This window comes from Bubalus bubalis, chromosome 13 (genome assembly GCF_019923935.1).
Source record: "Bubalus bubalis isolate 160015118507 breed Murrah chromosome 13, NDDB_SH_1, whole genome shotgun sequence".
NCBI classification, from domain to species: Eukaryota; Metazoa; Chordata; class Mammalia; order Artiodactyla; family Bovidae; genus Bubalus; species Bubalus bubalis.
This window is the reverse complement of record NC_059169.1, coordinates 79,361,436-79,433,524: the sequence shown is the minus strand read 5'-3', so window position 1 is coordinate 79,433,524 and position 72,089 is coordinate 79,361,436.

Here is a 72,089-nt window from a genome sequence, read left to right as displayed (position 1 = left end):
TAAATACTATTAAATAAATAAATAAAAATAATGAGTAAAACAGGAGACTCCTCTTTCCCTAGCTCCATTTCACCAGGACTGCTTGGTCCCAAAATAAACATTGATAAAAATCTTGAAGAATGGGTTCAACTTTGAGTTAGTCTTTTGAATAGTCTTTGGGTTAATATTGTTTTATATCAAAATAAAAAAACAAATTTAGCAACCTAATTCCCAGATTTATGGTGATCACATGAACTAATCCTTCAAAACACAAAACACTAGAGAAAAAATGATAATTATATTTTGCTTGTACAAAGTTAAATCCAAATTATATATGAAAGATATATCTAGATTTAAATAGACTCAAGCCCTTAACTTCCTCTAATAGAAAACAGTTTCAAATTAATAACGAGGAAGTTAAAGAGGACAGGAAAATCATTAGCAATGAAGAGAATACTAGAGGGGTAAAATCTAGGATTGGAAACATAAAAAGAGTAAATTTTAACAGATAATTAAAGTGGTCTGGAGGAATTCATTTCTGTATATAGCCTCTACCAACTTGAGAATTGGTGATGAAATAATGGAGAAAATAAAAGCTGACTGACATCTAGAAAAATAATGACAATTTCTTACTTTATGTAGATGAAGCCAGTATCTATGCTAAATGCAAAATAATATAGCCCAAATATGTCTGACCATGAATGTGGACTAAATGGAACAATGGAGAATTGCTCTTCAAATATATCTCAGGATGAAGTTGCTTATACTTATTGAACAGAACATTGACTATAATATAAAACAGCATATGCAATAACATTTAAAGTCTTGAAGTTTTGAGATTCTTAAGATATCCACTACAAGAAATCTAGCAAAGATTCTTGAACAACACTGCAGATATGTTTTAAACATCACACTAAAAAATGGCTGGCAGAACAGATTTTGTTTGTAAGGTAGTGTAAATACTCCTGTCATATTGTATTATACTGATTTCTCTAATGATACTCCACTTCCAAAATATAGGATTTTTAACTGTCAAACGTTTATTCATTATTGTCAGTTCTTTGAGAATTACTCTTGTTACTCAGCTTCTTATGCAGAGGTACAAAGAATATTTATTTTTGAGAGATTTTATTCCAGTTGAGAAATTAATAAAAAGCAGGAAATCTCTTTTCTAAAGATTGAAGAAACAGGAAAAAGGAAAACTGATTAGCAGCCTTTATAAGATACAGTTAGATGACATATAAAATTTCATATTACTCTAGTGATATGCTTTAAAATACCCAAAATCCTAAAATCTATATATTTCACTTTGAATAAAAATACTAGAATTGATATATATGATTATTTTTTCTACAAATGAAACTCCATTTAACATTATTTTTTTTAATTATGGAATTTTTTTTCCTCCTGATTATACAGGCAAAATGTCTTCTATATATCCAAAATTAATTGGTAAATTAATATACTTTTCAAGGCTTCCATTAGCTGTAATAAGCAAATTAATTAGAGGACCATTGGTTTTCTGATACTGTAGAAAAATGACCTATTAGACTAAAAAGTCATGTCCAATTCTTTGCAACCCCATGGACCTGTCCTTTGTCCATGGGATTTCCCAGGCAAGAATACTGGAGAGGGCTGCCATTTATTACTCCAAGAGATCTTCCTGCCATGGATGGAACCAGCATCTCTTTCATTTCTTGCAGTGCTAGGCGAATTTTTTAGCACTGCACCACCTGGGAAGCCCCTACTAATGTACTGGAGAAAGCAATGGCACCCCACGCCAGTACTCTTGCCTATCACATGGACAGAGGAGCCTGGTGGGCTGCAGTCCATGGGGTCGCGAAGAGTCGGACACGACTGAGCGACTTCCCTTCCCTACTAGTACATAGGATACAGCAAAAGCAATAGGAGACGTCTCTGAGGTTAGATTTTTAAGAAGTCTTTGGCTTCTGTCGTGTTGCCTTGCTCTAAAGAGAGCCAGCTGCCATGTTTTTAGCGCCTTATGAAGAGGTCAACATGGCAAGGAACCAGCCAACAGCCAGTGATGACCTGAGGCCTGTCAGTAAACACAGTGACACAAGAAGTTTTTCTTTTTTAGAGATCGAATAAACAAAGAAAGGGAGAACTGATTAGAAGTGATTAAAAGATAAAATTAGATGACATAAAATTTCATGTTACTTTAGTGACTATGTTTGAAAATACCAAAATCCAAAAGCTATATATATTATATGTAATCTGTATTATATGTGGAAGCAGACATTTCCTCAGCTAAGCCTTAAGTTGACTCCATGAAGGCAACACCTGTGAGAAACCCTGAAGAACAAGCACCCAGATAAGATACACTTACATTCTTGACCCCTAGAAACTTTGACATAATAAATTTTGTCATTTTAAGCCACTGCATTTGAGGGCTATTTATAATGCAATAATAGATAACCAATACATCGTTTAAATTTTTTACTCAACTCTAGCTCATCCATAGGAGATTTTGATGTCTGGCAGAAATTGTATTCTGTGTCCTCAGCAGAAACATTTATACAAAGTATTTGTGTACAAGTAACAAAGACATAACCAAAGATAATCTGAAGGAAAGGAGATCTAGTCAAATGGAACTTAAAATCTGAGTGGTAACAAAAACAAGGAAAGAGGGGATACTTCCTTACTTTGCTTTGGCTATGAAGTCTTGGTGATGAGAGCTGTGGGATACTTTACCCATGATCTTGGGTAAGCTCTAACCCTAGCACTTAGAAATTCACTATTTTATTGTTCTTTGATTTTAACAAGCTGGCGCTTCCAAATTACTTCTGTTCTAATTTTCTTAAAACAACTATTGTACTTTTCAAGGCACTGAGTTATAAGATTAAAAAAAAGTTTTCTTTGCTTTTTGTGCTTTTTATGTATTATTTGTATGAAAAGTATTATAAACTATTACAGTACACTATATAGCCAGTTAGGTTAGTTGAGTACCTAGACTAATTTGTTGGACTCAACAAACAAAACTGGGTTTAACAAATGCACTCTTGGAATGGAACTCACTTGGGTGTAGGGGACTTACAGTATGTATAACTGAATCATTTTACTGTATAGGAGAAATTAGCACAACATAATAAATCAACTGCAGTTCAATAAAATAAATTTGAAAGAAATAAGTAAAAATTCTAGAAAATATAAAGAAATTCATCTAATCCAAACAAAACCTCTGATGATTCCCAGCTGGGAACTCCTTCTTCCAAAGACCTTTCTGTATGGCTCCAAATCAGGTTTCTTCATCAACCTTTCCTCTTCGTCAAAACAGATTTAACAGGAACTGAAAAGAGAGAAGCAGTCAGATCAGAGAAGCAGATCAGAGGAATGCGAGCGTCGGCATTCTAGCACAAAGGCCAGCCCTGAGCCTGCCGTGTCACAAGTCCTCCAGCGAATGTTTCTGTGTATTCGTGGCCCTTTCTCTTCCTTATGCAAGTTTAGGGCTATAATATTGGAAATAAGCCGTGGCAGCTGTATTTTAATCATATGCCAAGTCTCAATTATTGGTCATGTCTGTGTTAAGGGTTCTGAAGCTCAATTGGAAAAAACGTTGAGATCTTATTAACACTGACTGCCGTTTTCCTGGGACAGGATAGTGGTGTGACTAACACATTTTCATCTACTTGTCATCTCTAATGTGTGCCGTCCACCCTGAAATTCCATGGACATTCAAGTATAGTAAATGCTCCATTCTTGTTTGATGATGTTTGAGTGCCAAGCGCAAAGAATAACTCTAGTGAATTTGTAATGGCTGAAGTTATGTACATCTTTTCTTGTCCAAATGGATGTCTTCTGCTTGACCTTGATAAAGTGTATCTGATCATCTAACCCAGATATGAAAAAGCATATTATACCTACAAAGAACTTCATTCATGAATCACTAATGAGAGGTCTAAGTGGAAGGGGAAAAAAAAAACATAAAACTTAAAATGTAGGTAAGTCACAATTGTGGAATGAACTAAAACTGTGTTTCAATATAGTAACTTTTTCCACTTTCACCTTGCTGTTCCCTTAATATAACTTTAACATGAAAATCTCTAGACATAAAGAGAAAAACCTAAAAAAATAAAAAGAATAGCAGGCACTTCAAAATTTCCAATACCTAACTGAGAAATTTTTGTCCCAATTAGTGATCTGTTATTATATTGCAAAGATTCAGAGAATATAATAATGACCCTTATGTCTTTCACTCCTTATGCTCTAGTCCCATATTGTCCCATTAGAGACACAGAGTGTGTTCAAGGGCTCCTAACACCCAGATCTGTCAGATGTGGGGAAGTAGCTATTAATTCTTATGTCTTTTGTATTAACACATCAAGTCAAAAGAATCTGACAGAATTGAACTAATGGATCGTACATCCTCTGTTTTCATAGAACATGTCAATACTACCTGTATTTCCAAAACGACCTTCAAAAGTTGCTTTTAAGTTCATGTGGAGTATAGAAAGAAGTTTGAGAAAAGTTTCTCAGTGAAAGTACCCTGCTGCTGCTACTGCTAAGTCACTTAAGTTTTGTCCAACTCTGTGAGACCCCATAGACGGCAGCCCACAAGGCTCCTCTGTCCCTGGGATTCTCCAGGCAAGAATACTGGAGTGGGTTGCCATTTCCTTCTCTAATGCATGAAAGTGAAAAGTGAAAGTGAAGTTACTCAGTCGTGCCCAACTCTTAGTGATGCCATGTACTGCAGTCTACCAGGCTCCTCCATCCATGGGATTTTCCAGGCATGAGTACTGGAGTGGGGTGCCATTGTCTTCTCCGTGAAAGTACCCAATGCTCACCAAATTCACAGAATCCCTGTCATTTTAAACTGCAAGTTAACTAAATACCTGCTACTTGCAGAGTCTCATATTTACTTCCCTCCAACATTGCAAAGCTCATAAAACTCCTTATCACTGTGATTTCCTGAATGATTTATGTACAAATTTAATTTTTCTACAGAAGTTTTTTCCGTTGACTCTCAGGTCTTGAAGTCTCTTCAGAGATTTAGGGTAATGTGAGTGTTTTCTAAGCAAAGTTTTCCCAATCTTCCATAATGTTTCCATGGGAACATCTATGAGAGACAGAAGCATTAGGAACGCTTCCCCAGTCCCACCTGCAATCCCAAGGCTCTAGAACTCTACACCCACTCATTAGTATTCCATGACAGGCAAATCTACAGTAACAGTGTACTCTCTCCCCAGTCTAAACAGAAAGCTCTTTTCCTTTACTTTTATGCACCGTTGTGGAGGTAATGATTAAGACCAGAATCTCAGAAGGTCAAAGGAAAAGCCTTCTCTCCATATTCTTAGAGAGAAGGAACCGAGAAGATTCTATTGTGTCATAGCTTTCTCGTGAGATGTGTCTGGATGGGAAAGACTTTCATATGCTTAAAAAGAGCACTTAACGGCTCTTGAAAACTCACAAATTAAAGGGGAAATGTATTCAGGATAGGAAAGAACTCCTCATTTTATAAAAAATAAAATCATGAATCCCTTTAAGTGGTTATTTAACTGTTTATTAAGAAATTTATACAGTGAGAAACTCAATGCTAAACTTTTCACATTACTCAATAAAGTATCAGAAACTATCAGGAAAATTAAAGATTATAATAATAAAATGACATTTGCATGTCCACTTTTATTTTCAGTTTTTAATTTACTAGACATTTAAAACTTTATTTAGTTAAAAGCCTGAAACCTCCCTCAATTCCCTTCAATAGCCTTGACTTTCATCACTGTGATAATCATTTCCTCTTTGGTAGATGAATAGATTACATGGATGGATGGATGGTTGGATAGTTGGATGGATGGATGGATGGATGGATGGACAGATAGATAGATCCTCATATATCTTTTCTCCATTTCTATGGTACCTACCTAGTCCAAGGTCCATCATCTCCAAATGACTTTCTTCTGCCCTAGGCTCAGAATAGACCCTTTTTTATCTGTTCCTCACAATACTCTTCCCAGCCTCCTCTCATACTATTGCCCATTATTTTTCTTGCTCTTTAAGCTGCATACACACTCTCTTCCCACATTTTTACCAATTCCTTGTGGTTACTCTTAATACTAAGCCTTTTACACCTCTTCCTGTTATGTGTGTGTGTTGGTGCGTGTGTGCGCGCTCAGTCCTGTCGAGTCTTTGCAACTGCATGGACTGTAGCCCGTAAGGCTCTTCTGTCCATGGGATTTTCCAGGCAAGAAATACTGGAGTGGATTGCTATTTCCTTATCCAGAGGCTATTCCCCACCCAGGGATTGAACTCAAGTCTCTTGCTTCTCCTGCATTGGTGGGCACTTGAGCCACCTGAGAAAGCCCTTCTTCCTACTATTTCTCATGTTTTTTCCAATAGCTTTTCTTACTTAATACCATTACTTTCTTTAGCTTAATAATCCTCCAAATTTTTAATTGAACCTACAAAAGTAACATTTTTCACTTAAAGTCTAATTAAAGTGTATACATAGACACTCATAAACACATATTATATTTGGTTATGCTTATAAATGATTATGAAGCTCCCCCACTAAAAAATTGTTTTCAATAATACTTTTCTCAGTAATGCAATTATTATATGCCATGATTTGAAAGCCCTCTGCTTCTAGATTCTACTCACTCTGTCTTCAAAATATCAATGGTTGTTGCAGTTGAAAAAAGATACTTCACAAAGGTGCATACTCAGAGAAGCAGAATTTAGAGCCAGACTAGCTATATTAATCTGGCTGAACCATGTTCTAGCTATGTGATCTTTGAGAGGATTACTAACTTCTCTGTGCCCTATTTACTCATCTGAAAAATGGCATGATAATTGTATCACCCTCAGCAGAGCTTTGATGAATAAATGAGTGAATATGTACAAATCAGTAAGAACAGAGCCTGGTAGAGACGAAGTGCTATATTAATGCCAGCTAGCACTGTTGTATTTATAAACTCAGAATTATAGCATAGCACTTTGCATACTTCTGGCTTCAAATTCTCTGCTTTACTATGAATTAACATGGAGTGACAATATTTTATAAAGTGTGATGCTAACTCTGTATCCTTGCCACATAATCATTCTTATAAATCTTAGCCAAGCTGGCACTATATGAGTTTTACCAATATAATTTACCCATTATTTTCTTTAGCTTAACAGTCTCCCAAATTTTCAGTGACTGCAATCACAAAATTAAAGAATGCTTGCTCTTTGGAAGAAAAGCTTTGACAAACCTAGACAGTGTATTAAAAAGCAGAGACATTTTCCTGACAAAGGTCCGTATAGTCAAAGCTATGGCTTTTCTAGTAGTCATGTATGGATGTGAGAATTGAACTATAAAGAAGGCTGAGCACCAAAGAATGGATACTTTCGAATTGTGGTGCTGGAGACTGTGGTGCTTGAGAGTCCCTTGGACAGCAAGGAGATCAAACCAGTTAGTCCTAGAGGAAATCAACCCTGAATATTCACTGGAAGGACTGATGCTGAAGCTCCAATCCTTTGGCCACCTGGTGCAAAGAGACAACACATTGGAAAAGACCCTGATGCTGGGAAGGATTGAGGGCAAGAGGAGAAGGGGATGACAGAGCATGAGATGGTTGGATGACATCACTGACTCAAAGTTTGAGCAAGCTCAGGGAGATAGTGAAGGACAAGGAAGCCCAGCGTGCTGCAGCCATGACAACATAAAGAGTTGGACGTGACTTAGTGACTGAACAACAACAACAATTTATCTATAAATGTTTAAAGTCAAATGTCCTGTACATCTTTTCTTTAGTCAAGTGGCTCACAAAAATTATTACTTTGATATTTCACTATTAAAACACAATTTTGCAAATAGCACAAGTTCAAGTCTGTTAGAGACATCTGTCCTTCCATCCAACTTCATAGCAAGCATCTTATATTGTGACTTGCTTCTCCAAAAATTAAAACATATTTTCTCTTTGCCAGTCTTTGCTGCCAAAGGATGTGTTCTCTTGCATCTTGTTGTTTTCTGTGTTTGGTTGAAGTCTTTTATATCATGAAAGCCAAGGTGTGCTTTACATTCTGTTAATAATGGAAAATCTCAAGAAAAGTTCCTAAACACTAGTCCTTGTGCTAAGTGAAAGCACAGAGTACTGAACTAGACATCAAGAAGTATTACACATAATTGAGAACATCACAGAATTTGTCCTCAAGTTCTGTGTTGTTAGGCTCTCTAGTCTCATAAGCTAATTTCTCAGGGCATTTTCCACACTCTAGGAGTGGATCATAATTGCTTTACTTCACTATGTATCCTAAGAAGAACTCCACCAAGATTGGGGATCCATTTTCTCAGTTATTCCCAGGTGGCACAGTGGTGAAGACCCTGCCTGCCAACGCAGGAGACCCAGGAGACCCAGGTTCAATCCCTGGGTGTGGAAGATGCCCTAGAGAAGGGAATGGCAACCTACCCAGTATTCTTGCCTGGAAAACCCCAAGGAGAGAGAGGCCTGGGAGGCTACAGCCTATGGGCTCACAAAGAGTCGGACACACGGAGCGACTGAGCACTCACGCATTTATTCCTATGTTATTAGTGTATTCTTCAGTCTGTGATGTCCACATAGTCACTTTTCCCAGGCAGTCCATTAATTTGGATTCGTTTAGGTGACAATACAGTCTTATCTAATATGACCTGGGAAGAAGGGTATTGTGATATATCTCAATATACCAACAGCACACAAAGGAGTGCACACACATCATTGTCAGCCTCTTGGTGGAGAACTTCCACTTTTCCTTCACTTTTCCTTCTTGGTCAGATGTGACTTCTTTCTAAATGTGGATAAATAAACATATGTGAATTCTATTAGCATCTCTAGGGTGTGAGATACTAACATCTCTATTAGTATCTCATTTCTACTTTGGAGGCCACTTCTTTAACTCTTTCCTCAACCATCTCTTCTTCTTTGTCAGGTCCATCAGTGATAGTGGAGAAGCCATGTCCTAACCTATGGACCCTGTATGGAAATGTATGCTTTCAAGGGGTCATCATGTTGCTTTTCCGCTCTTGACAAACTCAACATGAGAATTTTATAGACTTGTCTAGCAATGGGCATTATTCCATATTGTTGAGGAAAAAAAGATGAATTGGTTCTAATCTGGCATCCTAAATACTCCCCGATTTTGAGTTAGCATCAACACACAACCTTTACTTTTTATTTTATTCATTTTTAGTTGGAGGCTAATTTCTTTACAATATGGTGTTGGTTTCTGCCGTGCATCAGCATGAATCAGGCACAGGGACACATATGTCCTCTCCCTTTTGAACCTCCCAGCCGCCTTCCCCATCCCACCCTCTAGGTCATCACAGAGCGCCGGACTTGAGCCCTGAGTCATACAGCAAACTCCCACTGACAATCTATATCACATATGGTAATACGTATGTTTCAGTGCTATTCTCACTCTTTACCTTATAAAGTGCTTTCCTGTTTTTCAAATTATATCTTTTGGCTTTATTCTGACGTTCTCTTATCCTAAAATTCACAAGTTTCTCTCAAATTAAATTGGAAGATGCTCAGAAAACTGGGTTTGAAAAGAGATAGGCAGTCACAGAATACAAAATCTAGAAATGATCCTTTAAAAGAATTCAGTAAAGACAAAAATTACCCAAATAAGTTTCATTTATAAATCCCTCTCAGAGTAGTTTGGCTAAGCAGTGATTAACTTGACAGACATGATAACTGTCTACAAATGTTGTAAGGAATGCACATTACGAAGAAAATTTTTTAACTAGAATTCAAAGCATGAAGTTAAGAGAGCGCAAAATGTATGCTTTCTTTCTGGCAACTTTAAGAATAAGAAATAAAACTTTTTCAAGGGAGAAAGTTAAAAAAATAATCATAATAATCACCTATTACTCCTAATTACATAGGACAAACCATTCTTGAGGTTATGTTGTGAAGAATAGTCCTGAAACCCTCAAGCAATCTATTGGACTGGTTGAATTACTTGATTTTTCCACATGTGATTTTTCAAATTCAATTTCCAGCAAGCTTTTCTACTTTCCCATATGTTTTTAAAGCAAAACTTAACACAAATCTGTGGAGGATGAAGTTTGTTCTGTTTCTTTTCAATCTAAGTTTTAGTGAGTCATGTCTAGGCTAAATTCCAGGTTGAATGGATCATCAAAACTCAGCCTCACACCCACATGTTTTGTTCAACTCAGAGCAGAGCATCTTGTCTTTCTTGCTACCTTACGTTTCAACCATAGAAATAGATTTACTATGCTCAAAAGCATCCAAACAGCATGTGCATTTTTGAGCTTCCTTAGTGAAGAGGCAGTTAACAAGCATTTCAATCTGTTCATCTCTACCAAGTACTCCATTCTCCACCTGTTAACCCTGGGGGCTTCCTTGCTTGGTGGCTCAGATGGTAAAGAATCTGCCTGCAACGCAGGAGACTCAGGTTCCATCCCCAGGTCAGGAAGATCCACTGGAAAAGGGGGTGTTAACCCTAGTACATTTTGAAACTCTGCTTATTCTGAATCTTAAAGTTCTTATTTAAATGGATTTTTTCTCTGTAGAATAGTCTGGCACATGGTGACATGTAAGTATAAACAACCGTCACACATTTAGCATTTGGATTATGTTCTAGGGAATCATGATTTCAAATCTATCTCACTGGGTTATAAGAATTCATTATTATTATATCACAGTAACTATTCATAGTCATTCTTTTATTCATCCTAATAAAGAATGCATTTGCCCTTGAAGTTTGAGAGAAAGTTAATAGAAAACACAGTCCATGAATTAGAACAAAAATTCCACACCAGTATAACAATCCTTAACAACTGACACAAAAATAACAGGAGGCTCAATTGAGAAATAATGCATGAGAATTGGTTGACATATGCAAAGAACTCAATAAACATTAGCTGTTATTACTAGACTTGGCGCTCTAAAATATTCTGATTTTTTAGTTTCTAAAGGAAGGCATGAGACAATGAAATACTGCCTTTTGACACTAAAACTATAACTGATTTAGGAAAAATAAAGTTCATTTTAAGAATAATAGTGATCATCCTGCATACGCTTACAGTTAATATAAAGACTTATAAAGAAATGTGCATAGGAACTGAGAAGTATGCACCCAAGATGTTTGGGTATCAATTCAAAATGTTTACTGAATTCTGACTGAAACACAGTGGCAAGTTACTCACTTGGTGTGCTATACTAGGTGAAACTTAAGAGTCTGCCATTAAGAAGTTTTGTTACAAAAGGAAAACTCACACCCAGGATCTGCCTCTGAAAAACCTGAACTTATCTGACTACCATTAAAAACAGAATCCCTTCAGGAGACGTCAAATTATTTGTCTATGATTAGCTGAGCGACTTCACTTTCACTTTTCACTTTCATGCATTGGAGAAGGAAATGGCAACCCACTCCAGTGTTCTTGCCTGGAGAATCCCAGGGACGGGGGAGCCTGGTGGGCTGCCGTCTATGGGGTCACACAGAGTCGGACACGACTGAAGAGACTTAACAGCAGCAGCAGCACATATTGAAGGGCTTCTCCATTAGCTCAGCAGTAAAAGAATCCTCTTGCAATGCAGGAGGTGTGGGTTCCATCTCTGGAAGATCCCCTGGTCATGGCAACCCACTCCAGTTGCCTGGAAAATCCCATGGCCAGAGGGACCTGGTGGGATACAGTCTATGTGGTCGACTAACAGTTTCTTTTATAGAGCAAAGATGAGGGTGTGAGGAGGTAAAGTACAAAAAGGTGATCAGATCAGATCAGATCAGTCATTCAGTCGTGTCCGACTCTTTGTGACCCCATGAATTGCAGCACGCCAGGCCTCCCTGTCCATCACCAACTCCCGGAGTTCACTGAGACTCACGTCCATCGAGTCAGTGATGCCATCCAGCCATCTCATCCTCTGTCGTCCCCTTCTCCTCCTGCCTGCAATCCCTCCCAGCATCAGAGTCTTTTCCAATGAGTCAACTCTTCACATGAGGTGGCCAAAGTACTGGAGTTTCAGCTTTAGCATCATTCCTTCCAAAGAAATCCCAGGGCTGATCTCCTTCAGAATGGACTGGTTGGATCTCCTTGCAGTCCAAGGGACTCTCAAAAGTCTTCTCCAACACCACAGTTCAAAAACATTAATTCTTCGGCACTCAGCCTTCTTCACAGTCCAACTCTCACATCCATACATGACCACTGGAAAAACCATAGCCTTGACTAGACGGACCTTTGTTGGCAAAGTAATGTCTCTGCTTTTGAATATGCTATCTAGGTTGGTCATAACTTTCCTTCCAAGGAGTAAGTGTCTTTTAATTTCATGACTGCAGTCACCATCTATAGTGATTTTGGAGCCCAGAAAAATAAAGCCAGCAAATTTGGAAAACAAAAAGGTGATAAATAGTAGCAAATATTTCCTGGTTCCACCCAGACTCTAGAAGAAATGCTAATTTCTTTTTTCCTGTAGCAATTCACAGGTGGGCCTGGTCAGAATGTTCCCTGTGAGTTTAAAAAGAGATAATTTATCTCAATGTTCAGTCATATGAGGCAGGGCTCCCAGAGATGGGTCATTACATTTACTTCAAGATATAGGCAACATCCCTTTAGTGATTAACTTGCAGCAAATGCAGTAGAATACAAAGGTTAAAATAAAAGAAATGGGCCCAATATGGAGTCAGATTTGTTCTTCCCTATTAAACTGTGGCACAGTTAATACTGGACATGGAACAACAGGCTGGTTCCAAATCTGGAAAGGAGTACATCAGGCTGTATATTCTCACCCTGCTTATTTAACTTATATGCAGAGTACATCATGAGAAACGCTGGGCTGGAAGAAGCCCAGGCTGGAATCAAGATTTCTGGGAAAAATATAAATAACCTCAGATATGCAGATGACACTAACCTCATGGCAGAAAGTGAAGAAGAACTAAAGAGCCTCTTGATGAAAGTGAAAGAGGAGAGGGAAAAAGTTGGCTTAAAACTCAACATTTAGAAAACTAAGATCATGGCACCCAGTACCATCATTTCATGGCAAATAGATGGGGAAACAATGGAAACAGTGACAGACTTTATTTTGGGGGGGGCTCCAAAATCACTGCAGATGGTGACTGCAACCATGATTTTAAAAGATGCTTGCTCCCTGGAAGAACAGTTATGACAAACTTAGCATATTAAAAAGCAGAGACATTACTTTGCCAACAAAGGTCCATTTGGTCAAAGCTATGGTTTTTCCTGTAGTCATGTATGGGTGTGACATTTGGACTATAAAGAAAGCTGAGTGCCGAAGAATTGATGCTTTTGAACTGTGATGTTGGAGAAGACTCTTGAGAGTCCCTTGGACTGCAGGGAGATCAAACAAGTCAATCCTGAAGGAAATCAGTCTTGAATATTCATTGGAAGGACTGATGCTAAAGATGAAATTCCAATACTTTGGCCACCTGATGTGAAAAACTGACTCCTTGGAAAAGATCCTGATGCTGGGAAAGATTGAAGGCAGGAGGAGAAGGGGACGACAGAGGATGAGATGGTTGAATGGCATCACTGACTTGATGGACATGAGTTTGAGTAAGCTCTGGGTGTTGGTGATGGACAGGGAAGCCTGGTGTGCTGCAGTCCATGGGGTTGCAAAGAGTCAGACATGACTGAGCAACTGAACTGAACAGAACTGATTACACTGTGAATATTTATGTGTATATCTTTATATGGATATATGTTATCTTTCCTGATGGCTCAGTTGGTAAAGAATCTGCCTGCAAATCAGGAGGCCCTGGTTCAATTCCTGGTTAGAGAAGATCCTCTGGAGAAGGGATAGCCTACCCATTCCAGTATTCTTTGGTTTCCCTTGTGGCTTAGCTGGTAAAGAATCTTCCAACAATGTGGGAGACCTGGGTTTGATCCCTGGTTGTGAAGATGCCCTGGAGAAGAGAAAGGTTACCCACTCCAGTATTCTGGCCTAGAGAATTCCATGGACTGTATAATCCATGGGGTCTCAAAGAGTTGAACACGACTGAGTGACTTTCATGTTCACAGAAAAGATCTACGAATGGACAAAAACACCTTAAGAGATGTCCAACATTATTAGTCATCCAGGACAGTTGAACTAAAACTATATTAAAATTTCACTAACTTCAAATTGACCTACTGTTTTAATTCCATCATAAATAAAACAACACAGAATTGTTCAGAAATTGTCAATCTAATACTAAAATGTATATGTTGAAACAAATAATCTAAACAATTTTTAAAAAGAAAAGCACAGTTGGAAAACTAACAGCATCTTATTTTAAGACTTAGCTATAAAATTACAGTAACCAAGTGCATATGATAAAAATAATGACAAATCTGTAGATTAATAGAACAAAATAGAGACAGAAATAGACCTAAACATCTCAGATCAATTGATTTTCAACAAAAGTTGAATTTGTTTTTCAGGACTGAGTGAACTAAATTTAGGACAAAATGTTTATTACCCTCCGATATTTATATGTTGAAGATCTAACTCCCAATGTGATGGTATTTTAGAGATGGGGACTTTAGGAAGTAATAGTAAAAAAAGAAGAAAGAAAGAAAAAAGATTATATAGGTAAGACATCAAAAGCACAAGCCAAAGCCCTAAAACTATATCGATGATAAGCTGAACATCATCAAAAAAAATGCAAGATCATTATTAAGAAAATGGAATGATAGACGGCACTTACTGGCATAGAAATCATATCCACTAAAGGACTGGTACTGCCAATATATATCTGAATGTGTACAATGATGAGATATGATACATTATGGGATGTATATATAAAAATTTAAATATAGAATCATAAAAACATATAAACATGTAATAAAACTTCAGAATAACAACTGTTTGCTGCTGCTGCTAATCCCTATATATTCAAAGTTACTCCTAGAACCAATAATTTTGGTATACAAGGCCTTGGACCTTATCAGAAATACAGCATCTTGGAACCCACCCTGGAGCAGCTGAATCAGGACCTGCATTTTAAAAGCTTCCCTGACTATTCAACTTCACATTAACAGTCAAGTCCAAGCTGGCATGTTTCCAAGCAGCTCAGAGCGTACATTGAGATCCCTAGGCTACTTCATAAGATGCCAGCATCCCTGAAGATGTTTTTCTCCAACTGGAGAATCTTATCCATTAATATTTTTAATGCTAACAAGAGTTTAGTGGCCTTCCCTGAATCTTGGCCTAGCTCTGAGGTTTTTTAGGAATCCATTTCTTTCTTGCTTTTAAACCATGGCAGGAACAGAAATCCATCAAAATCCTAGTTGCCCTGTAAATGCCATTATAACCTTGTCCTTTCCCCTTACCAGAAAGGAATCTGTTATCTGCCTGCCTGCCTGCTTGCCTGCCTGCATTCACCTAAGCCTTTTGTCCTTTGAAGTTATAGATTTCATGTGTATAATTTGCAATGAATAATTACTGTTTATACCTTAACTACTTCCTTTAGTAGCCCATCAAGTTTAACACATTAATTTTTGAAACTGCTCTGATTTTTGGAGCAATTCTCCTCCAGTCCCTGAAAATCCATTTTGAAAATCATTTACATGTACCATAAACATGCTTCGACAGACAATTGTAAAGTGGTTTGTTCAGTGTATGATGCTTTGTCACTTAGCACCTGTTAAAAAGTTAAAAGACATCCTAAATTAAAGGACATAAAAGTGTTTGTAATTATAAATATTCTGTCTTCACATCAAATAACTGGAAGAGAAAAATGTACCAAATAGAGGAATTCTTGCTCTTTTTCCTCTTGTTCAAAAATCATGTGAGGTTAGAAGTGGAAGGAGTTGAGGAAACAGCAAAATCAGAAATGATATACATTTAACTCTGATAGACATTATATTTAAAAGTAAATGAAATGGTCACTGCCTGTTCTTCTTCGTATACATGAAACCACAATGTTGTGTGTAACAGCTACACAAAAGCAAGCTCTAGTGTAAAATCTCATGTTGGGTTGATATATTGGTTAATAAGTAAAGGTTGCCTATTCATGCCTAGGTATTAAGTTACCTGGGCGGATGGAGGAGCCTGGAAGGCTGCAGTCCATGGGGTCGCTGAGGGTCGGACACGACTGAGCGACTTCACTTTCACTTTTCACTTTCATGCATTGGAGAAGGAAATGGCAACCCACTCCAGTGTTATTGCCTGGAGAATCCCAGGGACGGGGGAGCCTGGTGGGCTGCCGTCTATGCGGTCACACAGAGTCGGACACGACTGAAGTGACTTAGCAGTAGCAGTACATTAGAACTGCCAATGTAGTAGATAGGCTTTTCATTCCAGAGCATCGTGTAAGGTTCTCACTAACTACATCTTCTCTATATCTTAATGTATCTTCAAAGTGAAAATATCAGCTTGTGTATATTTTTCAAAATAGCTCCCAAAGATGACATTACAACTCTTCCTTTTAATAGATTTCAAATTAGATGCTAAAGGTTTCTAGTAACATAGACAGAATTTTATTCGCTTTTATAAGGATTAGCAAATCCCAGAGCGAAAACAGTTACTTAAATTTAAATGGTCACCCTAAGATATTTTTTTCTCCTATATCAGGTCAACATTTGACATGACTCAAATATAATGAGCCCTTATGCCAAAGTCTGCATCTGAAATGAATATATTTCTAATTTAAATAAAACATGAGCTATTGTGCCAAAGCTTACATTTAAAATTAATATATTTCTCTTTTGAAAAAGCAGTCTGATATAAAGTTTTCTGAAATAAAAAAGTCAAGTTTCTAAGTTAAAAACAAATAATTAAGGAATAGCAAGAAACGCTTCACAAATAGAAATGTAATTAAGACACATCAGTGGCTCACTTCTGGTTTCCTAGAAATATCATATCCTGACCTTTCCCCTACTTGATTCTTTGAAATTCTTTCTAAATACATTTTGCACTGATGCAATCCTGTTCTCTTTTAACCCATTGGTGTCATTCCAGCTTTTGTACCTACTCTTAGTTTCATGTTTTTCTTCTATGGATTTCTGCAATCGTTATGCAGAAATAGGGCTTGGAAAACAAGAAGGGATTAAATTGGTTCAGCAACAAGCTTTGGCTTCTGCTTCTGTTGCTCCTCGAGGATTTAGCTGATTTTTTCATTCTCCCCTGTACCAGAGACCATGGAAACAAAACCTTTAAAGTTCAAATGCACAAACTTAGCAGGAGAAGCAACAAAGTGACTAGTCTCAGCCATATAATGTTAACTGACATCTCAGAGGTTGTTTCCATCTGAAGCACCCTTGGCACTGATTCTTTTCAGAAAAATTAAATTCATCAGGACATTAGCTAAAAGCAGAGAAAAGATACTAAGCAGATTAATTGAATAGGGGAAAGTTCAACTCCTCTTTTCAGTATTGGTTCATAGCTAGATGACCCCCTTGGACTTTCACCTGTTGGGAGAAAATCCCCCAAGGCTTTCTCACCTTTCTGCACATCTTGTAAGTAAGTACACTGTCAAAGTCTGTACTGGACTCTGTACTGGAGTCTGTAACTGGACTCTGTACTGGAGCTCTTCAAGAATATTGTAATAGAGAACAGCTATCAGAAGTTGGGAATTGCCTACCTCCAGAGAAGAAGGTGGATTTGTTTGCTGTTTAGTATAATAAAGATGTGTCTCCTTTTGGGGCAAGTGTTAAGCACATTTGTTTGTGGCTTATAGCTTGGGGTTTCCTAAGGTTGGGGTTCCTCAATGAGACACAAACACAGTGATTGTGCAGCATTCATCTATACCCACCCATGTTGTCCTGTGCAAACTGGGGAGCATGAGGACCAGTGGGAATGTGAGCTGATGCAGCCTGTAGAACCATGAATAACAAAGTCTTTTGTCTCTGAAAAGTCTCTGGGAGTCTCCTGTTTTCTGCCAGCATTTATGAAGTGGTAGCAGGCTAACTCGGAGAAGGCAGTGGCACCCCACTCCAGTACTCTTTTCTGGAAAATCCCATGGATGGAGGAGCCTGGTAGGCTGCAGTCCATGGGGTCGCTGAGGGTCGGACATGACTGAGCAACTTCACTTTCACTTTTCACTTTCATGCCTTGGAGAAGGAAATGGCAACCCATTCCAGTGTTCTTGCCTGGAGAATCCCAGGGACGGGGGAGCCTCGTGGGCTGCCGTCTATGGGGTCACACAGAGTCAGACACAACTGAAGCGACTTAGCAGCAGCAGCAGCAGCAGCAGGCTAACTTGTTGGCTTGAGAGCAGTGTAGACCCTCAGACCCTTTACCTACTGATGCCGTAGTCCAGTAACTCCTGATATCCAATGCACCTACCTTCCTTGAGGCTTTCTGATAATTAAAATTTGCCCTTAAGAAAGTGTGAACCAAAATGTTTGGGACAAAGTGTTGATTTATCCACTAGTTCTTCATATCATTTAATCCATATAGCAAGCACCAACAAAACACTTTTAAAGGCAAGAAGCTTGTAGTTTTAGTGCAACAGCTGTGGTTTCTTTATGATGAATGCGGCTTTTTGTCGTTGTTTTATTATTTTTTTTTTTTTGGTCTAGTAAGTTTTATTTTATTTTATTTTTATTTTTTAACTTTACAATATTGTATTGGTTTTGCCATATATAAAAATGAATCCGCCACAGGTATACATGTGTTCCCCATCCTGAACCCTCCTCCCTCCTCCCTCCCCGTACCATCCCTCTGGGTCGTCCCAGTGCACCAGCCCCAAGCATCCAGTATCGTGCCTCGAACCTGGACTGGCGACTTGTTTCATATATGATATTATACATGTTTCAATGCCATTCTCCCAAATCTTCCCACCCTCTCCCTCTCCCACAGAGTCCATAAGACTGTTCTATACATCAGTGTCTCTTTTGCTGTCTCGTACACAGGGTTATTGTTACCATCTTTCTAAATTCCATATATATGCATTAGTATACTGTATTGGTGTTTTTCTTTCTGGCTTACTTCACTCTGTATAATAGGCTCCAGTTTCATCCACCTCATTAGAACTGATGCAAATGTATTCTTTTTAATGGCTAAGTAATACTCCATTGTGTATATGTACCATAGCTTTCTTATCCATTCATCTGCTGATGGACATCTAGGTTGCTTCCATGTCCTGGCTATTATAAACAGTGCTGGGATGAACACTGGGGTACACGTGTCTCTTTCCCTTCTAGTTTCCTCAGTGTGTATGCCCAGCAGTGGGATTGCTGGATCATAAGGCAGTTCTATTTCCAGTTTTTTAAGGAATCTCCACACTGTTCTCCATAGTGGCTGTACCAGTTTACATTCCCACCAACAGTGTAAGAGGGTTCCCTTTTCTCCACACCCTCTCCAGCATTTATTGCTTGTAGACTTTTGGATCACAGCCATTCTGACTGGCGTGAAATGGTACCTCATAGTGGTTTTGATTTGCATTTCTCTGATAATGAGTGATGTTGAGCATCTTTTCGTGTGTTTGTTTTGTTTTATTATTGAAATATTGTTGATTTACAGTGCTGTGTTAATTTCAGTTGTATAGCACAGTGATCCAGTTGCATATACGTGTATAAACTAGGTGCTTCCTTACACGGCACTCCAGCAATGAACCAAATGGGATACTTTCCTCCTTTAGTTTATTGAAGTCTAGGAATGAATACATACATATATATGTATCTATTAATCCCAAACTCCCAGCATATTCCTTGCCCCTTTTTCCCTTTTGGTAACTATAAATTTGTCTGTGAGCCTATTTCTATTTTTTACATAGGTTCATTTATATTATTTTTTAGATTCCACATATAAATGGTATCACATGACAGTTGTCTTTCTCTCTCTGACATACTTCACTTAGTATGATAATTTTTAGGTCCATTCATATTGCTGCAAATAGGCTTATTTCATTCTTTTCTGTGGCTGAGTAATATCTCATTGTTTACACATACCACATTGTGCTGGCATTTTACGGTTTCTGTTGATTTCTGTTGAAATACTGGTTCTTAGCAGCAGAGACTTATATTGTCACATAATGCTGCTGCTGCTGCTGCTAAGTCGCTTCAGTCGTGTCCGACTCTGTGCGACCCCAGAGACGGCAGCCCACCAGGCTCCCCCGTCCCTGGGATTCTCCAGGCAAGAACACTGGAGTGGGTTGCCATTTCCTTCTCCAATGCATGAAAGTGAAAAGTGAAAGTGAAGTCGCTCAAGCGACCCCATGGACTGCAGCCTAGCAGGCTCCTCCGTCCATGGGATTTTCCAGGCAAGAGGACTGGAGTGGGTGCCATTGTCACATAACAGTAATTAGCAAATCCCACTATGAAAAGTATCTGAGTGGGGCTTGTCCCAGTTGTTAATGAATTCTGCCCCTGTATAATAGGCCAGAAGGAAAGCAAAGAGATGGCTGGCTACCCAGTTGACCCGCAGCTGGAACCCAGACATGTGAACAGCCCCAGCTGGCATGACTGCACTGTTCACATTATAGCTACCAGTTGTCCATGCCTGGTATCTCCTCTGATTGACTATGCATCTATATTATTATTTCTGCTTCCACAGCATATTTCTTTCTTATTCTAGATAAGACTGTCAGTGTTGAGCGTACACAATGTAAGGATCACCTAAAACAATACTTTATCCAAATAAATTCTCTCACAGTATATTGAGAAACGAGGATGTATCAAAACACTGGCCAAAGAGCCTGAGTAGAATAGGCGACCGAGAATAATCAGAAGAGTTTCTAACAAAAGAAAATAATTTCTCATTGTGAAAATATGGTTGCATATAGCAAACAATGAAAAGTTGTAAATAGCGGACTTCATGAAAAGCTGCTGAATTGTACTTATAATAGAAGGAACTGGTGGATGTATGAAAAAAAAAAGCATAAGAATATGAAATGAGCAGACTAAAAGAAAATATTTTCCTTCTGTATTCCAAACTGATAGGTTATATCTAGGATTCATTGACTCGAAGAATATAATGATCTTAAGCATAGAAATTACTACTCAAGGGTGCAAGTGACATGCTAGACATAGGTAGATGCTATTCAAGCATTCTTTGAGAAAGTGATTATTAACCCATATTTTCAAATGAGAATCAGAGCCTCACACAGACTGGTTAAACTCAAGGCACTAACAAGGGGCAAAGCACAAGTTTGAGCTCAGATTTCTCTGATACCAAAGCCTCATTAGTTTGACCATCTTTAGTCCAAACATCCAGAGGGTTGTGCAGATTTAAAGAGAGGATGGACAAAATGTTCAGTGCAATGTGAGACACATATTAAACCACTGAATGCTATTATTGTTGATAACTTTAATGAGCTAGAAAAGGGAGTGGACTTAAGAGTCAGATTTTAACACAAGAAATCTGTTCACAAATTCAATGAACACTTTCCAAATGCTTGCTCCCATTGGGTCATTTGACTGCTGTGTCCTGTGAACAGAACTAAGTCTTCACCCTCAGGGACCTTACGATTCACTTGGAGGCAAGCAAGTACAATGGCAATTTCAAGGTCGTAGTTGAAGTGAAGTTCTAGGGACAAAGTCACAAAAGACACACTTGTTTTGTATTGGGTGCTTTAGGATCAGACATTTTCCCTAGTTGCATTTTCAATATACACACTTACTTGAGATGGGTTGGTTGGCTCTTACATATGTCCAAGTATTCCACAAATGTCTTTGCTTTCTTGGCCAGAGTATCCTCTCTAGTAGATTGAGATGGGATCTCAGTCCCATCTCTAGGATCATCTCTGGGTGGATTTACCACCCAGGATCAGCAACATCCAGAAAGACCAAATCAGTGCATGTTTGGAGTCCTCTTATCTGACCAAAGGCAGAAGGAACTTCTTTCACTAATCTAGATACTTCCTTACATTGGATTCCAAAAATGAACCAAATATGATACTTTCCTCCCTGAATTTGTCAAAAGTGTGAAATTGTTAGCTGCTCAGTCATGTATGACTCTTTGCAATCCCATGGACTATCACCCATCAGGCTTCTCTGTCCATGGAATTCTCCAGCAAGATTACCATAGTGGGTTGTCATTCCCATCTCCAGGGGATTTCCATACCCAGGGATGAAACCCAGATCTCTTACATTGCAGGCAGATTCTTTACCATCTGAGCCCTTGAATTTGTCACAATCAAAGAACAAAAAGTTATACTATTTTTCCTACATTGTTATCTGTACATCAAATTGAACTAAAAAAGAATAATTTCAAGGAATGTACTCACTGGACAATCAAATTTGAAGTAAAGCAACTTTTGACTTTCAAAACTTCCCAAATCCTTTCAGTTCAGTTCAGTCATTCAGTCGTGTCTGACTTTTTGTGACCCCATGAGCTGCAGCATGCCAGGCCTCCCTGTCCATCACCAACTCCCGGAGTTCACCCAAACCCATGTCCATTGAGTCAGTGAAGCCATCCAACCATCTCATCCTCTGTCATCCCCTTCTCCTCCTGCTCTCAATCTTTCCCAGCATCAGGGTCTTTTCAAATGAGTCAGCTCTTTGCATCAGGTGGCCAAAGTATTAGAGTTTCAGCTTGAGCATCAGTCCTTCCAATGAATATTCAAGACTGATTTCCTTTAGGATGAACTGGTTGGATCTCCTTGCAGTCCAAGGAACTCTCAAGAGTCTTCTCCAACACCACAGTTCAAAAGCATCAATTCTTCGGTGCTCAGCTCTCATCACAGTCCAACACTCACATCCATACATGACCACTGGAAAAACCATAGCCTTGACTAGATGGACCTTTGTTGGCAAAGTAATGTCTCTGCTTTTGAATATGCTATCTAGGTTGGTCATAACTTTTCTTCCAAGGAGTAAGCATCTTTTAATTTCATGGCTGCAATCACCATCTGCAGTGACTTTGGAGCCCCCAAAAATAAAGTCTGACACTGTTTCCAGTGTTTCCCCATCTACTTGCCATGAAATGATGGGACCAGATGCCATGATCTTCGTTTTCTGAATGTTGAGCTCTAAACCAACTTTTTCACTCTCATCTCTCACATTCATCAAGAGGCTCTTTAGTTCCTCTTCACCTTCTGCCATAAGGGTGATGTCATCTGCATATCTGAGGTTATTGATATTTCTCCCGGCAATCTTGATTCCAGCCTGTGCTTCCTCCAGCCCAGCGTTTCTCTTGATGTACTCTGCATATAAATTAAATAAACAGGGTGACAATATACAGCCTTGACATACTCCTTTTCCCAAATCCTTTAGGACTAAGTAAATAAGTTGTAAGTAAGATAGTTAAGCTACTTATTATGCTCTGAAGACACGTTCCCAACTCTCTTGAGCTTCTCTGCCTCTAATACCTGCATATAGTTTGGAGTCAACCCAAGCAGAGAATCAATCCCCTAGAGACCAATGAATTTGAAGAGAAGGCTAATTATCATGGAGAAGGAAGTTTCCAAAGCCACATTTCATCCTTTCTGATTCCTCACAATCTCTCCTAAAAGAGGGATTTGAAAATGAGGGCTGCCTTGTCCTTTGTCTACTTTTTGAACTGGAACAGCTGCCAGCATTTACCAAGGGTAGAAATAGCAAGAAATAGAGAAGGGATAAGCAAACTTGTCCTTTATTGTTACAAGAGCCACTCTGGGAAATCCCATCCTTTATCCCTGCCCTTTACAACTGCAAGTTCCAGACAAAAAAAAAACAAAAAACAAAAAACAGACAGGTGGACTGAATCTGAGCCACTGTGGATATACCACCCCAAATCCATTCTCTAAAAACAAATAAGGACGCAGTGCTGCTGGAGAAGACTCTTGAGAGTCCCTTGGACAGCCCTGGAGATCAAACCAGTCAATCCTAAAGGAAATCAACCCTGAATATTCATTGGAAGGACAGATGCTGAAGCTGAAACTCTAATACTTTGGCCATCTGATGTGAAGAGCAAACTCATTGGAAAAGACCCTAATGCTGGGAAAGATTGAGGGCAGGAGAAGAAGGGGATGACAGAGGATGAGATGGTTGGATGGCATCACCGACTTAATGGACATGTGTTTAAGCAAACTCAGGGAGATAATGAAGTACAGGGCAGCCTGGCGTGCTGCAGTCCATGTGGTTGCAAAGAGCCAGACGTGACTGAGCGACTGAACAACAAACCAGTTCATTAAACACACCACATTCTGGAGCTAGAACTGACGTTTATTCATGTTTGAGGATTGCTGAAACTTCTACCAGCGAAGAGTGAACCAAAGTTAGACTCATAAATGCTTGGTGCCAGGAAATTATCATCTCAGAAGTAATTTTAACTTTATCAATGAAGAGAGCATAAACCTCTCTTGGAAGGAGCAAAGCAGGTTTTCCAGGTAATGCTATCTACTATTTCATACACCTGATTTTTTTTCTCTCTCTCTTAAAAAAGAAACAAAATCAAGATTTGTCCCGTCTGCTCATAGGCATCAAAAATTATCAAGGTCCGCTCATTTATCCTGATGTCTCGGAGTAAAGCGTTTGCTCTTGTGCACATGAGAAGAAGCTGAAGGGAACTCTGTGGAGTTAGACAGAGAAGATGAATTGTGCCCAAATCAGCGCATACCTGTCACTGCCAATGATTTACGCCCCCGAACGTCTGGCTCTTCAAAACAGGTGAGTAGATGAATATTTGTGTTTACCTTGGAGGTTTATACCGCAGGACTCCTGAAGGGAAATGGGACAGTGGAAATGAAACCTGATTAATTCTGATGTGAGAGGCATTCTGTGAGAGGGAAATTAAACCTTGGAGCCTTGGGGATTGCTACTTGCTCTGGCTCTTGAATAAAATTGGATGTTGCAGAAGCTATTGTGAAGTGCCGTCTTTAACTTTGCAGGAAAAAGTTTAAACACTTTGTTTCTTTTTCCGTCAGAAATTATTCTTTTAATAATCTTAGACTTTTCACAGGATTTTCCTTGGAAAGCTTTCATTTCCTTGATAGGTATGGAAATGTGCTCTTTACAAAAGTAAAACATTCTCTAAACCCTTGTCTACACAAGAGAAACACACCCTTTTAGGGCAGAACAGGTGGGTCGCTTTTACACAAAGAAAAGAGCTAGCATTGAGGAGAAGATATTGTCTGTCCCAGGTACATATATTAACTTTGTGTCCTAGGTACCTGTGGGCTTCCAAGGTGGCGTTAGCGGTAAAGAATATGCCTGCCAATAGAGACTCAAGAGATGCGGGTTCAATCCATGGGTCCTGAAGCTCCCCTGGAAAAGGGCATGGCAACCCGCTCCAGTATTCTTGCCTGGAGAATCCCATGGACAGAGGAGCCTGTCAGATTACGGTCCATAGGGTCACAAAGAGATGGACACGACTGAAGCAGCCTAGCATGCACCCACACCTAGGTACATGCGTTAACCTTGATAACCTCGGCAATTTTATGTTGATAATGTACATATTGATGCAGTAGAATGCAACAGTGTGATAATTTCAAATAATCATGCTGTTAGAACTAGGCTGGTTGTCATTATCATTTTTATTATAGTTATCCTTGGTGCTTATCTATAATTCATCAGGAGGAGGAGTCGTGATAATAGTCCCACGTGGGCATCTACGATGTCTCAACTCTGTGAGATGGGCACATTGTCTACATTACTTCTAATCCTTACAATGACCACAATATTTATTACTATTATTATTACCTTATAGAGGAGGACCCAGAGTTTAAGCAAAGGTTTAAGACTGCAAAGCTCAATTTGAGGAACCAAGTGTCACAAACAGGAAAAGTCAGGAAGGAATGAATTTGGGAGAACTGGAATAAGAATGTCCCCCAAGATGGCATAGCAGTTGCACACCAGTAAATCTTTAACTGTATAAACTTAAGGATGCAAGCAGGAGAATTGTGTTTTTCTAAAATTAACCTGAATTTTTACTAAAAATATAGAGAAATACTATATTCTGGGAGTGTGCTCATGTTCAGTCATGTCCAACTCTTTCCAACCTTCTGAACTGTATCCCACCAGGATGTCCATGGGATTTCCCAAGCAGGAATACTGGAGTAGGTTGTCATTTCCTATCAAGGGGATCTTCCTGACCCAGAGATTGACCCTCCATCTCTTGTGTCTCCTGCATTGGCAGGTGGATCATTTACTACCATGCTACCGGGAATCCCTATATTCTTTCACTTTCAGTTCAGTCATTTGGTCATGTCTGACTCTTTTGGTCCCAAGGACTGTGTAGCACACCAGGCTTCCCTGTCCATCATCAACTCCTGGAGCTTGCTCAAACTCATGTCCAATGAGTCAGTGATGCCATCCAACCATCTCATCCTCTGTCACCCCCTTCTCCTCCTGCCTACAATCTTTCCTAGCATCGGGGTCTTTTCCAATGAGTTAGTTCTTCACAATAGGTAGCCAAAGTACTGGAGTTTCATCTTCAGCATCAGTCCTTCCAATGAATATTCAGGACTGATTTCCTTCAGGATTGACTTGTTTGATCTCCCTGCTGTCCAAGGGACTCTCAAGAGTCTTCTCCAACACCAGAGTTCAAAAGCATCAATTCTTCGGTGCTCAGCTTTCTTTATAGTTCAACTCTGACATCCGTACATGACTACTGGAAAAACCATAGCTTTGACTACATGGACCTTTGTCAGCAAAGTAATGTCTCTGCTTTTTAATATGCTATCTAGGTTTCTCATAGTTTTTCTTCTAAGGAGAAATCATCTGTTGATTTCATGGATGCAGTCACCATCTGCAGTGATTTTGGAGCCCAAAAAAATAGTGTCATTGTTTCCATTGTTTACCCATCGATGTGCCATGAAATGATGGGACTGGATGCCATGACCTTTGTTTTCTGAATGTTTAGTTTTAAGCCAGCTTTTTCACTCTCCTCTTTCACTTTCATCAAGAGGCTCTTTAGTTCTTCTTCACTTTTCACCATATAGGTGTTGTCATCTGCGTATCTAAGCTTATTGTTATTTCTCCCTGCAATCTTGATTCCAGCTTGTGTTTCTTCCAGTCCAGCATTTCTCATAACATACTCTGCATATAAGTTAAATAAGCAGGGTGACAATATACAGCCTTGACATACTCCTTTCCCAATTTGGAACCAGTCTGTTGTTCCATGTCCGGCTCTGTTGCTTCTTAACCTGCATAGAGATTTCTCAGGAGACAGGTCAGGTGGTCTGGTATTCCCATCTCTTAAGAGTTTTCCACAGTTTGTTGTGATCCACACAGTCAAAGACTTTAGCATAGTCAAAAAGGCAGAAGTAGATATTTTTCTGGAACTCTCTTGCTTTTTGTAAGATCCAACAGATGTTGGCAATTTGATCTCTGGAACCCTATATTCTGCTGGTGTCAAATACTTAATCTCTGTCCTTTGGACTGAGTTTCATCTAAGAGTTGAAGATATTTCTGTAGTGAGAAGGCTTAACAGGGAGGGCCAGTGCCTGGGCCCTGGTAGATCATCCATCCCAGTTGGTATTCACTCAGACATGACCTTTCCTTTCAATTTTCGACCACAGTGGACCACGCTGGCAAAGCCTCAGTCTACTGGCCTGTGCGGCCAAGGCCTGTTGGCTCTCTGTACCGCATCGTTTCTGCTCTAGGTAAGCAGGAGTCACCCTACCTTTTGGTCTTCTCATGCTGCAGAGACTGTGAGGATATGTTAAGCCTGCCTCCACAACATTCTCAGAGGAGGTTTCTTCTGAGCTCCACGAGAATGAGCCTCAACCCTCAACTTTTAGGGGCAACTTGATTAAGGAAAAGCAGTATCAAAACAGGAGTGCTGCTGGCTTAGTCTCACCCTCTAGGAACCTGATACAAACCTGATACAACAATCTGATGTTGATTACTGAAACCAAGCAGGAACCAGCCAGATCTTCCTGGGGACAGAACCCCAGTGTCCTCTGCCTCTTATTTGTAAGAAGCTTTAGCTTCCTTGATCACCCAGAGCCCCAAAGAGCAAATTTCATCAGAAAAGTGAAAAAGTACAAAAACAAAGGAAAACAGTGAAATGAGAAAATAATAATAGCTTAACTGTGAAACAAAATCAAGGACTTTTGGTTTCTCTTGAAAAGCTACAGATAATATCCTGAGCTATATCCCTGAGTTGTTTTATAGATATTATAACTCCTACAAGGTGGAAGAAGTTAACTCCATGCTGACCACAAACACATAGACCCCAGACCAGTTGAAACCAAAAGTTGATAATGTTAATTCCCAAAATACCACGCCATTTGCTAAGCACCAGCTAATCAGTGTTCTTGCCTGGAGAATCCCAGGGACGGGGGAGCCTCGTGGGCTGCCGTCTATGGGGTCTATGAAGTGACTTAGCAGCAGCAGCAGCTAATCAGAAGGATGTGCAGTAGTTGATCAGGCATCCTACAATCTTCCCCCTAATTTGTCTTTAAGAACCCTTCCCTGAAAGCCACTGGGAGTGAGTGAGTGGGAAAGCCAGTGGGGAGTTGGGGTCTTTTGAGCAGAGTTGCCTGTTCTCCTGCTTGGCATTCTGCAATAAACACTGTACTTTCCTTCACCACAACCAATGTCAGAAGATTGGGTTTGTTACCAAGTTTGGTTGAGTAACATGATGGAAACAGCCCTCCATCCCCCCAACCCAACAAACAGAAAATCCTTACTCTGCCCAGAGCTGTTTAGCATTGAATGAGAGTAAGAAAGCAGGCAGGTCTCCCTGGAGGCTCAGATGGTAAGGAATCTGCCTGCAATGCAGGAGACCCAGGTTTGATCCCTGGGTTGAGAAGATCCCTTGGAGAAGGGAATGGCTACCCACTTTAGCATTCTTGCCTGGAGAATCCCATGAACAGAGGACCCAGAGAGCTACAGTCCATTGGGTTGTAAAGAGTCAAACACGCCTGAGTAACTATCACTCACTTTTCCAAGAATGCAGGCATATTATCTCATACTAACTTGTTCTTGAAAATGAAAAAGGGGGATAAAGAGTCTTTGAAGGTAAAAGGTGTTGTGGAATACTCTATTAAGTGCCTGCTTTTGAGGTCAGAGTTGAAACCAAACCATGTCCCTACTACCTTCTAGCTGGTCTCCTAGAAATTTTTTTCTTAATTTCTGAGAGTTCAGTGTCCTCGTTTACAAAGGGGCATAATAACAACTTCATTACAAGAGTTTTCTGAAGATTTAAGATTAACTAAACGTAAAGCTGTTATAGAGCTTTCATATGTCAGACATTGCTTACAGGCTTTTGTGCATAATAACTCATTTAATCCTCACCCCAACCACATGAATAGATGTTTTGATTATCCCCACATTACAGTAACCATGGTACAGAGATATTAAGGAATTTGTCCAAGATCACATGGCTAATAAGGAGCAAAACTGGGATTTTCTTTCCAGGATGTTTATATTAGAGTTCATATTTCTACTCACTCCACTGTGCTATTTCACCATACAGCCTAGAAGTGGTTGCCATAAAACTAATTGTCTAACTCAGGATCTTTTTGAGTAAAAGTGTCACTGAAATAATTACTCTGGAACATGATGTGTAAACAGAGATTCTCCCAAAGAAATGAAAACATACGAGCACTTTAATGCACCCCTCAATACTTCACACAGAGCCTTGAACATCAAGACAGAAAAAAAGTAATCCAACATGATTAAGAGCAAAAGCCACACTTGTATTGGTTTTGCTGAAGCTTGCATACTGCAAAGTTTTCATCAAGAGTCATAATAAGAAAATAACCCATATCTTTGTGTTGACTAAGTCTAACTATATCAAATTTCTCTTCCCTTACCAACCTGCAGTCACCACCACCCCCATCCCACCATCAACCTACTATAGATCTGCCTTAGCATCTCTGCAGATCACACCACTGATCTACCTAAACAGAAATCAGTCCAGGTCCTCACTGACACTGAGAGCGATTGTGCAGACTCCACAGCCAGAGACTTTCCCATTGAAGGCTTTCCACTCTGAAGCATCACTCATCTTCCAATGGGAATATGCTCCCTCTCAATAATCGGGGGTCTGCAGCAGGAGGAAAGCAGTAAAGCTGTCCAGTGAGAGGCTGACTGGTTCTTTTTGGTTCTCACTGCTGAAATGCTATTTTTCTAGGCACAACTCACATTTGTTTAAGCTTTGTTGCAATATAGATGACTCACTGTCTGGCATTCAAAATAAAGTGACCAGCATCAATCAATGCATGTGTGTTGAACACCTATTTTAAGTACACAGGGGCCTGACCTTCAGTATTATGCAGCCAAATTTTCTCCATTGTGCTGATGAAGAGTTTGCTTTTCCCTCCAAGGCCCACTACTCTGTCCTTGCCCTCACTGACCCTCGTTCGGGTTGTCTTGACTTTCTGCCCAGATGAACAAGGGCACCTTGAATTCTGGTCCAGGTTTACTGGATGTTGGCCACTCTCCCATATCCTGGTGCAAATGGAAAACAGAGCGAAAATTTCCCTTGCTGATGGTCTCTCCTAAAAACTATTCACAACCCTGTCTAGGGATGGGGAGTCCAGGCAACACAATGTGCTCAATGCAGGTGTATTATTTATAGACTACTGCAAAATGAAATACCCTAACACTCGCTGGCTTAAAAACAGTCAGTTTGTTGTCTCATGTACTTCTATGGATCAGGAATCTGGGGATAGCTGAAGTGAATGATTCTGGCTCAGGATCACTCATGAAGTTGCAGTGATGAAGACCACCAGGGTCATCTTCTGAATCATCTTCAGGGTCATCACCTTCATCTTTTGACCATCACATAATCTTCTGAAGGCTTGACCTCTCAAGGACTGAGAGTCCGCTTCCCAGATGGTTCACATGACTGTTGGTTGGAGGCCTCAGTTTGTTATAATGTGAAATTCTGCATTGGGTTGCTTGAATGTTCTCAAGACATGGCAGCTCCTGTCCCTAGAAAAAATGATCAAGAAGAAGGATCAATGCCTTTTATCACTTTGCCACACTGTCACTTCCTGTGTATTTCATTCATTAGAAGCAAGTCTCTAAGTCCAGCTCGCATGGAAACTAGGCTTCACTTTGTGGAGGCAAGAGTGTCAAAGAATTGTGAAAATATTCCAAGACCACCTCAATGGGTGTATCAGTCAGGGTTTTCCAGATAAACAGAACCAACGGGGCATCTATCTATCTAGCTATCTGTATCTATCATGAAGAATTGGCTCACACAATTATAGAGTGGCAAGGTTAAAATCAGAAATGCCAATATCCAAGTTCTGGTCAAGGGCATCTATCTATCTAGCTATCTGCATGAAGAATTGACTCATACAATTACAGAGTGGCAAGTTTAAAATCAGAAATGCCAATATCCCAGTTCTGGTCAAGGGCCAGAAACTCCTAGAGAACCAGGAAGAGCTAATGTTCCCATTCAAAGACAATGAAGCAGATGAAATAAAAAGGACAGTCTTTCATTCTCTTCAAGCCTTCAGCTGATTAAATGAGGCCCACTCACATTATAGAAGGCAATCTGCTTTTTTCAAGCCCACTAATTAAATATTAATGTCATCCAAAAACATCCTTGCAGAAACAACAGAAAAAAGTTTACCAACTATCTGGGTGTCCCATGGCCCCATCAGGTTAATACATAAAATTAAGCATCACAGTAAGCATTAAAAAAAGTTTATCAACAATGACATATTTGTTCAACACATATTTGTGTTGTTCCTCTAGAATTTCATTAATTTACTGACCCATTCTCTGGAAAACATTAATAATTCTTGTCTTAATGGAATATTATAATTTGCAGACCAGTTCTGAAAGCACAATATCCAAGATGAGAAAGCTAAGATCCAGAGAGGTCAAGCAACTTGTTCAAAGCCTCACATCTAACTGGAAGATGAAAAAAAAAAAATCAAAGGAGAGGTTCTCTGAGTCTAGGCATGGACTTTTCCTTCAGGCAGCCTTTTTAGCAACTGTACATTCTCCTAATATTTGTGGAGACTAGATCAGTGTTTTTTCCCAATGTTTAGTAGAGAGATTCCTTTGGTAAATGAAGCTTTATAGAGATTGAAAGGTACTTAAAAGGTAAGCCAATCTACTGAGGGTAAAGGTGGGTGAGGCTGCAGCTGATGAAATCCTGCCAGCTCTGTCTGTCCTTCTCCTGGCTGACCTTTAGGCATCCTCAAGAATCTGAGATACTTGGCTTGAAATCCACTAGCCTGGGTCCCATTGGCCTCGATCTTGAGAATGAGGGTTTGTGGGAGGAACAGAAAGCCCATTTCTCAAGTAAGGAAGGAGTACTGGGTTATCACTGTCATTTTACCTTCAGCCAGAGAGGCATCTGACTCTGTTGTTCTGAAGCATTTGTCCAGGAGAAAAAACTCGAGGTTCAATTTAGTAGGCAGAGTATTCATTTATGATTTACCTTGAACCCCTTGTACTTTAAATGTGTTCTAAGCTGTCTTGTTTCTGAAGTTAGAGTTTTGGTTTTCTGCATTGTAAAATGAGAATTACAGAAAAAAAAAAAAAAAATTTAGTAGGATGCCAGAGCAAAAAGGTTTTGAAAAGGTACTTGGCAAAGTCAACGGGAACACAATTTAGAATGTCTGACTACATTACTTTTTATAATTAGAACATTTCATGATTATAAATGGTTGATTATAAAACCTCAGCCAGCCTGTCAGCCAGACACCTTCAGAAGCTCTGAAAAGAATGCTTTTTAAGCTGGAAAAAGCCCCACCTCCACAATAAAGTAAGATAAAATAACACTCCCACGTCCCAAGTGAGAAAAGAACAGTGGTCGTTGACGAGTTAGGCTAAAATCAATATGCTGAGCCCCTACTGAAGACTACCACTTCCCCTCGCCTGCAGGACCTTTTAGTTCCTGACCCCGATGCTTCAAGATATAACCACAGTTCTGTGCATTTGCAGATCTCAATTCAACTAAAATAAATGGGCAAACATTAATTGAGAATTAATAGGTTTTGTGCTAGTTGAGAGGATATAAACAGCAACAACAAAAAGACACCACCTTGGGAAGCTCAGTTCAGTAGGATAGCTCAGTAGGATAGACTAATGAGCACACAGGTCATAGATACACCATGATACATGGCAATAGTAGATAGAATACAACAGACAGAGAAATGGTAATAATAATAGGGCTTCTCAATATGACAGTCTTGTGCTGGATGTTTCAAAGAAATCTAATTTCTTGGAAATGGAAAAGTTAGCCAAGCAGCGGGTAGGGCAGTGGGGTGATAGGCGGAAGGAAGAATAGTCAGTCTGAAGTCTTGCAGCAAGGCTATGGGAAGTTTGCATCCCCCAGAGCCTCTAGGAAAGTTTTAGCAGCGTGAGCAGGAGAGGGAGCTTCTTGCTTCCTGCTTAGCTGCAGACCACGATGCTAGACGCCAGTACTAACAGGGGCCTTGGCAACCCACACTCCGCACGGGCCAGGCTCCTAGCCTTCAGCCCCAAGGTGGCAGCAGCTCTCAATTCTAAGCAAGCAGTTGTTTTCCTCTGTCACTATTTTGATTCTTCCAATCTTTTTAAAAACTTTGTTCTCATTTTTATTGAGATATGTATTTGATTGTGCGTGTATTAGTCACTCAGTCATGTCTGAGTCCATGCAACCCCACGGACTACAGCCTACCAAGCTCCTCTGTCCATGGAATTCTCCAGGCAAGAATCCTGGAGTGGGTTGCCATTTCCTTCTCCATTATTGAGATATAACCAATGTTAAATATTGTATTAATCCAAAGAGTACAACATGACTTGATGTAATACATATCACAAAATAAGTTAGTCGCAGCTATTGCTTCACAAACCTAACACTTTTTTCTTATGATGAGAACTCTTAAAATCTGCTCTCTTAAGAATTTGCAAATATGCAATGCAATATTGTTGACTATAGTTTCACCATGCTGTATATTACATCCTTATTACTAATTTATCTTATAACTAGAAGTTTTGAGAGAAGGCAATGGCACCCCACTCCAGTACTCTTGCCTGGAAAATCCCACGGATGGAGGAGCCTGGTAGGCTGCAGTCCATGGGGTCTCTAAGAGTCAGACACAACTGAGCGACTTCCCTTTCTCTTTTCACTTTCATGCATTGGAGAAGGAAATGGCAACCCACTCCAGTGTTCTTGCCTGGAGAATCCCAGGGACAGGGGAGCCTGGTGGGTTGCTGTCTATGGGGTCGCACAGAGTCTGACATGACTGAAGTGACTTAGCAGAAGTTTTGAATGTCTTCACTCATCTTGCCCCCACCCTCCCCACGCCCCATCTCTGGTAAGCACCATCTATTCTCTGTTTCCACAATTTCAGTTTGCTCAGATTCAACATATAAATGAGATGATACAGCATTTGTCTTTTAATGTTTGAATTATATCATTTAGCATAATTCCCTCAAGATCCACCCTCCACATTTTTCAAATGGCAGGATATCCTTCTTTTATGGCTAAATAATAAATGCATATATGTGTGTGTGTGTGTGTGTGTGTATGTTTTATATCTTCATGCATTCATCCATTAATGAAACACATGATTGTTCCCGTACCTTGACTGTTGTAAATGATACTACGGTGAGAATTCAATATGTTTTTAGTTTATTTCTCATGTTGGATTCTCTCTGCTTGAAAGGCCTAGCATAATTCATGTTATCCTGATAAGACATTGACAAATACAAGCTCCTAGCACAGGGTTAGTGCTGAATAATGAAATAATTTACAGATGAAAGAATGAGTAGTTGGACAGATACATAATGAATTGAGCGTGTACTCATTCTAAAAATAAGACCTAGTTTTGGCAAAGAAGTCATGCATTTACAGCAACATTGTGGGATGGAAGAACAGTGTCTTCAAGGAATGGAGAACTTCCTAAGATTCTTAAACAGAAAAGGAAATGACCACAGATTGACTGTAAGCATGTGAAACTACACGGAAGATTTTATAATTCTCCATCATCATGCTTCAGCAAACAAGAGGGGAAAATTAGTCATCAGTTTGGATTTGAATATTTATGAATCACAAAGTGCACCCTGTCTATTTCTGTTGAAAAATGAAAGTTCCAGTGGAAAGGTTTTATGCTTCTCTTCATAAACTTCTTTAATCCTTAAGTTTACTTTTGTTGTGTTCTCATACACCCTTTGGAGGTCAGGTCAGAGTTATCTGAAAACAGCTTTCATTTCCAACGAGGCCATAAAGTTTAAAATGTAGTGAAAACTGTGTATTGACTCTATAGTATTTGAGGCTCTGAGGGCTAAGATGAATAGACTATAGTTTTCTTTTTCGGGGGGACAGTTTTGTCAGTAAGCTCTGGTAAGCGAAGATCAGACAGGGGAATTAGAGGGATAGTTTGATTTCTTAGGGAGATCAATGAACATAACAGGACAATAGATGGCACACAGCTGGTGTCAGGCTCAGAAGAAGTGATGACAAGGAACAGAGGAGGGGACAAGATGAGCCTTTATAGAAACCGAGCCCAGTTCTGGGCGGAAAATCGGATGCCTCGGGGAAGACAGGAGTTAGTGGTTATCTTCCCTGGGATAAGCAGAGCAATCAAAATATCTGAGACACTCAGAAGGTCCCCCAGGAACCCAGATACTTCCTCCACAAAGCCACGGGGACATCTCTGAACTGCAGTCTATGCAGTGACAACATCAGCCATGGATTCTGGATTATTCTCCCTTGTGTGACATGCTCCCCAAGGGAAGGCAGGAAGGTATTCCCACCTTGTGAAGGTCAAAAGCAGGGAAACATCTTTTTCTTGTGGCCATTTCCACCATGGGACATAGTGAGACTGAGCAGGAAGAAAACGGTCTTAGAAATTAAATACACCTGCGTTGAAATTCATTCTCTACTATTCATTCACCAGGCTAGTAATTCAGCCTCAATAGCTTCAATTTCCTCACCCACAAAATGAGAATAATAATATCTGTATCCAATGAGTATTGAAGGCTTTAAATGAGAGAATGATGATGATGATGAAAATGAAAATGATGAAAGCAAACATTTGTGTAAAAAGTATTAATATCCGCAGACACTGTTATGAGTTTCTCACACATCAAGCCAAACCTATATTGAAGAGACATAATGTGGACCAAGAGCCCGTATAATACCACGCACACTGTGGGTGCCTAATAAATGGCATCTGTCTGGCTGATGCAGGCTGGGGTGATTATGGTGATGCGATTATCATTCCTTCCCCTTGAGATCCAATCACCAGGGCCTCTAGTGTAGTTAACAGAGTATGCCTTCTCGTGCATTACATGACTTACATTACTAGGAATTCTTATCTGAAGGCAGTGTGATCCGAGCAGAATTTAAGCCACCTGCAAGACAGCAAAACAGCTTTATTTATATTATTCTCAATATACTTATGCTCATTCATGTAATTAAAAAATAGCAGGACCATCAGGAGGGTAATTTGGGGGCATGGTGAATATTGAAGGATGGGATCAAAATGCTTAAAAGCAGGGAAAATATCTGTATGTAGAGAACATATGCCAGAAGACAAAAATAAAGTATCTATATCTAGAGAATATATGTAATAACCTTTTTGGTAAATAATTTTTTTTAAATAATATATATAAATATTTACATAAATAGTGACAAGGTGATGGCAGATGCATTGGCATTAAAGTCAGGCTCTTAACCTGGCAAGCTGTCTTACAAGTCTCAACTTCCTTGTCCTTGTCTACTGATCAAAAATACTTATGTCTGCCTCTTGGAGCTGGGTCTGTTTAACAAAGTTTTATATAGATAGATAGGTAGATAGATAAGTGTATAATGTGCTAGTCTGTACATAGTAGTCACTCAGTAAATGTTAGCTCTTTCCCCAACTTAATATCTCTAAATTCCTCAACCATAATAGCTGAATGAGACATTCCCAATGCATTGTGTTAAAAATACTAATTTATGGACCCTCCCTGATACTATGTAAGATTAACTTTATACTTCTTGGGGCGGTGGGGAGAAATGTTTAGAATTTTGTATTATATGACTAAGGATTATCATAATTAGGCAAATCATAAAACTAGTAAGGATCAACAATCATGTTCAGTTCAGTTCAGTCCCTCAGTCACATCTGACTCTGTGACCCCATGGACTGCAGCAAGCCCTTCATCAATTCTTTTTTTTTTTTTTTTTGCCTTTTTTAAGTTTTTTTTTAATCAATTCTTTATAGAATTCAGAATATTTTAAATGATTTTCTTCAATAGGTTTAATAAGAAGATGAACAGAAAATAAAAATTAAAGAACTAGACCGCAGTGCTTAGCAATTAATTAGCTGCCTAAGGAATACCAAGGGAAAAGATGACTTTGGAGGAGGACACTCTGTATGGGTAATAAATCTGCCACTTTGCCACATGCAGATAAAACGCTGTAATAGGCACAATTATGGAAAATAAACTGTAAAAATAAAATTCCAAATGAGAATTAAAAGCTTTCCGACTCTTTGTGACCCCATGAACTGTAGCCCGCCAGGCTCCTCTGTCCATGGGATGCTCCAGGCAAGAATAATGAAGTGGGTTGCCAGGCCCTTCTCCAGGGGATCTTCCTGACCCAAGGATCGAACCCGGGTCTCCCACACTGCAGGCAGATTCTTTACCATCTGAGCCACCAGGGAAGCCCAAGGAGACTGTATTACCCAAGGAGAATGTTAAGTGACTGCTGATATTCAATAAAGGAGGACTTGGGGTGGGGACAGTGGGGTGACGGTGCACCCCGGTCCAAGAACTACAGCATAAAATGGTATACTAGAGACATCAATCCGATTTCCAGCATCATTTGACCTCATCTGGGACCACGCGTATCTACACTAGACATTTCAAATAGGAAAAACAGGGTAAAAGAAGAAGAGCCACCTGTGGAGTGTCAGCCACACTGGTGACAGCCATATTTTCCTAAGGCTTCTCTCCAGTTGTTAAGAGCAGGTCTGCTGTACAACAGAAGACGGTGAGGTTTGCTTCCCTCTGCTTCAGCACCTTGACTAATAGTGCTGCAAGGCTAAAGGACCATGTCTCAGGAGAAATGGGTATGTTTCCAGCCCCAGATATTCCCAACCTGAGCTTTCTTGATTGCCTGATATGAAATTGCTCAGCATTATATACACTTTTGGGCTTCCCTGCTGGGTCAGACAGTAAAAAATCCACCTGCAATGTGTAAGATCTGGGTTCGATCCCTGGGTTAGGAAGATCCCCTGGAGGAGGGCATGGCAACCCACTCCAGTATTCTTGCCTGGAGAAGTCCCTGGACAGAGGAGCCTGGTGAGCTACAGTCCATGGGATTGCAGAGAGTTAGACACACATACCACACACACACACACACACACACACACACACATATGTGTTTACAGCCATCCACCAACTTTATTAAGGAAAAATTTTCATCCCACTGGAAAGTTGTTTTACATATGTGTGTGTGTGTGTTTGTAAAACAACAAAATGATTCTTATTTTTCTAATCCATTCATAATGAATCATTTTAAATAGCAAATACTTTCTCTGCCTCCTTTCCAGTCAACAATAACTTTACATTATATTTGATTTTATACTGTTTGCATTTTGAATAAAGAGAAAAGAGAAGGATTAAACTGACCTTTAGCTATTTACGCCTGGTAAGTTTAGCCTTAGAGTCAAAATTCCACTATACTTCTTCTATATATACATGTAGACTTGTATATTGTGTATATATGAATGAGATAATGTACCAGCTCCTATAAGTAGCTAAGGAGGTATTTGATTCTTTCCCTTTACTTCTCATGTGAGATATTTATTGAGGTACTCAGACTGCCAAGCATTAAATACTTGAGACAACTAAAATCCACTCCATTTCTGAAACCTCTATAAACAGCAAATGAAAATACGTAGAGACTTTCAGAAAATGATTGAGTGATGAATATAACTTTTTCAACATATATCAAACAACTGACACTTTTATTGATCATAGTATATTTATTAGAAGGCAACCTAATGCAGTTCATGTCTCTCACAACCGCTCGCAGACACACTCACACATGGAATTCAAGGTCAGAGTTGGATTCTTAAATTCAGTCTCTGCTGATATTTGAACTGCAAACTTGATCAATGTATTTAGCTTCTCTTAGTTAAATTCCTTATTTATAAAAAGAGGATAATAATATCATTAGATGTTATATATCTATATATATAATTATAGATATGTATGTCTGTATATATATAAATTAGATAATATACCAGCTTCTAAAAATAGGTAAGGAATTATTTGATTCTTTCCCTAAGTGTGAAATCTGTCTTGACAGTAACTTGAAGATGTGATAATTGAAGAGAATTATCAAGGATAAATAGTCAAGGCTATGGTTTTTCCTGTGGTCATGTATGGATGTGAGAGTTGGACTGTGAAGGAGGCTGAGTGCTGAAGAATTGATGCTTTTGAACTGTGGTGTTGGAGAAGACTCTTGAGAGTCCCTTGGACTGCAAGGAGATCCAACCAGTCCATTCTGAAGGAGATCAGCCCTGGGATTTCTTTGGAAGGAATGATGCTAAAGCTGAAACTCCAGTACTTTGGCCACCTCATGCGAAGAGTTGACTCATTGGAAAAGACCCTGATGCTGGGAGGGATTGGGGGCAGGATGAGAAGGGGACGACAGAGGATGAGATGGCTGGATGGCATCACTGACTCGATGGATATGAGTCTGAGTGAACTCTGGGAGTTGGTGATGGACAGGGAGGCCTGGAGTGCTGCGATTCATGGGGTCGCAAAGAGTCGGACACGACTGAGTGACTGATCTGATCTGATCAAGGATAAAAGAACTTCCCACGTGATAAGGTGGTAAAGAAACTGCCTACAATGCAGGAGACACAGGTTCCATCCCTGGGCGGGGAAGATCCCCTGGAGGAGGAAATGGCAACCCACTCTAGTCAATTCTTGCCTGGAAAATCCCATGGACAGAGGAAATTGGCGGGCTACAGTCCATGGGGTCACAAAGAGTCAGACACGACTGAGCAACTAACACACACACACACACACCAAGTATAATGTTATATTTTTCCCTCGGGGAACTGTCACTTCAACAGCATGAACCGTACTCATTCATGAAAAGTTCAGATCAGAGCAGATCAGTCACTCAGTCATGTCCGACTCTTTGCGACCCCATGAATCGCAGCAAGCCAGGCCTCCCTGTCCATCACCAACTCCCGGAGTTCACTCAGACTCACTTCCATCGAGTCAGTGATGCCATCCAGCCATCTCATCCTCTGTTGTCCCCTTTTCTTCCTGCCCCCAATCCCTCCCAGCATCAGAGTCTTTTCCAATGAGTCAACTCTTCGCATGAGGTGGCCAAAGTACTGGAGTTTCAGCTTTAGCATCATTCCTTCCAAAGAAATCCCAGGGCTGATCTCCTTCAAAATGGACTGGTTGGATCTCCTTGCAGTCCAAGGGACTCTCAAGAGTCTTCTCCAACACCACATGTCAAAAGCATCAATTCTTCGGCGCTCAGCCTCCTTCACAGTCCAACTCTCACATCCATACATGACCACAGGAAAAACCATAGCCTTGACTAGACAAACCTTTGTTGGCAAAGTAATGTCTCTGCTTTTGAATATGCTATCTAGGTTGGTCATAACTTTCCTTCCAAGAAGCAAGCGTCTTTTAATTTCATGGCTGCAGTCACCATCTGCAGTGATTTTGGAGCCCAGAAAAATAAAGTCTGACACTGTTTCCACTGTTTCCCCATCTATTTCCCATGAAGTGATAGGACCGGATGCCGTGATCTTCGTTTTCTGAATGTTGAGCTTTAAGTCAACTTTTTCACTCTCCACTTTCACTTTCATCAAGAGGCTTTTCAGTTCCTCTTCACTTTCTGCCATAAGGGTGGTGTCATCTGCATATCTGAGCTTATTGATATTTCTCCCGGCAATCTTGAGTCCAGCTTGTGTTTCTTCCAGTCCAGTGTTTCTCATGATGTACTCTGCATAGAAGTTAAATAAGCAGGGTGACAATATACAGCCTTGACGTACTCCTTTTCCTATTTGGAACCAGTCTGTTGTTCCATGTCCAGTTCTAACTGTTGCTTCCTGACCTGCATACAGTATTCTCAAGAGGCAGATCAGGTGGTCTGGTATTCCCATCTCTTTCAGAATTTTCCACAGTTTATTGTGATCCACACAGTCAAAGGCTTTGGCATAGTCAATAAAGCAGAAATAGATGTTTCTCTGGAACTCTCTTGCTTTTTCCATGATCCAGCGGCTGTTGGCAATTTGATCTCTGGTTCCTCTGCCTTTTCTAAAACCAGCTTGAACATCAGGAAGTTCACAGTTCACATATTGCTGAAGCCTGGCTTGGAGAATTTTAAGCATTACTTTACTAGCGTGTGAGATGAATGCAACTGTGCAGTAGTTTGAGCATTCTTTGGCATTGCCTTTTTTTGGGATTGGAATGAAAACTGACCTTTTCCAGTCCTGTGGCCACTGCTGAGTTTTCCAAATTTGCTGGCATATTGAGTATAGCACTTTCACAGCATCATCTTTCAGGATTTGGAATAGCTCAACTGGAATTCTATCACCTCCACTAACTTTGTTCGTAGTGAAGCTTTCTAAGGCCCACTTGACTTCACATTCCATGTTGTCTGGCTCTAGGTCAGTGATCACACCATCGTGATTATCTGGGTCGTGAAGATCTTTTTTGTACAGTTCTTCTGTGTATTCTTGCCATCTCTTCTTAATATCTTCTGCTTCTGTTAGGTCCATACCATTTCTGTCGTTTATCGAGCCCATCTTTGCACGAAATATTCCTTTGGTATCTCTGATTTTCTTGAAGAGATCCCTAGTCTTTCCCATTCTGTTGTTTGCCTCTATTTCTTTGCATTGAACGCTGAAGAAGGCTTTCTATCTCTTCTTGCTATTCTTTGGAACTCTGCATTCAGATGTTTATATCTTTCCTTTTCTCCTTTGCTTTTCGCTTCTCTTCTTTTCACAGCTATTTGTAAGGCCTCCCCAGACAGGCATTTTGCTTTTTTGCATTTCTTTTCCATGGGGATGGTCTTGATCCCTGTCTCCTCTACAATGTCATGAACCTCATTCCATAGTTCATCAGGCACTCTATCTATCAGATCTAGGCCCTTAAATCTATTTCTCACTTCCACTTCATAATATTTTATTATAGCTAATTCATAATATTTAGTATTAAGATAGAGGTTTATCATGAGATGCCCACAGAATGTAAGGGCAGATTTTATACTTGAAATTAAACTAACAAAATTGTATCCTGTTGGACGGGAAGGGCCATCTGTTGGGATTCAGTACAAACAAGCATCAGCAATGCAAAGTGGAGGAGGTCTGGGAAAAACCAAATCCAACCAAACATGCCAGGCAGGTTTTGTGGTTGTTGTGAGAGGGTCATCAGTCCGACAAGTCTGGCAATTGACTTTGCTTTCTTTGTTCTGATTTCAGGCTCACAAAGCAGCTTTTTGACCATAACTTGACTTCCAACATTAGCTTTCATCTTGGGGAAAGGATTTGTTGACCCAAGGACAAACTTGTTCCCTTCTGCTTGCAAGCTCTGTTTTCATTTTAAACTTTGTATCATAAACTAATAAATACACCAATTAGCTATGAGTTAATTAAGCAGGTTCATTTCCCTTGAACCTGGTCATCTTTGGACACAAAGACAAAATAGAAAGAGGCTCTAGACTTCAAACTGTACCCAGATCCCATGGTTTTTCACTCTCAACAAATACTAAGCAATGTGGTCTATGTTAGTGCTTCAAAACTAAACCCCAGAAGAGAACAGAAGCAGAAAGAAACATTTATTTAATGGTTATACCACTGGAAAGATAAAGCAGTGGGTAAAACCTCAAGTGTTACAGTGATTCTCTACTGTGGTTACACAGAACCACAGGTTTATTATTTGGGGTTTATTTAAATATACATTTGGACTTCTCTAGTGGCTCAGGTGGTAAAGAATCCACCTGCAATATAGAAGACCCAGGTTCCATCCCTGGGTTAGAAAGATCCCCTGGAGAAGGGAATGGCTACCGACTCTAGTATACTTGCCTAGAGAATTCCATGGGCAGAGGAGCCTGGCAGGCTACAGTTCATGGGGTCACAAAGAGTCAGACACAATTGAGCAACTAACACTAAATATACATTCATACTGATCACCGTACTCTAAGCAACCCATAAATTCCAACCTATTTTGGACCCAGTATTAGGCAAATTTGCATTTCCATACTTTTAAAAGCTCTGCAGTAATTTTGGAGCCCCCAAAAATAAAGTCAGCCACTGTTTCCAATGTTTCCCCATCTATTTGCCATGAAGTGATGGGACCAGATGCCATGATCTTAGTTTTCTGAGTGTTGAGCTCTAAGCCAACTTTTTCACTCTCCTCTTTCACTTTCATCAAGAGGCTCTTTAGTTCTTCTTCACTTTCTGCCATAAGGGTGGTGTCATCTGCATATCCGATGTTATTGATATTTCTCCTGGAAATATTGATTCTAGCTTGTGCTTCCTCCAGCCTACCGTTTCTCATGATGTACTCTGCATTTAATAAGCAGGGTGACAATATACAGCCTTGATGTACTCCTTTCCTGATTTGAAACCAGTCTGCTGTTCCATGTCCAGTTCTAACTGTTGCTTCTTGACATGCATAGTGGTTTCTCAAGAGGCAGGTCAGGTGGTCTGGTATTTCCATCTTTTTCAGAATTTTCCACAGTTTATTATGATCCACACAGTCAAAGGCTTTAACATAGTCAATAAAGCAGAAATAGATGTTTTTCTGAAACTCTCTTGGTTTTTCGATGATTCAGCGAATGATGGCAATTTGATCTCTGGTTCCTCTGCCTTTTATAAAACCAACTTGAACATCTGCAATTTCACGGTTCACGTATTGCTGAAGCCTGGCTTGGAGAATTTTGAGCATTACTTTACTAGCATATGAGATGAGTGCAAATGTGTGGTAGTCTGAGCATTCTTTGGCATTGCCTTTCTTTGGGATTGGAATGAAAACTGACCTTTTCCAGTCCTGTGGCCACTGCTGAGTTTTCCAAATTTGCTGGCATATTGAGTGCAGCACTTTCACAGCATCATCTTTCAGGATTTGAAATAGCTCAACTGGGATTCCATCAACTCCATTAGCTTTGTTTGTAGTGATACTTCCTAAGGCAAATAGATGGGGAAACAGTAGCTGACTTTATTTTTTGAGGCTCCAAAATCACTGCAGATGGTGACTGCAGCCATGAAATTAAAAGACACTCACTTCTTGGAAGAAGTTATGACCAACCTAGACAGCATATTAAAAAGCAGAGACGTTACTTTGCCAACAAAGATCCATCAAGACTATGGTTTTTCCAGTAGTCATGTATGGATGTGAGAGTTGGACTATAAAGAAAGATGAGTGCCAAAGAATTGATGCTTTTGAACTGCAGTGTTAGAGAAGACCCTTGAGAGTCCCTTGGACTGCAAGAAGATCCAATCAGTCCATCCTAAAGGAGATCATTCCTGGGTGTTCATTGGAAGGACTGATGTTGAAGCTGAAGCTCCAATACTTTGGCCACCTGATGCGAAGAGCTGACTCATTTGAAAAGATCCTGATGCTTGGAAAGATTGAAAGCAGGAGGAGAAGGGGACGACAGAGGATGAGATGGTTAGATGGCATCACCGACTCAATGGACATGAGTTTTGGTAAACTCTGGGAGTTGGTGATGGACAGGGAGGCCTGCCATGCTGTGGTTCATGGCGTCACAAAGAGTCAAACACGACTGAGTGACTGAACTGAACTGAAAAGCTCTCCAAGTAATTCTAGTGTATAGGTTTGTGAATCCATGGGACTGTAGGCAATTAATATAAAGAGTTAAAGCAGACCAGGTAGAAACTACAGGTAAACCCAGTCTAAAGAAGTAGTCCTTACTCGTCTATAACTAACTATTCCTTTGTGAAATTGCACACTTCTTGTCCACAGATCTTTGATATCTTTGAGAAAATACAAAAATCAGAAAATTGTTAAGTTCTGTTTTTTTATTAAATTTTTTTTTAATTTTGTTGGAATACAGTTACTTTACAATGTCATGTTAGTGTCTACTGTACAGCAAAGTGAATACCTATACATTAGCATGCATGTTCAGTCGATTCAGTTGTGCCTGACTCCTTGTGACCCTATGAGCTGTAACCCACCAGGCTCCTCTGTCCATGAGACTCTCCAGGCAAGAATATTGGAGTAGACTGCCATGCCCTCCTCCAGGGGATCATCCAGACCCAGGGGTTGAGCCCAGGTCTCCTGCATCACAGGCAGATTCTTTGCCACTGAGCCACCAGGGAAGCCCCCTACGTATATGTATGTATCCCCTCCTTTATGTGTTTCCATCCCATTTAGGTCACTTTGTTTTAGCATTGAGTAGAGTTCCTCTTGCTATACAGTAGGTTATCATTGGTTTTATACATAGAATCAATAGTACATATATTTGACAAACAATTAAACTTTTAAATATTGTTCTATAAATCTCACAAAGTATATTATCTGGCCATAAGCTTGTGTCCTCTAATTATAAACCAAGAAAGGCTATGTGACATGTGAAGCCAACATAGAGGTTTTAATAAACTAAGTCTTTTTAAACAACAAGGATAAAAATGAACACTTGTACTGATGTGTTGACATCCTACAGATAATATAATCAATTGGTGTAATGCTTTGCTTTTTCTATCTATATTTTAGGGGTTTCCCTCATAGCTCAGTTGGTAAAGAATTTGTCTGCAATGCAGGAGACTCAGGTTCAATTCCTGGGTCTGGAAGATCCCCTGGAGAAGGAGATACCCACTCCAGTATTCTTGCCTGGATTATCCCATAGGCAGAGGAGCCTGGTAGGCTACAGTCTGTGGGGTCGCAAGAGTCAGACACGACTTAGTAACTAAATCACCACCACCATTGATATTTTACCTTGACTTCAGTTCAGAACCTAAGTGTCTTGAAGGCAGGAATTAGATTTATTTTATGTTAATTTCACTTTGCTAGCCCTGAACACATCTTTGGGCATTTATAAATCATTGAGCATGTTATAAATGTGATACATGAAAAGCTTTAAATATAGACTCAATCTGTCTTCTTTTTTATGTTTACTCAAAAAGAAAATATGTAGTTAATGAAGCAAGTATCGGGGAATGTAATTAGTGGTCAAAACTAACATATTAATTGTACTATTATAAAAAATCTCTGTCTCTCTCTTTCAATCTCTCTGTTTGTCAGTCTTCCCTTACTCTCACTCTTTGTCTCTTTTACTCATTCAAAAGTTGGGACTCACCCAATCTTGAAAATGCCACTTTTTACATGAAAACAATCTGGAAAGAAACTGAAGGGAATAACTTTTCTTAAAACTCAAGAGTGAAAAAGCATGGAAAAGCTCAAATATCAACCTTGAAAGATTTTAATTACATTAGCATTGATTGGGATAATGGCAATCTAATTATAGGAACGCTTCCCTGGTAGCTCAGCTGGTAAAAAATCTGCCTGCAATGCAGGAGACCCAGGTTCAATTCCTGGGTTGGGAAGATCTGCTGGGGAAGGGATAGGCTACCCACTCCAGTATTCTTGGGCTTCTCTTGTGGCTGGAAAAGAATCCTCCTGATATGTGGGAGATCTGGTTTCGATCCCTGGGTTGGGAGGACCCCCTGGAGAAGGGAATGGCTACCCACTCCAGTATTCTGGCCTGGAGAATTCCATAGACTGTATAACCCAAGGGGTCACAAAGAGTTGGACATGACTGAGCGACTTTCACTTTCAATTATAGAAAAGAGTTAAAATTCTGTCCTCAAGTCACACTGTTTTTTTTTTGTTGTTGTTTCTAAGAGTTTCTTTGGCTAGTCTTTACAGAGAGAAGTTCTTTGGGTTTTGCTTTCTATCTTTTTAATTTATTTTTAATTTTTTTCCTGGAAACTTTCCTAAAAATTCAGCCGACTATGATAAATCAGATTGAAGCTGGGAAACATCTCAGATCTAGTTATCAACTTATTATTTGATTTGAAATGCTCAAGAGAATATGCTGTTTATGAAAGGGAAACAATGCAACCATTTCTGACTTTGGGAAAGAAGATTTTTTTAAGAATGCAAAGGGCCCTGAGGAGTGTTGATTGGAATTATATACAGTATGAGAAATCTACTGAACACAAGTAAAGAATTGAGCATTTAGGAAACAATTGGAAAGGCTAGCATTGAAATTCAACAGAGGCAAGTAGTAATCACAGCACTGAATTTAGAATGAAAGAGTTGAATATGAAATAAAATACAAGAACACTCACTAAAACACCATTAAAGGCAGTGCTTGTAATTGAAGGGTCTTAAAATTTTCTACTGTCCATGACACAATTTATTTTAAAATACCTAAAGCATCATGTACTTCAACTTTGCAATGAAGTGAGTACTCCTTTATGTTTTAGTATTAGAGCGTGGAAATACCTATTGTCTGTTTAAACATTAATTTTGTGAAATGTACTCACTCTGGATCTTTAAAAAAGGTTGGACTTTTCTAAGAAATTTTTTGTAACTATAAGTAATGACCTTTGGTATGAAAATTAAAAAAAAAAAAAAAAACTAGTTGGTTAACTGGTAACCATCAGATGGAATTGAAATTTTTCTGTTATAAATTAGTTTTAGTTGCATTTGTTAGAATAGATTTGGCTTCATGTTGATATCATATATATAATCTATATCATATAATTATATATTATAATAGACTATATTAAATTATGCTATCATTATATATAGTTATATTACAAACATAAGTACATTGTAGACATGATGAAGGGCTTCCCTGGTAGCTCAGCTGGTAAAAAATCCACGTGCAATGCAGAGGACCCCAATTCAATTCCTGGGTCAGTAAGATCCCCTGAAGAAGGGATAGGCTACCCATTCCAGTATTCTTGGACTCCCCTGGTGGCTCAGGCAGTAAAGAATCCACCTGCAATGTGGGAGATGTAGTTCAGTCCCTGGGTTGGGAAGATCTCTTAGAGAAGGGAATGGCAACCCACTCCAGTATTCTTGCCTGGAGAATCCCCATGAGCTTAAGAGCCTGGTGGGCTACAGTCCACAGAGTCGCAAAGAGTTGGGCAAGACTAAGCACAGCACAGGACAGGACAGGACATGACGAAACTTGAGAAAGAACAAAATATTTTAATATGACAGCTCAGAATCTCCCTTCACCCTTTAGTCCTTTCCTCCTTTCAAATCTCACTGTATTCTATTTTATTTTTATTTTGGTTTATAACCTATCTTTATCCCTAAGGCATTTTAAGCATATGTATTCTATAGCATCTTTGAAACTTTTTTTACCCAAATTCTTAGTAGATACTGTCTGGCCCTCCATGGTGGATTACCTCCGCCTATGGTTTGTCATTTTTACCAAGGATTGCCTTAAGTCTGGCGACTCTGTGGAGTCTGAGTTGGAGAAAAGTCCCTGCAGAGTGGTGATGTATTTGCTTTGATAGCAACTTCCATAGGTTTTACCAGTATGAGACTAACTTTTATAATCAGTTCCCTGCCTCGAGAATTTTCACATCATCCCAAGATATAAATTTGATCACAAAATTCAAACATGTCACAACCTGTGGTTGGACTGCTCATAGGAGATTTCGCCCCACCTCCAGAATGTCAGGAAGGATACACTGAATCTACTGAGCAGGTGCAAGAGTCTTCACTCAAGTTCCCCATCTTATAGAAGCCCAGATCCTTCCTCCTATCCTTGTATGAATGTCAGAGATCCACCCCCTGGGGCTAGGTTCCTATAATCAAGAGTGCTAGGTCCCAGTTTGCTGGGACATTGGCTAATTTGCTTACTGCTTTGGCTTTCATCTCTGGTGCAAGCATTTGGACTTTCCTTTTCTTCTTTTTAACCTCAGCATTTACATATATAAATTGTTGAAAGATTGTGCTAATATGCATTTAGATTTGTATTTCTACTAAGAGTAGGCCTGAGTTAAATCCATCTTTTATGTCACTGAAATCAGAAGTCTCCTCCCCCACTCTTTGATGATGGAGATTTTCATGGAGAAGCTGTCATAAAGGAAAGAGAAACTCCCCAAGATTTTATTCAAAGTTGTCACAAAGTAAGCATTTAAACCCCTTTAAAATTTTAAGAAAATATGCACATGAGAAAATCTTGTCTAAGAAAAGCTTATTTAGATGCGGCAACAGCTCTTTATCTGACATGTTTTTCTTCTGCCAAGGGGAGGATACTGTGCTATAGGAATGTAACAAATGTGAATTGTTGGTGTAAGTTAGCCAATCTAAGATTTGGACTCAGAAAGGACAGTTTCTTCATTCTTGTGTGTGTGCTCAGTCGCTCAGTCATGTCCAGCTCTTTGTGGCCCCACGGACTGTAGCCCACCAGGCTCCTCTGCCCATGGGATTCTGCAGACAACAATACTGGAGTGGGTTGCCACTTCCTACTCCAGGGATTCTTTCAGCATTCTTATCAAGGGCCTATTATGCATCCCTTAACCCAACAAGAACCAGAATGCATAAGGAAATGAAGCAGAATGGCAGCAACAGAGGATTATTATGGGGGCAACAAAGGATTATAGGGTACTCGATTAGGATCTAGACTTTCCTTTAGGGAGTGTGTGTATGCTTGCACAGTCGTGTCCGACTCTTTTGTAACCCCTTGGACTGAAGCACTCCAGGCTCCTCTGTCCATGGGATTTCCCAGGCAAGCATCCTGGAGTGGGTTGCCATGTCCTCCTCCAGGGGATCTTCCCCACCCAGGGATGGAACCTACTTCTCCTGTCTCCTACAGTGGCAGGTGGATTCTTTACTTCCCTGGGAAGCCTTAGGGAGTAGACAGCTGCAACGAACCACCACCAATATCTCAGCAAAGCATCAGAGCCACACAGAGTCAACAGCAACAGATCAAAGAACCAAGCAGAAACCAGGGTCTGATACCAGGTATGAGTCACAAAGCAGAGAGTAGCCAGCCACCAGGAGTGCCTCCAGGAGGCAAATCTGTTCTGACAGCCTACCTGGATGGTGAACAATTCCTGAAGATATATTCCAGTCTTTGACTCCACCCTAATGCTTAGAGTGGGAAGATCCTTGGGCCTGTCTGTACCTTACTTCAACAACACAGTTTCTTTTGCTTCTACAAGATCACCACCAAAGCCCAGGCACCCAAAACATACATCAGCAGCATTGTTCCTGTGCACAAGCTAAGAAAGCACTTTTTCTCATATTCAATATCTTTTCATCACTAAAAGAGAAAAATACTTGTATCCAGCATTTTTTTTTTTTTAAATTAAGGTTTGTTTCTTATTTTTTTAGCTGTGCTGGGTCTTAATTGAAGCATGCAGGATCTTCGATGTTCATTGCGGCCCATGGGATCTTTCAGCATGCAAACTGTTAGTGGTGCAATGTGGGATCTAGTTCCCTGAAAAGGATTGAACCCAGGCCCCGGCATCGGGGGCATGGAGTCTTAGCCACTGGACCACCTGGGAAGTTCCTATCCAGCAAATTTTTCATTAAAATTAAGTATATCACTTCTAGTAATCATACATATGTGCCTAACCCTCGCTGCATGTATGAACAAAAGACTATATTTATATCAAAGCCAGAGGAAATCTTACAGAGCATAATGGTGAACATCTGCACTTAAAGAGAAGTAATTTAGGTCCAAAACTTGATGTGGTTTTGTTAAGTTTGTTCTTTAGGCAGTAGAATAACAAATATGGCAGAGCATGTGCTAGAATCAAGTTTGCTGACTCTCAGTTCAGTTGTCCTCCTAGAAGAGCAACACTGTGCATATAATTTTAGTCTACTGGTAGAGCTGAGTGAATCATGATCTTTAGCTATTGACACAATATCATCTTTGGTCCATATAAGGCCCTTAATTATTGTTTTGAGTTATAATTACCATACAATATTATATTAGTTTCAGGCTCTGTTTTATTCTTGACCCCCACTCCATTTCCCTTCCTCTGTGCAAGAACTCAGTCCAGTATGACCAATACATGACCTGGACTTATAAATTTCCCTTGCATCCTGTCAAAGTGTGTATGAATGCTTTTAATTTCCCCAGACTCTATGGGTATGCTCTAGTTCTTACTCCTCTTCCTAAAATCTGCATTTTAAAACTAAGCTTGGTGTTTCATGTACTGCCAATTCATTGCTTCTAAACGTTGCATAGCATTACATGATAAATACCCACCATGTTCTGATTATCTACTCTCCCGATAATAGAATCTAAGATTCTCAATTCATGAGGTGTCAATTTGTTTTCAATTAATGTCTTTTTATCTCTGAAATTCAAACAATCACTACACTCTACAGTGAGAGCCTATGGTTCAGTGGGGTACATATCCTCATGATGTATAAGGTAGATGTCTTATGGGCTTCTTGTTTGCAACTTGTGAAATCTTTGCTCAATACCCCATTTCTTAAATACACTACTAACAGCTGATAACATAGAAAGAAATGTTGGTTACAGAAATTTAGGCTAGATGTACATCATATCCAAAGGGAAGGGAATAGAGATTTTCTGTAAGGTTAGAAATGTGTTTTGGAGTACATTTGTGAGTGGCAATTAGCACTACCTTTATTGCTTCACAATAGAAAATAGCTTTATAATGTGTGGGTATATCATTTACCAATTAAAATTCCAAAAATATGTCAATTATTCCCTTGATGATTTTAGTCACAGTAAATAATGAGAAAGTATTCACAGAACAATGAGTGGGAGGAAATATTCAAAGCAAACCATAAGCCAGTAATCCAGTATCCTAAAGACTGAAATTGCTAAATGCTTCAGCGACCCTCAATTGATTCTCTTAGTTCAGATACATTTTGAAATCTGATCGTGTATTCTGTCCAATATATATCATGCACTTTTAACTTATTTTTAATACTGAAGCTTAGAGAAGGAAAGTTAGGACATAAGGCATTCAAGAAATTGAGATGAATGGGGATTCTGGACAAGACAGGCAGCATGGCAACTAAGAATTATGTCATACATATTTAAGAGCTACATTAAAATGCAGCCTGAACCTCAAGCAGAGACTGTCAGGAGAGCTGAGTGCTAAATGGAACCCCTTGTTTAATTGATGTATGACTCAGGTTAGTCATCTAACCTCTTAAGAATATCTTGTTCCTCTGTAAAAAAAAAAAAGAGAAGGAACATATCCTACTTCACGTGGCATGTTGTGATCATAAAACCCAGTAACACTATAGCCCTTAGAGGAAAATGAACTTCAGTGTTTTAATCTTCATACAGAAGAAACATACAGTTTCAACACTGAAGCTGATGTGCTGACCACATAGTGTGCTTTTGCTCCATCCCTTCATTCTTCATGGAGATATTTCTCCACTGATCTCCAGTAGCATATTGGGCACCTACTGACCTGGGGAGTTTCTCTTTCAGTGTCCTATCTCTTTGCCTTTTCATACTGTTCATGGGGTTCTCAAGGCAAGAATTCTGAAGTGGTTTGCCATTCCCTTCTCCAATGGACCACATTCTGTCAGACCTCTCCACCATGACCCACCCATCTTGGATGACCCAACAAGGCATGGCTTATTTTCATTGAGTTAGACAAGGCTGTGGTTCTAGTGTGATTAGATTGACTAGTTTTCTGTGATTATGGTTTCAGTATGTCTGCCCCCTGATTCCCTCTTGCAACAACCACCGTCTTACTTGCGTTTCTCTTACCTTGGATGTGGGGTATCTCTTCATGGCTGCTCCAGCAAAGCACAGCCACTGCTCCTTACCTTGGACGAGGGGTATCTCCTCACCGCCACCCCTCCTGACCTTGAACGTGGAGTAGCTCCTCTAGGCTCTCCTGTGCCACCGCAGCCACCGCTCCTTGCAATACTGTAAAGCAATTATCCTCCAATTAAAAATAAAAAATATTTTTAAAAGCAAAAACAAAAAAAATGATATGAGAAATGGTACAAGGCTTAGAGGACCAATCTAGGAGATTTAGTGCAAATTTGAAACAAATTTCAAAAGAAAAGTATGAAGAAATGAACATAAAATAATACCCAAAAAATCTGCCAGTAAAAATGAATTGAATTTGCAAATTTAAGAGGACTTTTCTTAAAATTTAAGATAGGATACCCATTTCTAGGTCTATCTCAGCAAAACTTTTAAAGTTTAAATAATAGAAAGCCAAAACAAATCCAAAAAAATCAGATCAGATCAGATCAGTCGCTCAGTCATGTCCGACTCTTTGCAACCCCATGAATCGCAGCACGCCAGGCCTCCCTGTCCATCACCAACTCCCAGAGTTCACTCAGACTCAGGTCCATCGAGTCAGTGATGCCATCCAGCCATCTCATCCTCTGTCGTCCCCTTCTCTTCCTGCCCCCAATCCCTCCCAGCATCAGAGTCTTTTCCAATGAGTCAACTCTTCGCATGAGGTGGCCAAAGTACTGGAGTTTCAGCTTTAGCATCAGTCCTTCCAAAGAAATCCCAGGGCTGATCTCCTTCAGAATGGACTGGTTGGATCTCCTTGCAGTCCAAGGGACTCTCAAAAGTCTTCTCCAACACCACAGTTCAAAAGCATTAATTCTTCGGCACTCAGCCGTCTTCACAGTCCAACTCTCACATCCATACATGACCACAGGAAAAACCATAGCCTTGACTAGACAAACCTTTGTTGGCAAAGTAATGTCTCTGCTTTTGAATATGCTATCTAGGTTGGTCATAACTTTTCTTCCAAGGAGTAAGCGTCTTTTAATTTCATGGCTGCAGTCACCATCTGTAGTGATTTTGGAGCCCAGAAAAATAAAGTCTGACACTGTTTCCACTGTTTCCCCATCTATTTCCCATGAAGTGGTGGGACTGGATGCCATGATCTTCGTTTTCTGAATGTTGAGCTTTAAGCCAACTTTTTCACTCTCCACTTTCACTTTCATCAAGAGGCTTTTTAGTTCCTCCTCACTTTTTGCCATAAGGGTGGTGTCATCTGCATATCTGAGGTTATTGACATTTCTCCCGGCAATCTTGAGTCCAGCTTGTGTTTCTTCCAGTCCAGCATTTCTCATGATGTACTCTGCATAGAAGTTAAATAAACAGGGTGACAATATACAGCCTTGACGAACTCCTTTTCCTATTTGGAACCAGTCTGTTGTTCCACGTCCAGTTCTAACTGTTGCTTCCTGACCTGCATACAAATTTCTCAAGAGGCAGGTCAGGTGTTCTGGTATTCCCATCTCTTTCAGAATTTTCCACAGTTTATTGTGATCCACACAGTCAGAGGCTTTGGCATAGTCAATAAAGCAGAAATAGATGTTTTTCTGGAACTCTCTTGCTTTTTCCATGATCCAGCGGACGTTGGCAATTTGATCTCTGGTTCCTCTGCCTTTTCTAAAACCAGCTTGAACATCCAGAAGTTCACAGTTCACATATTGCTGAAGCCTGGCTTGGAGAATTTTGAGCATTACTTTACTAGCGTGTGAGATGAGTGCAATTGTGCAGCAGTTTGAGCATTCTTTGGCATTGCCTTTCTTTGGGACTGGAATGAAAACTGACCTTTTCCAGTCCTGTGGCCACTGCTGAGTTTTCCAAATTTGCTAGCATATTGAGTGTAGCACTTTCCCAGCATCATCCTTCAGGATTTGAATAGATCAACTTGAAAAAAGCCATAAAAATAGGAAAAACTAAACCAACTTACCTGCAAAAAAATTAAGTGACAGACCATAAGTATAAAGGGAAAGGGGGAAAGCATAAGAATTCACCTTACAGTGGGTATATAAAGAGAAAAGCAAATATTGTTATTAACAAATATATGCGGAATCCAGAAAATGGTACAGATAAATGTACTTGTGAAACAGAAATAGAGACACAGATGTAGAGAGCAAAACTATGGTTATCAAAGGGGGAAATGGGAAAGTGAAATGGGGGATTGGGACTGACATATATACACTACTATGTATAAAATAGCTAACTAAAAAAACCTACTGTGTGGCACAGAGAACTCTCCTCAGTGCTCCGTGGTGACCTAAATAGGAAGGAGATCCAAAAAAAGGGTGTATAGCTATATATATATATGATTCACTATATGAAACTAACACAGTATTTTAAATCAACTATATTCCAATAAAAAATGTTTAATTAAAAATATAAAATAATTTTATCAGTTATGATTAGAGAAACACAATTCAGAAGTGTTTTTCATTTTAAAGGCAATAATAAATAGAATAAAAACAGGGTGCATGCCTTTCAAATCACTAGAGATGAAAAGACAAAATATGTTCAGAGAAAAATAAAAGCAAAAAAATTTTAAACTAAAGAAATGACAAAAGAATATCAGAATAATGTCAGATTGCTCCCCTATAGTACTGGAACCTAGAATAAAGTAGAATAACATGTACAAATTAAGAAGAAAAGACTAAGTGGAGGTTCTTCCATCAAGCTTAGATACCATTAACAAGCTTAGATAACAGGTAAATAGATAGATTAGATGATAGGCAGGTAGGTAGATGAAGAGATAGATGGATAGACAGATAAATAGCTAGACAGATAGCTATTAGGTTATTAATATAAGGGCATATTTAGGTAGGACATTGCTCTAGGAAAAGGGAAATAGGAAAGAAAAAAATAAATGCATGTTTGAAAAATGCATGTATATAATTACACTTATTTATTAATACAAATTATATTTTTGTTTATAAGTGTAAATTAATGCATAGAATCCTCAAAGGATATTTTATTAAAAGTCATTGATTTTTTAAATTGTTTCAAGAAATATAAAATATGAATATATTAATAACCAAGAAATAAGTTGAAAGTTGTTTTATAAGAATTACTTAAAAGACCCTAAAACATAAAAAGCTAAAATAATGAAATTATAGAAAACAGAGAATATTAGCATAGCTTCCTTTTATAGATAACAAATCCTGACTAAACAGAAGGCAATTATAAATTAGGATTCTTCAAATTAAAAATTCCATCAAAAGCCACTGCTATGAAAATGAAAAAAGTAGTTACAGTCAGGGTATAAATATGGATATTTTAGAAAACACTTATACCCAGAATACATAAAAGACACCATCAAATCAATTATAATAAATATGTAAATAAACGGGCAAAGACTTGAAAAGATACTTCATAAAAGATAATAAATGTATCTCCAACAAGCAAATGTTGATGGGCATAATTAGTCATCAGAGAAATGAAAATTAAAGCCACAGTGAGATTTCACTTCACACCCACTGGAATGACAAAAAGACTGATAATACCAAGGTTTGGTGATGATGTGTGATTGTCAGTCTTACTCATCCTGTTAAAATGATGCAATCACTTTGGAAAATAGTCTGGCAGTTTCATACAAAGCCTCACTTATGAGCCCATAACTTATTTTTAGGTGAAAATACATGAGAAACAAAAGAATATTTCTATAGTAGTGGATGAACACTAATATATAGAACCATTTTATTCACAATAGACAAAAACAGAAACAGCCTAAATGTCCATTAACTCATAAATAAATAAAGAAGCAGTAACATATCTATATAATGGAATATTACTCAATAATAAAAGGTAGTTATTAATATAAGTGAGGCAGAAATTGCTAGGCAGTCAGTGTAGAATTCTTAGACCTTGGTCTTGTCTTCAGTAAACATCTCACTCCATTAACCTAAAACTATATCTTTGTCCCAGTTCAGTTCAGTTCAGTCACTTCATTTCAGTTCAGTTCAGTCACTCAGTCGTGTCTGACTTTTTGCAACCCCATGAATCACAGCACGCCAGGCCGCCCTGTCCATCACCAACTCCGGAGTTTACTCAAACTCATGTCCATTGAGTCGGTGATGCCATCCAGCCATCCCATCCTCTGTTGTCCCCTTCTCCTCCTGGCCCCAATCCCTCCCAGCATCAGGGTCTTTTCCAATGAGCCAACTCTTCTCATCATGTGGCCAAAGTAGGGCATTTCAGCTTCAGCATCAGTCCTTCCAATGAACACCCAGGACTGATCTCCTTTAGGATGGACTGGTTGGATCTCCTTGCAATCCAAGGGACTCTCAAGAGTGTTCTCCAACACGACAGTTCAAAAGCATCAATTCTTCAGTGCTCAGCTTTCTTTATGTTCCAGCTCACACATCTATACATGACTACTGGAAAAACCATAGCTTTGACTAGGCGGATCTTTGTTGGCAAAGTAATGTCTCAGCTTTTTAATATGCTGTCTAGGTTAGTCATAACTTTTCTTCCAAGAAGCAAACGTCTTTTACTTTCATGGCTGTAGTCACCATCTGCAGTGATTTTTGAGCCCCCCAAAATAAAGTCTGTCACTGTTTCCATTGTTTCCCATTCTATTTGCTATGAAGTGATTGGAGTGGATGCCATGATCTTAGTTTTCTGAATGTTGAGTTTTAAGCCAACTTTTTCACTCTCCTCTTTCACTTTCAACAAGAGGCTTTTTAGTTCTTCTTTGCTTTCTGCCATAAGGGTGGTGTCATCTGCATATCTGAGGTTATTGACATTTCTCCCGGCAATCTTGATTCCAGCTTGTGCTTCATCCTATCCAGCATTTCTCATGATGTACTCTGCATTTAATAAGCAGGGTGACAATATACAGCCTTGATGTACTCCTTTCCTGATTTGGAACCAGTTTGTTGTTCCATGTCCAGTTCTAACTGTTGCTTCCTGACCTGCATACAGATTTCTCAGGAGGCAGGTCAGGTGGTCTGGTATTCCCATTTCTTGAATAATTTTCCACAGTTTGTAGTGATCTACACAGTCAAATGCTTTGGTGTAGTCAATAAAGCAGAAGTAGATGTTTTTCTGGAACTCTCTTGCTTTTTCTATGATCCAATGGATGTTGGCAATTTGATCTTTGGTTCCTCTGCCTTTTTAAAATCTAGCTTGAACATCTAGAAGTTCACAGTTCACGTACTGTTGAAGCCTGGCTTGGAGAATTTTGAGCATTACTTTGTTAGCATGTGAGATCTGGAGTTTCTTGTTCTAATAAGTTATTAGAACTCAGATCCAGGAACGGGAAGGGGAAGTCGCTCAGTCATGTCCGACTCTTTGCAACCCCATGGACTGTATGTAGCCCACCAGGCTCCTCCATCCATGGGATTTTCCAGGCGACAGTACTGGAGTGGGTTGCCATTTCCTTCTCCAGGGGACTTTCCCCACCCAGGAATCGAACCGGAGTCTCCTGCATCATAGGCAGACACTTTACCATCTGAGCTACCAGGAAAGTCAGATCCAGGGAAGGGCAGTAATTCACTTCTGTTCCAATATGCCTGAGGGAAAACCAACTGGTGATCATTAATCTTAACCCCATAAATCTGGTCCATTGTAAAATGGCCAGGGGGCATGAAAAAGGGTGATGACTCAATCTGAGGATCAGGAGAAGCCATAAATAGGTTAAGTTAAGCATTTTGACTTTTGAATTGATTGGATAGAAATAACATGATTTAAAGGTCGGAGCCAACCAAAAACGTATAGATGAATACTGGCAAAGATATAAAACTGCTGTTGTTGTAGTTCCCCGAAACAAACTCACTCAAAAGGACAATGCAGGTAGTGGAGTGCAGTGGGCCCAAGGCAGAGTCTCCTCTTAGCCAAGGACCCCGACCAGTTTTTGCAAAAACCTTATACACCCTAAGTGTATGTACTCAAACCCAGGTCTCCAATGGCACCCCACTCCAGTACTCCTGCCTGGAAAATCCCGTGGATGGAGGAGCCTGGTGGGCTGCAGTCCATGGGGTCGCTGGAGTCGGACACGACTAAGCAACTTCACTTTCACTTTTCACTTTCATGCATTGGAGAGGGAAATGGCAACCCACTCCAGTGTTCTTGCCTGGAGAATCCCAGGGACAGGGAAGCCTGGTGGGCTGCCGTCTATGGGGTCGCACAGAGTCAGACACGACTGAAGTGACTTAGCAGCAGCAACAGCAGTCTGGACAAAGTAAAAGAGTGACACGATCAAAGTTAACCTGAGGTTCCTGTGCCTTAAGCTTAGGTAGTTAAACAGTGGACAATTTTCAATAGGCCTGTGGTCATACCCTGATAAGCATAATAGAGTTTGCAACTCTATTCTGCTGCAGAGATAATTAGTGTATTCTTTTAGGCGACAGATAGTCTAGATATGAGTCCTGAGGCTCTTCCATCCCATGGTGGGGGGTTGAGGGGCGGGTCTGGTTTTCTGTTGGTATGCCATTTCCATAGACACTGGGTGCAGAGTTCAGAGTCCATTGAGAGGGTGACCATGCATGTAACCCAACATTCACAGTCCGGCCTAAGATGGATTCCTGCTTTCAAGACGGAGCCTGTTCTGTCTGTTTCTCCCTTCACTGTAATCTCTGCCTTTTTGGGACTCTTTACCCCCTCACAGTGTTTATTCTGAAAACTTTGTAATTTCCTCCTCTGTAATAAACCCATGAGTGTGTGTGTGTTCTTGGGTTCCATTCTTGAGCTCCACGAACAAAAACTCAGATTCCCATTTCATAAGCAACAACATGGATAAAACTCAAACCATTATATTGAGTGAAAAAAGCCAGACACAGCATGCAACATTATGAATAATTTCATTTGTGAGGTTCAAGGGTGGGCTGGAACAAGACATAAGGGATCTCCTTAGGGTGGCAGAAATGTTCTACTGGGGTGATAATTGTAAGAATGTGTTAATTTGTCTAAACACATCAAACACTGTACTTAAGATCTGAAGAGATTTACTGTATTTAAATTATACCTCAATAAAACTGAGTTTAACAAAAAGAACACATGTAAAAAAAAATATGAAGAAAAATTGACATATAATATTCCTGCTAGAAGAAAATTTACAGAATGTTTTGCAGTTAAGATACTTGAATTTACAATAGCTGAAGTGATAAAATTAACCATGGTCTTAGTGAGCATTTTTTATTTTATTTTATTTTTAAACTTTACATAATTGTATTAGTTTTGCCATATATCAAAATGAATCCGCCACAGGTATACATGTGCTCCCCACCCTGAACCCTCCTCCCTCCTCCCTCCCCATACCATCCCTTTGGGTCATCCCACTGCACTAGCCGCAAGCATCTAGTATCGTGCATCGAACCTGGACTGGCAACTCATTTCATACATGATATTTTACATGTTTCAATGCCATTCTCCCAAATCTTCCCACCGTCTCCGTCTCCCACAGAGTCCATAGGACTGTTCTATACATCAGTGTCTCTTTTGCTGTCTCGTACACAGGGTTATTGTTACCATCTTTCTAAATTCCATATATATGCGTTAGTATACTGTATTGGTGTTTTTCTTTCTGGCTTACTTCACTCTGTATAATAGGCTCCAGTTTCATCCACCTCATTAGAACTGATGCAAATGTATTCTTTTTAATGGCTGAGTAATACTCCATTGTGTATATGTACCACTGCTTTCCTATCCATTCATCTGCTGAGGGACATCTAGGTTGCTTCCATGTCCTGGCTATTATAAACAGTGCTGCGATGAACATTGGGGTACACGTATCTCTTTCCCTTCTGGTTTCCTCAGTGTGTATGCCCAGCAGAGGGATTGCTGGATCATAAGGCAGTTCTATTTCCAGTTTTTTAAGGAATCCCCACACTGTTCTCCATAGTGGCTGTACTAGTTTGCATTCCCACCAACAGTGTAAGAGGGTTCCCTTTTCTCCACACTCTCTCCAGCATTTATTACTTGTAGACTTTTGGATCGCAGCCATTCTGACTGGTGTGAAATGGTACCTCATAGTGGTTTTGATTTGCATTTCTCTGATAATGAGTGATATTGAGCATCTTTTCATGTGTTTGTTAGCCATCTGTATGTCTTCTTTGGAGAAATGTCTATTTAGTTCTTTGGCCCATTTTTTGATTGGGTCATTTATTTTTCTGGAGTTGAGCTGTAGGAGTTGCTTGTATATTTTTGAGATTAGTTCTTTGTCAGTTGCTTCATTTGCTATTATTTTCTCCCATTCTGAAGGCTGTCTTTTCACCTTGCTAATAGTTTCCTTTGATGTGCAGATGCTTTTAAGGTTAATTAGGTCCCATTTGTTTATTTTTGCTTTTATTTCCAATATTCTGGGAGGTGGGTCAGAGAGGATCCTTCTGTGATGTATGTCAGAGAGTGTTTTGCCAATGTTCTCCTCTAGGAGTTTTATAGTTTCTGGTCTTACATTTAGATCTTTAATCCATTTTGAGTTTATTTTTGTGTATGGTGTTAGACAGTGTTCTAGTTTCATTCTTTTACAAGTGGTTGACCAGATTTCCCAGCACCACTTGTTAAAGAGATTGTCTTTAATCCATTGTATATTCTTGCCTCCTTTGTCAAAGATAAGGTGTCCATATGTGCGTGGATTTATCTCTGGGCTTTCTATTTTGTTCCATTGATCTATATTTCTGTCTTTGTGCCAGTACCATACTGTCTTGATAACTGTGGCTTTGTAGTAGAGCCTGAAGTCAGGTAGGTTGATTCCTCCAGTTCCATTCTTCTTTCTCAAGATCGCTTTGGCTATTCGAGGTTTTTTGTATTTCCATACAAATTGTGAAATTATTTGTTCTAGCTCTGTGAAGAATACCTTTGGTAGCTTGATAGGGATTGCATTGAATCTATAAATTGCTTTGGGTAGTATACTCATTTTCACTATATTGATTCTTCCAATCCATGAACATGGTATATTTCTCCATCTGTTAGTGTCCTCTTTGATTTCTTTATAGTTTTCTATATATAGGTATTTAGTTTTTTAGGTAGATATATTCCTAAGTATTTTATTCTTTCCATTGCAATGGTGAATGGAATTGTTTCCTTAATTTCTCTTTCTGTTTTCTCATTATTAGTGTATAGGAATGCAAGGGATTTCTGGGTGTTGATTTTATATCCTGCAACTTTACTATAGTCATTGATTAGTTCTAGTAATTTTCTGGTGGAGTCTTTAGGGTTTTCTATGTAGAGGATCATGTCATCTGCAAACAGTGAGAGTTTTACTTCTTCTTTTCCAATTTGGATTCCTTTTATTTCTTTTTCTCCTCTGATTGCTGTGGCCAAAACTTCCAAAACTATGTTGAATAGTAATGATGAGAGTGGGCATCCTTGTCTTGTTCCTGACTTTAGAGGAAATGCTTTCAATTTTTCACCATTGAGGATAATGTTTGCTGTGGGTTTGTCATATATAGCTTTTATTATGTTGAGGTATGTTCCTTCTATTCCTGCTTTCTGGAGAGTTTTGATCATAAATGGATGTTGGATTTTGTCAAAGGCTTTCTCTGCATCTATTGAGATAATCATATGGTTTTTATTTTTCAATTTGTTAATGTGGTGTATTACACTGATTGATTTGCGGATATTGAAGAATCCTTGTATCCCTGGGATAAAGCCCACTTGGTCATGGTGTATGATCTTTTTAATGTGTTGTTGGATTCTGATTGCTAGAATTTTGTTAAGGATTTTTGCATCTATGTTCATCAGTGATATTGGCCTATAGTTTTCTTTTTTTGTGGGATCTTTGTCAGGTTTTGGTATTAGGGTGATGGTGGCCTCATAGAATGAGTTTGGAAGTTTACCTTCCTCTGCAATTTTCTGGAAGAGTTTGAGCAGGATAGGTGTTAGCTCTTCTCTAAATTTTTGGTAGAATTCAGCTGTGAAGCCGTCTGGGCCTGGGCTTTTGTTTGCTGGAAGATTTTTGATTACAGTTTCAATTCCTGTGCTTGTGATGGGTCTGTTAAGATTTTCTATTTCTTCCTGGTCGAGTTTTGGAAAGTTGTACTTTTCTAAGAATTTGTCCATTTCTTCCACGTTGTCCATTTTATTGGCATATAATTGTTGATAGTAGTCTCTTATGATCCTTTGTATTTCTGTGTTGTCTGTTGTGATCTCTCCATTTTCATTTCTAATTTTATTGATTTGATTTTTCTCCCTTTGTTTCTTGATGAGTCTGGCTAATGGTTTGTCAATTTTATTTATCCTTTCAAAGAACCAGCTTTTGGTTTTGTTGACTTTTGCTATGGTCTCTTTTGTTTCTTTTGCATTTATTTCTGCTCTAATTTTTAAGATTTCTTTCCTTCCACTAACCCTGGGGTTCTTCATTTCTTCCTTTTCTAGTTGCTTTAGGTGTAGAGTTAGGTTATTTATTTGACTTTTTTCTTGTTTCTTGAGGTGTGCCTGTATTGCTATGAACTTTCCCCTTAGGACTGCTTTTACCGTGTCCCACAGGTTTTGGGTTGTTGTGTTTTCATTTTCATTCGTTTCTATGCAAATTTTGATTTCTTTTTTGATTTCTTCTGTGATTTGTTGGTTATTCAGCAGCGTGTTGTTCAGCCTCCATATGTTGGATTTTTTTAATAGTTTTTCTCCTGTAATTGAGATCTAATCTTACTGCATTGTGGTCAGAAAAGATGCTTGGAATGATTTCTATTTTTTTGAATTTACCAAGGCTAGCTTTATGGCCCAGGATGTGATCTATCCTGGAGAAGGTTCCATGTGCGCTTGAGAAAAAGGTGAAATTCATTGTTTTGGGATGAAATGTCCTATAGATATCAATTAGGTCTAATTGGTCTATTGTATCGTTTAAAGTTTGTGTTTCCTTGATAATTTTCTGTTTAGTTGATCTATCCATAGATGTGAGTGGGGTATTAAAGTCTCCCACTATTATTGTGTTATTGTTAATTTCTCCTTTCATACTTGTTAGCATTTGTCTTACATATTGTGGTGCTCCCGTGTTGGGTGCATATATATTTATAATTGTTATATCTTCTTCTTGGATTGATCCTTTGATCATTATGTAGTGACCTTCTTTGTCTCTTTTCACAGCCTTTGTTTTAAAGTCTATTTTATCTGATATGAGTATTGCTACTCCTGCTTTTTTTTTGGTCCCTATTTGCATGGAAAATCTTTTTCCAGCCCTTCACTTTCAGTCTGTATGTGTCCCCTGTTTTGAGGTGGGTCTCTTGTAGACAACATATGTAGGGGTCTTGTTTTTGTATCCATTCAGCCAGTCTTTGTCTTTTGGTTAGGGCATTCAACCCATTTACGTTTAAGGTAATTACTGATAAGTATGATCCCATTGCCATTTACTTTATTGTTTTGGGTTCAAATTTATACACCGTTTTTGTGTTTCCTGTCTAGAGAATATCCTTAAGTATTTGTTGGAGAGTTGGTTTGGTGGTGCAGAATTCTCTCAGCTTTTGCTTGTCTGAAAAGCTTTTGATTTCTCCTTCATACTTGAATGAGATCCTTGCTGGGTACAATAATCTGGGCTGTAGGTTATTTTCTTTCATCACTTTAAGTATGTCTTGCCATTCCCTCCTGGCTTGCAGAGTTTCTATTGAAAGATCAGCTGTTATCCTTATGGGAATTCCCTTGTGTTTTATTTGTTGTTTTTCCCTTGCTGCTTTTGATATTTGTTCTTTGTGTTTGATCTTTGTTAATTTGATTAATATGTGTCTTGGGGTGTTTCGCCTTGGGTTTATCCTGTTTGGGACTCTCTGGGTTTCTTGGACTTGAGTGATTATTTCCTTCCCCATTTTAGGGAAGTTTTCAACTATTATCTCCTCAAGTATTTTCTCATGGTCTTTCTTTTTGTCTTCTTCTTCTGGGACCCCTATGATTCGAATGTTGTAGCGTTTAATATTGTCCTGGAGGTCTCTGAGATTGTCCTCATTTCTTTTAATTTGTTTTTCTTTTATCCTCTCTGATTCATTTATTTCTACCATTCTATCTTCTAATTCACTAATCCTATCTTCTGCCTCTGTTATTCTACTATTTGTTGCCTCCAGAGTGTTTTTAATTTCATTTATTGCATTATTCATTATATATTGACTCTTTTTTATTTCTTCTAGGTCCATTGTTAAACCTTTCTTGCATCTTCTCAATCCTTGCCTCCAGGCTATTTATCTGTGATTCCATTTTAATTTCAAGATTTTGGATCATTTTCACTGTCATTATTCAGAATTCTTTATCAGGTAGATTCCCTATCTCTTCCTCTTTTGTTTGGTTTGGTGGGCATTTATCCTGTTCCTTTATCTGCTGGGTATTCCTCTGTCTCTTCATCTTGTTTAAATTGCTGAGTTTGGGGTGTCCTTTCTGTATTCTGGCAGTTTGTGGAGTTCTCTTTATTGTGGCGTTTCCTCGCTGTGTGTGGGTTTGTACGGGTGGCTTGTCAAGGTTTCCTGGTTAGGGAAGCTTGTGTCGGTGTTCTGGTTGGTGGAGCTGTATTTCTTCTCTCTCCTTTCGAAGAGTTGGGTTGCTTTTCTGGGTGCCTGATGTCCTCTGCCGGCATTCAGAAGTTGTTATGTGGAATTTACTCGATGTTTGAATGCTCTTTTGATGAATTTGTGGGGAGAAAGTGTTCTCCCCGTCCTACTCCTCCGCCATCTTGGCTCCTCCCCCTTAGTGAGCATTTATTAAGTGCCTTCTATGTACCAAGTGCTGTTCAGGGAATCGGACTTCTTTCATTTCCTCTGGGTGGGCCAAGGTTTATCTGATTGTCTTTGACAAGTATTGTTTCAAGAATGGGTGAGTGATGAGTTCTGAATGAATACAAAGGGAAATCTACAGAGAAACCTTTGGAAAAGTGCTTTTACCATGAAAGTGAAAATGGTCATTGCTCAGTCATGTCCAGCTCTTTGCCACCAATGTAGCCCACCAGGCTCCTCTGTCCATGGAATTTGCCAGGCAAGAGTACTGGAATGTATAGCCATTCCCTTCTCCAAGGGATCTTCCCAACCCAGGGATAGAACCCTGGTCTCTGCATTTCAGGCAAATTCTTTACCCGAAATGAGCCACCAGGGAAATAGAGCAAGCCATATGAAATCACTATCCTTCTTCCTCTTGACATTGTCATACCTGGATACAATGCCTAGAATCACTGAAGCCACCATGCTGTCTTGAAGCCATTGGGTAGTTATCTGTACATAAAAACAGCCTAAATGACAGAGTTATTAGTAGTTACTCCTTTACAAATGAAGATGTTTGATAACCTGCCTGAGGTGACACAGTAAGTGGTAAAATCAGGCTATGTCTCTGGATCTATCTCTTTCTGAAGTTAATGTTCTCCAGCACTCCCTATACCCTCTGCTTAAGTTTATCAGAGCTGCCATAAACTTTAGATGTCCATAAAGTTTTACAAATCGTAGTCCACTGTTTATTTTACTACCTCATGTTGGAAAATATTCATGCTATTAAATTTGGGTGAGGACAGAATTAACTTGCAGCTGCTATTCTTGTCTTTTCCAGAAGATCCATCTCTTAATGTCCTCTCTCTGCACGATCAGTGAGCCTGAAGTGATAACAGCAATCTTTCTTGAGCTCTATAGACTGAATTAAGCTTGCTCTTTTTTTGCCCTTCTTGCCTCAGATACAAGCCTGCCCCATGAGATGCTATCAACATCTCCTTTTATTCTAGCACATGGTGCCATGACTGGTGTGGCAAAGATGATTAATGATCAGGGAGAAGTTCTTTGTGTGAACTGTGGAAGGAAGGAAGGAGGGAGGGAGGCAAGAAGGAATTACGGTGGATGTATCACACTATAGTCAAACCCTGCAGACATTTCAAAAGGACAAATCAATATCGTTATGCCCTCATCCTCTGAGTCTCAATGACATTTTGTTCCTTTCTTACTGCATCCACCTTCTGCCTTGCCTTATTTATTCACACTTCCTTTCCTCCTTGGGCTTCCCAGGTGGCTCAATGGTAAAAAAATCCTCCCACCAAGGCAAAAGATACGGGTTTGGTCCCTGATCCTGGAAGATCCTTTGCAGTACAACCTGGCGACTCACCCCAGTAGTCTTGCCTGGAAACTTTCATGGACAGAGCAGCCTGGCGGGCTACAGTCTACGGGGTTGCAGAGTTGGACCTGGCTGAGCACACACGCACTTTCCTCCTTATCCATAACCTCTTTGAGTTTGGGATCCATCAACACCACTGATGACCCACAGCACCTGGCACAGCACATTTAATTCAATAAAAGCATATGGAAAGCATAAAATAATGTAAAGGGATCTTCTCAGTAATGGGAAGTCAGCATTTTAAGGGTGGCCTCATTGGAATCTGATGGGATTTTGCTGAACCTCATTAATGATAGAGCTGGGCTTCTGCCCTTCTCGATTTGGTATCTCCATGTTTTCAGAATTTCTACAGTCCTTAGTACCTGTACATCAATACATAATACTTATATACAACAGTTTTGTATGTTTCCTGTTTAATAACTGCACATCTAGCCTCCTTGAAATGGCTGCAAGTCTGAAAGGAGAGCCTGGAATCCATGATCTCTGGCCCACGCTTCCTTTGAGAGTCTATTTCTCTGTTTCTTTCAAGAACTCCAACACGGAGCATTTTCTTTTATGATGTCTACCAAGGTGCCTGGCTCAGTTAAATATTTGCCAGTCATTTGAATGCTTGAAGGAAGTAACGTTCATGCTGTTACCTCTTGACATTTTTAATGCCTCAGAAAAGTCATTCTGTAGTGGTGGAAATTATAGAAGGAAAATGAGGAGGACAATTTGGCCAATTTGGCTCCTTGTGTCACTGGGGAGCAGAGGTAAAAGAATACCATGTATTGAGATAAAATTCATGCAGAATGTAGTTCTCCACAGTTAACTCAGAAAACAGAAAACAGTAGTACTGAAAGTATTTTTCAGAAAGTTACAAGGATACATTTGACTAAAGAACCTATACAATTTCAGTAGGAGTTTTGAAAATGATATTTTTCTGAGATCCCCAGGCACCAGAAAAATAGATAAAGGGTAACAGGAGGTCAAAAAGCTAGGTCTCAGAGGACAGCTACCTATTTTTATAAATTAATAAATTAAGATTTATTGAAACATAAATATACCCAGTTGCCTATGGCTGCTTGTGAGTAGCAGAAGTGAGTGGTAGCTGGAACACAGGCCCTATGACCCACAAGCCTCAACATTTACTGTCTGGCCCTTTAAGCAAAAGGTCCCTAGTCTAAACTACAGATTAGTATCAAATTATTATGGGGTGGTTCCATCACAGTGAAGGCACATGCTAGAAGATGTGCAAGAATTATACTTGACATGATTAGAATTAATCAAAAAGTTTCCACTAGCTTTGAGGGACAATTCCAAAGGTGTATAGAGAGTAGACAAAGCATAAGCCTTTATTGAATTACCCGAAATGGAAATTTGTCTTTAAAATGCCAAGTCTTGTTTTTCTTCATTAGAAAACCGTCGCTGATACATGTACAGTATGGATTCATCACAGCAGCAACATTCTAATTGCAGGCTGTGAAGAGTTCTAATTGAAATAAGATTAATGAAGAGCCATGCCAGCCTCCTACAATATCACAATCTGTATGAACACTTAGCTTCTGTGAGTCATTTTCTGCCCCAAAATAACTCAGATTAAACAGCAACTTTCAAACTAATGGCAACATTTCCGTCCAGATTTCTTTTTATGTCTTGCATCATGTTGCAGGGTACAGCACATGAAGCAAGACTCATCTTCTGCCATCAGCTAATGTTGGTAAATGTCAGGCATTTAATAAAGTTAAAGGGCAAAAAAGTTTTAAAAATGTATTCTGCCTGGCAATCAGCCCTTGAGAAGCCTTGGAAAAACTTGCTGCTTTATTGATTGGATCAGAATGAGAAATTTTCTTATCAGGTTCTGGAAACATAACCCAAAGCCCTTAGATATTCTAAATCTCTATGAAGGATGTCCATATAGAATACGTCCACATGTTTGCATTTGATTGTACCTATGTGTGTATTTTGGAGAGGGGAATACCCACTCCAGTATTCCTGCCTGGAGAATCCCACGGACAGAGGAGCCTGGCGGGCTACAGTCCATGGTGTGACAAGAGTCGGACATGACTGAGGGATTAATACACACATGTGTGCATATCTGGGGTTTCCCTGGTGGCACAGGTGGTAAAAAAAAAAAAAATACCCGCCTGCCAATGCAGGAGATGTCAGAGACTTAGGTTCGATCCCTGGGTCAGGAAGATCCCTTGGAGGAGGGCATGGCAACCCACTCCAGAATTCTTGTCTGGAGAATTTCATGGATAGAGGAGCCTGGTGGGCTACAATCCATCGGGTTGCAAAGAGTCGGACACGACTGAAGTGACTTAGCAAGCATGCATGTATGTATTTAGGGATATTTTTGAAATATAATGATGAGTGTTCTCGTGTATACCCCAAATGTGGACTTTGTGTAATAGCAATTTAAATTTAGGTGTTTGGGAGCCAGAGCACAGTTCCTAAAACAAGCTCTCGAGATGTCCCAGTTGCTCAGACAGAAGTATTGAATACTCTCGACATTGACCAAAGGGATGGAATCAGCAGAGCCGTGACAACTCTGCAAACGGATGAGGGGGTCCATGCTTGGGGGTCACCCAGTGTTCTTTAGGGAAGGAATGTCTCTTTTCCTCAATCTACCTTCTTTTCTACCACTGGACTCAGAGATGGAAAGATGAGGTTTCTCTCCTTCTATTGCCTCAGCTTCCTCTTTGAGTATGTTGCAAGGCGGAGGAAACTGTTAGAAACTGAGGAGAAAAGAAAAATTTGAAAATGCCACATTAGCGCATTAAAAAAAGTCAAGTTTGCTAAAAAAAGGTGGTAGGGAATATTGGCAATGTCAAGTCTCTCCACTTATTGGGTTCCCACTTTACAACAGACTTCAGAGCACTCCAGCAGAGGTATGGAGAGTGAAACTTAAAACTTTGTGGGTGTCTTCTTGTTTCTGTAAATACGATGGGACTGCTATCTCTGGCACATATCTTAAAATAAATTCAGCAAGGAAAGAGCTGGTTTTAATGTAATATGTAAAGTGAACAAAACAGAAATGCTGAGTACTCTTCTACTCTAGAAGCAAATGTTAAAAGATATATATATATATATATATATATATATATATATATATATAGAGAGAGAGAGAGAGAGAGAGAGAGAGAGAGAGAGCTGTTATGTAAAGTTTAAAAAAAAAAAAAAAAAACTCCAGTGCAAGGTGCCACAAGCCTGAGAAATTGTTTCCTCTGATCTCTTGGGTTTTAATGACTAGCTAGCAGCATTCAATTACAAGCTGGCCATTAACAAGAAATCTAATTGCTATTAGCAAACAGGTAAACAACTCATATTGACATTACAAAGTGCTCAGAGGGCCATTTTAGAGTATCATGTGAAATGAAGGTTTTCTTAAGAAAAAATAGATAATTATGCATTTATTAAAAAGTATTGCCCCTCTATTCCACATACATAGAAATATAGGAATAGATCAATGGTGGTGAACTATCACACTTTTAAGTGCATGCAAATAAAGCTGCTAAGCCACAAAACTCATTAGGTAAGGATTAAATCTTTACCATTATTTATGGTTTCAAAAACTTAAGTCACTCTTGGAAATTTGTCTTTTGACCAAAAATGATCAGGAAAGAGCTTACGTGTGATTATATTATTTTTTAAATGGATATACATATATTTGTTAAATTCCAATTATTAAATATGTACTTAAATGCTATGTAACCTTTATTAAACCAGAGAAAAGGGAAAACATTTTAAAACTGCAAGGAGAAATGTGAGTTTAAGATAACAAAATGTTCTGTCTTATTTCAACACAGTTTCAAATTCTCACCTTCTTGAAAAAAATTGATTTTGATTACTTTGACTAGAGTGCCAAAGTTACTCTTTTCCTATTATGGAGTCACCTAGGTGATTTTGCATCACTTTATGGTTTCTTAGAGCTTAAAAACACACACACCTACAAAATCAACAAACACCTTCCAAAATCTCTTCCTCTCTAGGTTGGAAGAGTTACAGCTGTGAGTTTCAATCTGCAAAGAGATCTTATCCAAAAAAAAAAAAAAAAAAAAATTAATAAAATAAAAATTATATTTATTATTATAAGAACTTTCTTTATCTATATATCAACCCCATATCATTGATTATCAAGAGGAAGGATAGACATATTGGAAGTTTACTAGTGATTGAAAATTCTTAAGGTAATTTTCTATAATCGCAGATGTTCAAAATTGAGTCTTAGTGAAGAGAGGGGTATATATTAAAGTCTGTTATCAATGTAATAATCATGTTTAGAAAAACTGAATTTTACCGGGAATTATTATTATTTAATGGGCTTCTGTGGTGGTTCAGATGGTAAAGGATCCACCTGCAATGCAGGATATGTGGGTTCAATCCCTGGGTCAGGAAGATGCCCTGGAGAAGGAAATGGCAACTCATTCCAGTTTTCTCGCCTTGGAAATCTCATGGCCAGAGGAGCCTGGCAGGCTACAGTGCTTGGGGTCACAAAACGGTCAGACACAATTTAGTGACTAAGCAGCAACAGCAGCATGTTTTAAAAATAAACTTCTAAGACTTATTTACGAAACAGACTCACAGACTTAGAGAATGAACTTATGGTTGCCCAGGGGAAAGGATGAGGGGAAGGGAAAGTTAGAGAGTTTGGGACAGACATGTGCACACTGCTCTATCTTAAAACAGACAGCCAGCAAGGACCTGCTGTAGAGCACAGGGAACTCTTCTCAATGTTATGCGGCAGCCTGGATGGGAGGGGAGCTTGAGGGAGAATGGGTCCAGGTACATGTATAGCTGAGCCCCTTTGCTGTCCACCTGAAATGATCACAACATTGTTAATCACCCAGGAAAGTGTTATTTTCTTAGTTGTGTCCTCCTTTTTTTTTTTTTTTTGGATGGACTGTATCTTTTATTTTTTATTTTTTTATTTTATTTTATTTTATTTTAAACTTTACATAATTGTATTAACCCCACGACTGCAACCATCCAGGCTCTTCTGTGCATGGCGTTCTCCAGGCAAGAATACTGGAGTGAGTAGCCATTCCCTTCTCTAGGGGATCTTCCCAACCCAGGGACTGAACCCAGGTTTCCTGCACTGCAGATGAATTCTTTACTGTCTAAGTCACCAAGGAAGCCCGTTAATTGGCTATACGCCAACATAAAGTAAGAAGTTTAAAAAAAATAAATTTCTATGTATTAAAGAGAATCTGAAGGGGACTATAAAACTCATACAATGCCAAAACCATCTCAAACGTGTTCCTGGTAACTGTTTCCTTGGTACTGTAGACCTTTAGCCCAGATGGAGAGGAGTGGACAAGATATTTACCCCAAACCTCAGTTTAGAAAGGTCCACAGCATCCCCGCCCCACACAGACATCCATTACCCCGCTTGATAATAAAATAGCCCCAGTGGTGAAGAAAATATAGACTAATCATGTTCTCTCTTGTCTCCAGTCTAAGTCTGTGCCACTTTGCAAATTCATTTTCTCTTGTTTTTCTCTTTGGAGACAGAGAACAGCTGGTTGTCATCTTCCAAATACTGTAACAATCCCTCATACACTGAAGACAATAATTAACTCATCCCCTCAGCCTTCTCTTTTGAGAAACTCAAATTTCTTTTTAACACAGATTATCAAAAAATTGCCACAGACTTGGACATGGAAATTGTTATTGCTAAGACTTTCTCTGTAAACCCCATTTGTTTCTGTACATACTTTTTCG